We start from the raw sequence: 72,089 nt of genomic DNA, 5'->3' as shown, positions 1-72,089 counted from the left end.
AACAGTGATATGTTATGTCAGGAAGCAAGTTTACATAATTCTCTGTTGAAGGTTAACAAGGAAGTTCTGTTGAGATGCTTATAGCAAAACCATTAGATATTGAAATAGTGTGATTTTGAATTTATTTTCAGATTTACCTCGTCTTATAATAAGCCCATGCCTGGTAATAAGCCCACTTGTATACTGTTGCTATTTAGTAGTGTTATCAGCAAGTACTATTGCACTATCCGAAGTCAGTCCCCTATCTTTGGGTCAGAGGTTATGTATTGGGTTCCAAAAATAAATATATATATGAAAAGTTATGACATATATCTGCATATCAGCTTATCAATTTTTCCGAATGAGCATAAAAATGCAGACAAAGTATAATGCACCTGACTAATATTTCTGAATATTGTATTCTTGATCAGACATGTCTGAGAGTTGTACATCCCTAAAATTGTACTAAATTATTGGATTTATGGTGTGGAAAATCTGCTTTCAGTTCACTCTCTGATACTGATCAATACTAATAGGGCCATGCTGTCTTGAACACAAAAATTTTATCCACAATATTTTTTTTCCATAAACAGATTCATGAAATAAAAGAGGTTGCCATATTCATTTATGAATAAAAAATATGAGAAATGAAATGTGAAGATTCTCACAGAAATTAAATAGTTTTTAAGTAATTAAGATATCTGTTGTTTAAGCTGATAAAGCCCAGTGGCCCAGCACTGCAAAACATAGGCCTCTATTTTGTAAGCTTAGGGCAAGAACCAGTTAAAGGTATAGATTATTCATAAGTAGTTAATTACGTTTACTACAGATCATTGATTAAGTTAATATGACTTTTTGTGTACTGAAATCTTTTCAGTCCATTCTGGAAGAGTTAGGAGGCTGAAAGCATATTGTACAGTAACAGGACTTTCTGAAAATATATTCAATTATTAACTGATGGAAACTTACAAAATGTCACTTTATAAAGGAAATTGAGCTTGGTTTGATAAGCTGTATCTCTATAAATTCTTAATTGTTTATTCATTATTATTCTCTAGAGGTCTGTCCTATAATAATCGTGGGCATAGACTAACACATGAGAAGGCAGTAATGAGACAATCACCAACTGCATCCAACTCGGGAGATCCTACCATTACACACTACTACTACCAACACTATCACTTGAATGTCGGACGAGAATGTGGCTCATTTTCAAGCATACAGGAGTTATGTGTAAACTCTGTCAATGTAGCATAACTATAATGGCCCCATTGTGTTGCCAATACCATGAGATATAGACAATTGTAACTTACGTCACGACTGAGCCATGATTTTAACCTTAGCTATGTAAAGATTTTTTCGTGTTCTGCTGATGGCTAGCCTAGCTAGCTTAAACATGTAAACTGATAATAAAACCAAGGATTCTAGATGTTGATTCTCCAACTTCTATGTCAGTTATGTATATGTTTAGAAAGTTTTTTTGGGTCACCTGAGATGAAGTCTCAAAAGATTCATTGCGATCACCTCTTGTCTGGCGTCGTCCATTGTGCATCATAAACAATTTACATATTTGACTTCTTCTCACTGACCAAAAGGCCCAGTGTCATGATATTGGGCTGGTAGCATTCTGGGATGAAGGTCTACCAAGTCTGTTCAAATAAATGACCTTGACCTGTTTTCAAGGTCACAAGGGTCAAATGTGTCAAAATCTTAAAAAAAAAATTCCTCTCCATAACCAAATGGCTAAGTGTCATGATATTGGGCCAGTTGCATGCTTGGATGAAGGGCTACCAAGTTTATGAATGACCTTGATAGGGGTCACATATGCTCAGAAACTTCAAACAACATTTTCTAGATAACAAAGAGGTCAAGGGACTTGATATTTGCTCTGTAGCATGCTAGAATGAAGAATAACCAGGAGGGGACCTCAGGTGACTGTTAAGGCCTATAGAACTCTTCTTTTCTGTGATATTTAGCCATTCAATGTACTTTAAACCAAGAATCAGATCCCAGCATTGCTATCTCTGTACTTTAAACCGTTGAACCAGCTATATCAGAACTTTGAAATCATCCTCTGATTTAAATTTCATCTGACTTTTATATCCCCTTTGTTGATGAATTTTAAGTAATCTATTTAAAACTCAATGATTTCTTTATTTGTACTAAAGAATTTATCGTCAGGATGGAGTCCCATGTGTAAATGTTATAGCCATGTATGACTTCAGTTGGATTCCAATGTTTATTTCATATTAATAATTCAGCTGTACATACCAGGCAAGGAGATAGTATCTACATGTATATATATATATATGTATATATTTGTAATATTATATTTAAACTTATGGCTACAAAGGTAATATAACTTATACTCAAAATCCTACGAGGTCTTCAACCTTGGATATTTAAAGAAATCAAGTCTTTAGTTAAGCTGTTGCTTAATTTCACTTGGTCATTATGTCCCGCAGGTTTTGTAATTTGCCTGTTCCTCCGAGCATGTAGTCTCATTGTACGGTACCCACTTATAGATAATTATAGAAACGACATTATAAAAAAAGTGTCGTAGGTATGACGGTACATTGGTATTGATAAAAGTTCGTGTGCGAACTATTTCACTTAGGGGTGTGTATATGTATGAATGAAATTGAATTACCTTTTGTTAAAATTCAATTCCGATTTCTCAAACTGTCATTTTAAATTTATAATGAAAGTATTGAGTTGTATTGCGGAAGATTTCAAGCTAAAAGTAACGGAATTTATCGAGATTTGATATGGGGATATTTACAGATATTTATAAATTAAAAGTTAGCTTGTGTCACCATGGATACTGTTGATGTAAACATACCACAGACTTATGTGACTGTAAGTCAAAGTGAAGGTGCTTTGAAAGAGGAGGTCTTTAAGTTAAAACTCATAACAATAAAAAATTAAATGATTATAAGGATTTAAATACTTGATAGTCAGGACAATTATGATGTAGGATTTATTTGTCACTTTAGAAAAAGGACATCAAGGTGTAAAAATCAATTATTTCATTTTATGTTATAATTTTTACAGTTGTCCATCTGTCTGTCTATCTGTCAGTCCGTCTGTTTGTGCATCTGTCTGTCCCTTCATTATTCTGTCCCTTCATAGATGAAATTTTATTTTTGGATGTAAGATAAAGTTACAGTTGGATGTGACTCTCCACAAATCATATCTGTCCTCTCATGATAAGGTCAAGGTTGTTCCAAATCAAAGGCTTACATGGTACAACGTTTGAATTCTTGCCAAGACATCAACGTATTTGGACTATATATTATGTTGTTGTAAGTGAGGAATGTATTGAACTTATAATACATATTACTGTTATTAGGGATTCAAAATTCATGCTTCATATTAAACACCTACATGAAATAGATTGACATAATGTTATCAGCTGAATGCCCCCTGTAGATCAACAGTGGATCCTATAGGAACAATTTGGCAGTGTTGTTTTTAATACCACAGCTGTGGGCTTAAATAATCCTTGTGTCCACTGTGACAAATTGTCCACTTCACATATTCTAATTATATTTGTCAGATTGAAATTCAATGAAATTATGACAAGTTCCCCCTTTATGTGTCTGGTATGGATGTTACATCTAATAAAATATCCGATTATGTTGACTGTTTACTCGCAGTACATGTCATTATCAGACGGAAATATTCTCTCACACTAATTACATACATTTGACATATATATGTATTCAACTTTCATATAGCTATGACTGTTTAGTGGATTGTGGACATTTTAAATGGCAAATTGATCTTGTTTAGTTGCATTATCATTCAGATCTATATAACCTTATTGGATCAAACATACAACATGGTACATCACTTTGCCTGAGGGTCAAATTGTAATCATTTTGTTGAATGAACACGGCCAAATTCATATCAAATTTGGATTTAAAATTGGATTTAAATTTAATGCAACATTTAATTGAGAAATGCATTAAGTGCTTATATACTAACACTTCATTGAAACGGTTCACTGTATCATCTTCAATGCTTTGTGTGTAAAGCTGAAAACTCATATGTATAAAGGAAAATACTGTTTTCTTTTCAGCAATCAGTTGCTAGTTACTAATGAAACTGAGTTGGGGATGGGGTGGTGGGGGTGGGAATGAGGGGGATAGGGGATGAGGATGGGGATGGGGTGGTGGGGGTGGGAATGAAGGAGATAGGGGATGGGGATGGGGGAGGTGGGGGTGGGAATGGGGGTGATGGGGATGGGGGTGGTGGGGGTGGGAATGAAGGAGATAGGGGATGGGGATGGGGGAGGTGGGGGTGGGAATGGGGGTGATGGGGATGGGGATGCGGTTGGTGGGGGTGGGAATGGAGATGGTAGGGGATGGGGATGGGGTTGGTGGGGATGGGGATGGAAGGGTCTTATAGTAGAGGGAAAAACCAGATAACCTAGAAAAAATTCATGTTGAGAATTGATCCATACCTCAATATTTTCTAGCTGTTTCATTCTAGTTCTGTCTTATTTGGCAGTCTTTCTTTGGTTGCCTTGGTAAAGGTTAACAGGATATCCAAGATGTCACCAGACCACGGGCCTCGATAGCTTAGTAGGTAGAGTGTTGTGCCTATGTGACCTCAGGTGAAGATCTTAAGTGCATGGATTGCCATGCTGCTGCTGTCACTTTGCAATTCACTTTACCCTAATTTCTCTGGATGTGATGTGATGTGTCTCCTGTATGTTGTTCAGGGAGGTAGTGACCAGCTATTACAAGGAGATCCCAACTTAAAATGACCCTGGCTGTTCACAGGGCATTAAACCTAGCAAAGAAACAAAACAAGCACCTGAACAATCATCATATTGTGTGGCGGTTGGTAGTAAGAGTAAGAAGTGAGTAAGTAAGAGTGTGAAATTGACAAGTATTAATAAATTTGTGATTTTCATTTCAGCCCGCATATAGTGAAAAGCCAAAAATTTTAGAGAGAGGCTCTTACACACAAGCAGCTCCAATAAAAGAAAAGAAACACTTCCGGAAAGTAAGCGACTCGATCGGCAATAATTATAGTCCACAGGCACGACACCTTACAACTTCCTTTATCTATGAAACAACAAAATTTGGTGAGTATAACTTATTTGAATCTCTACACTTCTAACACAGTGAATGTTTAATTCATGCAGAAATTAAATGTTCTTTTAAGAACAGTATCACAGAATGAAACCCACAGGCTGATAACATAACATTATTTATTAAGATGTTTCGTTTTAATTGTGTTCGTGTTTTTTCTTAATCATCATAATTCATGATTTTATCTTAAAACACTTAGATAATATTTCATTGATTACCCCTTGGAATTGGTGTTGATATTTTTAAGTGCCTGAAAACATTCAGTGTTTATGTTTTGTCAGAAAATAATAAACGTCTTTTATCACTGTGGAGTGTTTATCGGGGATAAATGATGTCAAGTTTACAGAGCAAAATATTTTATTTACCTACCGACTTTTGACTATCGGTCAGTGTTCCAGCTGTGACGCAGTATTGATTTGGCACCGATCATTAATTTACTATAAAGTAAACAAGTTTTAACTTGTCAGATAAAGAAACTTGCATTTATCTTGTATCTAAAATTAAGTTTTTAAAATATATTTCATAGTACCATGTGTATCCTACAATAGGACCAGGGGCCAACACACATTACTTTTTTATTTAGTCAAGGTTTTTTTTTTGATAATTACGGGATAATGAAATAGCATTGGTTTGTTATTCTACGGAAAAACAATAAATTTGCAGGCTTATTACCTATACACATGGGCTTATTGCGGAAGCAAACATACTCAATAGTTAGTAAAGTCTATGGTATAATGTTGTAGTTTTATATCTTCATGAACAACCCTTCCCCAACAAAAAATTGTAAGACCCTAGTTAGGAAAAAAACCACAGACAGGGCCTGTCCTATGTTTGAAGTATAGTATTTTTAGGTTTGTTCTAGTTCTATGTCGCTAGGACGCACAGACAGGCCTGAATTGTTTTAATGGGTTCTTGTAAAGTGTTGTCTGATCATGAAGTGTTCTGTTGGGAGTAGATCAGATACTTCAATGACATAACTATAACTTTACTCTTGACCAACTCACAGACAGGTAAATAATTGGCATGCATTTACATGTATACAAGTCTATTGAAGGAAATTAAAAACCAACCTCTTTAAGTATGTATATATTGCATTAGTCATTGCAAAATTGAATTATTGCAGAGATCAAAGAGAAGTGATTTATGGTCTTCTGTCAAAGTGCAAATTAATCTTTTTCGGAGGGAAATAAGTCTTTTAACCCAAAGAAAAATCAACATATTTTTCTGAGGGAAATAAGTCCTTCAATACCAAGAAAAATCTAAATCTTTTTCTATGGGAAATAAGTCCTTCAATACCAAGAAAAATCAGAATCCTTTTCTGTGGGAAATAAGTCCTTCAATACCAAGAAAAATCAAAATTCTTTCCTGAGGGAAATAAGTATTTTCACACCAAGAAAAATCAAAATTGATTAAATAAATCTAGGGATTTATACAGTATCATTGGTGTAATATCTTATATAAATTTGTTTTCTTAATTTGTCACAAATATTATATTTTCATAAAAAAAAAATCCTGTGTGAGTAGGTATTTGTATCTTTGCCAAAGGTTTGTTTATCAGATCGATATCAATCGGTAATGATAAAAATATGACCAAATCACAATATTGAACGGACGTGTGAATTGAAGAAACGTAATTGAAATATAAGCTAATAACTAAGTATAAAAATGTCCAGCAAACATGTCAAGCTAATCTATGTTAAGCTGGTGAACAAGTTGTAATACATCCAAACCGTGGACGCGGTCAGTTTATTGGCCAGGTATTGACCAAATATCAACATTCCACTTATCACACAAGAGAGGCTACCAAACACAGGCAGTGACGTTTCCTCTTACAGTCAAATTAGATGTTGGTCAACATAGACATAAATAAGGACCTCCTGTTGAAAAGTCAACAGTACAAACCAAATACAAATCTCAATCTAGTTGTTGTTGATATGTGGGAGAGTAGGGAAGCTAGAATAGACAAGGCTTTTAAGGTCAGAGTTCGTTTTAATGAACTCAGCCTTACAGTACTCCTTGGTGTTACTCCAATGAAAACAAAAGATAATACTTTTTTTTTTATTTGTTCATGAACGTAATTTAAAGTTATATTAAGTTATTTGAATGATCTTCATTCTGCTTACTGTCTGGTTTGAGAGTTTTGACCAGTCTTGGGTAGGTGTAAAGGTTCTGACCAGTCTTGGGTATGTTTGAAGGTTTCGACCTGTCTTGGGTAGGTTTCAGAATTTTGACCTGTCTTGGGTAGGTTTGAAGGTTCTGACCAGTCTTGGGTAGGTTCGAAGGTTCTAACCAGTCTTGGGTAGGTTTGAAGGTTTCGACCTGTCTTGGGTAGGTTTGACCAGTCTTGGGTAGGTTTGAAGGTTCTGACCAGTCTTGGGTAGGTGTGAAGGTTTCGACCTGTCTTGGGTAGGTTTGAAGGTTTCGACCTGTCTTGGTTGGGTTTGAAGGTTCTGACCAGTCTTGGGTAGGTTTGAAGGTTCTGACCAGTCTTGGGTAGGTTTGAAGGTTCTGACCAGTCTTGGGTAGGTTTGAAGGTTCTGACCAGTCTTGGGTAGGTTTAAAGGTTCTGACCAGTCTTGGTTAGGTTTAAAGGTTCTGACCAGTCTTGGGTAGGTGTAAAGGTTCTGACCAGTCTTGGGTAGGTTTGAAGGTTTCGACCTGTCTTGGGTAGGTTTCAGAATTTTGACCTGTCTTGGGTAGGTTTGAAGGTTCTGACCAGTCTTGGGTAGGTTCGAAGGTTCTAACCAGTCTTGGGTAGGTTTGAAGGTTCTGACCAGTCTTGGGTAGGTGTGAAGGTTTCGACCTGTCTTGGGTAGGTTTGAAGGTTTCGACCTGTCTTGGGTAGGTTTGAAGGTTCTGACCAGTCTTGGGTAGGTGTGAAGGTTTCGACCTGTCTTGGGTAGGTTTGAAGGTTTCGACCTGTCTTGGGTAGGTTTGAAGGTTTCGACCTGTCTTGGGTAGGTGTGAAGGTTCTGACCAGTCTTGGGTAGGTTTGAAGGTTCTAACCAGTCTTGGGTAGGTTTGAAGGTTTCGACCTGTCTTGGGTAGGTTTGAAGGTTCTGACCAGTCTTGGGTAGGTTTGAAGGTTCTGACCAGTCTTGGGTAGGTTTGAAGGTTCTGACCAGTCTTGGGTAGGTTTGAAGGTTTCGACCTGTCTTGGGTAGGTTTGAAGGTTCTGACCAGTCTTGGGTAGGTTTGAAGGTTCTGACCAGTCTTGGGTAGGTTTCAGAATTTTGACCTGTCTTGGGTAGGTTTTAAGGTTCTGACCAGTCTTGGGTAGGTTTAAAGGTTCTGACCAGTCTTGGGGAGGTGTGAAGGTTCTGACCAGTCATGGGTAGGTTTGAGAGTTTTGACTTGTCTTGGTTGGGTTTGAAGGTTCTGACCAGTCTTGGGTAGGTGTGAAGGTTCTGACCAGTCTTGGGTAGGTTTGAGAGTTTTGACCAGTCTTGGTTGGGTTTGAAGGTTCTGACCAGTCTTGGGTAGGTTTAAAGGTTCTGACCAGTCTTGGGGAGGTGTGAAGGTTCTGACCAGTCATGGGTAGGTTTGAGAGTTTTGACCTGTCTTGGTTGGGTTTGAAGGTTCTAACCAGTCTTGGGTAGGTTTGAAGGTTTTGACCTGTCTTGGGTAGGTTTGAAGGTTCTGACCAGTCTTGGGTAGGTGTGAAGGTTCTGACCAGTCTTGGGTAGGTTTGAAGGTTCTGACCAGTCTTGGGTAGGTTTGAAGGTTCTGACCAGTCTTGAGTGGGTTTCAGAATTTTGACCTGTTTTGGGTAGGTTTGAAGGTTTTGACCAGTCTTGGGTAGGTTTGAAGGTTCTGACCAGTCTTGGGTAGGTTTGAAGGTTCTGACCAGTCTTGGGTAGGTTTCAGAATTTTGACCTGTCTTGGGTAGGTTTGAAGGTTCTGACCAGTCTTGGGTAGGTTTGAAGGTTCTGACCAGTCTTGGGTAGGTTTGAAGGTTCTGACCAGTCTTGGGTAGGTTTCAGAGTTTTGACCTGTCTTGGGTAGGTTCGAAGGTTCTGACCAGTTTTGGGTGGGTTTGATGGTTCTTGGGTAGGTTTGAAGGTTCTGACCAGTCTTGGGTAGGTTTGAAGGTTCTGACCAGTTTTGGGTAGGTTCGAAGGTTCTGACCAGTCTTGGGTAGGTTCGAAGGTTCTGACCAGTCTTGGGTAGGTGTGAAGGTTCTGACCAGTCTTGGGTAGGTTTGATGGTTCTGACCAGTCTTGGGTAGGTGTGAAGGTTCTGACCAGTCTTGGGTAGGTTTGATGGTTCTGACCAGTCTTGGGTAGGTTCGAAGGTTCTGACCAGTCTTATTTGAGAAAAGATTATAATAGATTCCTTGAAGATGATCAGCTCAATGATAACACCTAACTTGGCAGTGGAACATATACTCTTATCAAAGTGAATGATTTTTTCAAACAGATTGACTGAACTTAATCATTGATAGCTGTCACAAAGAACCAAATAGATATTTCCACCCTACCTAAAAACCACCGCATCTCTTATTCTTCATGGTCTTCATAATAATGTTATGTTACCTGTGCATAATGATAACATGTTGACACAGGTATAATTAATGTCAGTTCATAAGTTTTGTTCTACTATAAATAGAGTTATGGCCCTTTGAAACTTTGTTTTTTATAACATATATCTTGGACTTTCAATTACATGTCTATGTATGTTAGGAGATGTCAAGGTGCTACTAATTTTTCTATGAATGTCAGGAGAAAGCAAGGTGCTGTATGCTGAAATAAGTTCTTGTGTCATTCTAAATACACAGTTATGGCCCTTTATTTATGTGTGTTATCACATGTTGTATAAATTACTCACTTTTTTCTTTCTATGGTGTTTGACTATTATTGATCGCTTGCAGTATCTTTTCTTAGTTACTGCTGGCTATTGTTTGGGGTATGTTGTTTAGACTAATAACAGTCAAAGTTTTTGATTTACAATTAATGGTGATTGTGTGTTTTTCCACATAAGAAAGGTTGAACAATTGTGAAGAGTTCTTCTAGTATTTTGATAAACATAAACAGGTCATTCTTGAATTATGTTCAATGGAAATTTGTTATCTCATACTGTACTGGTTATGTTATTCTATGTCAAAAATCATTGTCAGAAATTGATCTTTAAATTCTAATGGTTGAAGATATTGATTTATAGCATGTTAGTGTATTGTGTATATGAACGGTCATGCTGACCATGTCGGTGTAATTTGAACATGGCGATACAATGCCATTCATGTGTACTTGTAAACAGACATAATAGTTAACGTTTCTAATGGTGAACAGCACTGTCTGTGGCCGACATTTGTTAGAGACGAGAAGATCAGGGTTTGGTTAGAGATTATATTTCTGATCCACTTTTGAAATTAATTAGACGAGAAAACCTTTTTATTGAACAATGCCATCAGAGGCAACCACAGGACAATGCCTTTTGTTCAATGTGTGTAAAAACCATATTACATGAAAGACTTAACATACAAACTCATTGTTCATTATAACAGGTACTTTAAAAACTATTTTTATGTTCCAATAATTGGGAGAGTAAAACTTTGTTTAAACAATTCGCTTTTTGAATAGATGGCCTCACTTTGGAGTTTAATAGTTACCTCATGTTTAAGTCAGACCTCAAAACAGTTGGCTCTTGTCAACATTAAATAAATATAAACAGTGTGTCAACATATTGTCATTATATTTTAGAACCGTGAATTCCTGAAGTGAAAATTTTTTAGCACATAAGTGATTCTTTGGGAAAGTGTTATTGTTGCAATGGTTCTTAAGATAATTATGGGTCGACCATGAACTTTTTAAAGGACTAGACCTTTGTAATCAGAGTCAAGCTTGTGTGTCAACATATTTTCTGAGGTCATTCTCTGTTATAGTTTGCTTCATACTCGATACTTCTAATATATGTTCACCCATTTAAATTTTTGTTTTTACAATGAATATTTGAACACGAAATGCTCAACCATGAACACTTAGATTATTTAATGAGATCATGTTGGGGTTGACTGTTCCTGGTTACCGATTAAACATTGTTGGGGGTACAACATATTTGGTATGCATCAAATTTAATACCTTGGTGTACACTTGGTTTTGTTTATGAATCCAGACATACATTAAAATGAAACAATAATGTTTGTGAACTTACATGAATATACAACGAACGAAAACTGGACATATATCAAAAAGTTAAAGAGATGGGGGATGTTTTACTCACCACTTGCCTCTGATCATGAAACAGACAATCAACAGACAAATTATACATGATGTATGCCAAGTACATTGGACACCCAGATTATATTAGTTATCCTTCTTGGAGACTCTTGTCTGAAATATCAAAACAATAATTATTACATAAATACTGTAAGTAGACTCTGTATAATTGTTTAGTAGATCTTTATAGTCATGAATAAAGATGAGAAATTTTATCCATGACATAAAATTGTGAATTTACAAATTTATAATTGTCATTTATACCCATGTCACTAAGAATTTCAATTGAATTACATTTCATACACGTGAATTTTAAAAAGTCATTTTTATGTAACATATCAACAAAGAGAATTGTTTCCAGAACCAGGTTGTATAGAATCAGGTGAAGGAATTTTCTATGTTGATAATCACTTGTCACCCTGCATGCATTTTAACAGCTGCATTTTAAGCTCCTCTTCTCTCTGGTGTAGAATATTGGTGTAGAATTTACTGTATATTATGTTTTTTAAACATGAATCCCTAAGGATTTAATCTATTTTTTACATAATATATGTTAATAGTGTATTTGGATTATTGCTTTTTAAACAGAAAATTAAATTTCAATTTTGAACTTCTAATCTTTTTACCCTTGCTTAGCAAACATTTAAAAGATCTAGATGTAGATCTGGCTCACAAAAGTGCTTTGTATATGGTTATTTTACATCCACATAATCTCTCATAGACATAATGGTATTGTATACTATCAAAAAATTCCACCTGCTGAGTTTTTAAGAGTGTTTGATTGTTGTCAGTTTTATTTGATTATTTTTTTTAATTTAAAAATTCGGTGGTGTATCTATTTTTAGGATATTTGCTATTGTAAGTAATGTACTTTAACAGATATGTATAGATGTGTTGATATAATTTTCTGAATAGATATAATGAAAAGGATTTTGTTATTGTGAAATGTTTTGTTTGTTTGTCCCGAAAACATTGGGATGTCATAAATAGATGCTGAAAATTCTTTAATATTTTAATGTACGTGTATTTATACATTATATTGAAACAAGTGACATTAATATGACCAATATTCTTCAATTTTGTTTGTAATCCTACATAATAATTTGATTTATTAAATACAGAAAGCCAGACAAGCACGAACGATGGCAAAAAGCCACCAGGTAAAATTCACGGACTTAAGTTGTGAAGGGTTGATCACTTTTACCTGTTAAACATGGTGTGTTAACCCTCCTGTAACATTTACACCATCGTAATTGTGTAAGCACTGTTGGTATTTGTTTACATACAGGTTCTTCCAGTTCTCACAATTTTTTTTTTCATTTCCAACATACACATAACAACTAACAGTCTTTTGGTTTTCTAAATGAGTAATTTTTGTCTAACATTGCGTATTTGCTCGATTCATATTTTTCAGTTTATTGATACAAATGTTATAATATTGGATATAATAATTGTGCTGCCCATTATACTTATGTAAAGCCTCAATTAGAGAACTTGTTTCTACATGTATTACAGGAGAGTTCGTCACAGTTGTTTTCTGAGAAATTTACACATTAGTATTTTTAAAAATTTAAAGTGAAGTTTAGAAATAGAAATTTAATCTAGCGAAACATGTGGTATCATTATTTTGTCAAGTTTTGCCATTATTAGTAATGGAGATTTTCTCGTAAGTTCCTCTCACAAAGAAAAAAAACTTGAAATGCTCAATAGGAATTCCATTGCTCATTGTTTCTTATCAGATTTACTATTGCATGTTAAAAAGTATTTATAAGATCTGTACTTACTGTATACTTATCAAAATATTGATTTAAATACACTATGACAGACTTGTGCATTATTTGTTTGATACAAGAAACTACGGTTTGATATATGATATTATAGGTATGGAAATTCTAGTCTGACGACTATAATAGGAGTTTGTGATGCATGATATTATAGGTATGGAAAATTCAGTCTGGTGACTATAACAGGAGTTTGATATTATAGGTATGAAAAATCCAGTCTGATGACTATAACAGGAGTTTGATATTATAGGTATGGAAAATCCAGTCTGATGACTATAACAGGAGTTTGATATTATAGGTATGGAAAATCCAGTCTGATGACTATAACAGGAGTTCGATATTTAAGTAACTTTACTCAGTCATAGGATTAACTTACTTATTTCTAAATGGAATATTGGTCCATTCAAATACCTACATATCATAAACAAGAGGGCTCTGGGTCTTTACAGTTATCATTTACAGGTGTCTAACACTGAATATCAGTACAGTTATCATTTACAGGTGTCTGACACACTAAATACCTGTACAGTTATCATTTACAGGTGTCTGACACACTAAATACCTGTACAGTTATCATTTACAGGTGTCTGACACACTAAATACCTGTACAGTTATCATTTACAGGTGTCTGACACACTAAATACCTGTACAGTTATCATTTACAGGTGTCTGACACTAAATACCTGTACAGTTATCATTTACAGGTGTCTGACACTAAATACCTGTACAGTTATCATTTACAGGTGTCTGACACACTAAATACCTGTACAGTTATCATTTACAGGTGTCTGACACTAAATACCTGTACAGTTATCATTTACAGGTGTCTAGCACTAAATACCTGTACAGTTATCATTTACAGGTGTCTAACACTGAATACCTGTACAGTTATCATTTACAGGTGTCTGACACTAAATACCTGTACTGTTATCATTTACAGGTGTCTGACACACTAAATACCTGTACAGTTATCATTTACAGGTGTCTGACACACTAAATACCTGTACAGTTATCATTTACAGGTGTCTGACACTGAATACCTGTACAGTTATCATTTACAGGTGTCTGACACACTAAATACCTGTACAGTTATCATTTACAGGTGTCTGACACACTAAATACCTGTACAGTTATCATTTACAGGTGTCTGACACACTAAATACCTGTACAGTTATCATTTACAGGTGTCTGACACACTAAATACCTGTACAGTTATCATTTACAGGTGTCTGACACTTTAAATACCTGTACAGTTATCATTTACAGGTGTCTGACACTGAATACCTGTACAGTTATCATTTACAGGTGTCTGACACACTAAATACCTGTACAGTTATCATTTACAGGTGTCTGACACTAAATACCTGTACAGTTATCATTTAAAGATGTTTAACACTAAATACCTGTACAGTTATCATTTACAGGTGTCTGACACACTAAATACCTGTACAGTTATCATTTACAGGTGTCTAACACACTAAATACCTGTACAGTTATCATTTACAGGTGTCTAACACTAAATACCTGTACAGTTATCATTTACAGGTGTCTGACACACTAAATACCTGTACAGTTATCATTTAAAGATGTTTAACACTAAATACCTGTACAGTTATCATTTACAGGTGTCTGACACACTAAATACCTGTACAGTTATCATTTAAAGATGTTTAACACTAAATACCTGTACAGTTATCATTTACAGGTGTCTGACACACTAAATACCTGTACAGTTATCATTTAAAGATGTTTAACACTAAATACCTGTACAGTTATCATTTACAGGTGTCTGACACTAAATACCTGTACAGTTATCATTTAAAGATGTTTAACACTAAATACCTGTACAGTTATCATTTACAGGTGTCTGACACACTAAATACCTGTACAGTTATCATTTACAGGTGTCTGACACACTAAATACCTGTACAGTTATCATTTACAGGTGTCTGACACACTAAATACCTGTACAGTTGTCATTTACAGGTGTCACACACTAAATACCTGTACAGTTATCATTTACAGGTGTCTGACACACTAAATACCTGTACAGTTATCATTTACAGGTGTCTGACACACTAAATACCTGTACAGTTGTCATTTACAGGTGTCTGACACACTAAATACCTGTACAGTTATCATTTACAGGTGTCTGACACACTAAATACCTGTACAGTTATCATTTAAAGATGTTTAACACTAAATACCTGTACAGTTATCATTTACAGGTGTCTGACACACTAAATACCTGTACAGTTATCATTTACAGGTGTCTGACACACTAAATACCTGTACAGTTATCATTTACAGGTGTCTGACACACTAAATACCTATACAGTTATCATTTACAGGTGTCTGACACACTAAATACCTGTACAGTTATCATTTACAGGTGTCTGACACACTAAATACCTGTACAGTTATCATTTAAAGATGTTTAACACTAAATACCTGTACAGTTATCATTTAAAGATGTTTAACACTAAATACCTGTACAGTTATCATTTAAAGATGTTTAACACTAAATAGCTGTAAAGATATCATTTAAAGATGTTTAACACTAAATACCTGTACAGTTATCATTTAAAGATGTTTAACACTAAATACCTGTACAGTTATCATTTACAGGTGTCTGACACACTAAATACCTGTACAGTTATCATTTAAAGATGTTTAACACTAAATACCTGTACAGTTATCATTTAAAGATGTTTAACACTAAATACCTGTACAGTTATCATTTAAAGATGTTTAACACTAAATACCTGTACAGTTATCATTTACAGGTGTCTGACACACTAAATACCTGTACAGTTATCATTTAAAGATGTTTAACACTAAATACCTGTACAGTTATCATTTAAAGATGTTTAACACTAAATACCTGTACAGTTATCATTTACAGGTGTCTGACACACTAAATACCTGTACAGTTATCATTTACAGGTGTCTGACACACTAAATACCTGTACAGTTATCATTTAAAGATGTTTAACACTAAATACCTGTACAGTTATCATTTAAAGATGTTTAACACTAAATACCTGTACAGTTATCATTTAAAGATGTTTAACACTAAATACCTGTACAGTTATCATTTACAGGTGTCTGACACACTAAATACCTGTACAGTTATCATTTACAGGTGTCTGACACAATAAATACCTGTACAGTTATCATTTAAAGATGTTTAACACTAAATACCTGTACAGTTATCATTTACAGGTGTCTGACACACTAAATACCTGTACAGTTATCATTTACAGGTGTCTGACACACTAAATACCTGTACAGTTATCATTTACAGGTGTCTAACACACTAAATACCTGTACAGTTATCATTTACAGGTGTCTACCACTAAATACCTGTACAGTTATCATTTACAGGTGTCTGACACACTAAATACCTGTACAGTTATCATTTACAGGTGTCTGACACACTAAATACCTGTACAGTTATCATTTACAGTTGTTTAAAACTTAATACCTGTACAGTTATCATTTACAGGTGTCTGACACTAAATATCTGTACAGTTATCATTTACAGGTGTCTGACACACTAAATACCTGTACAGTTATCATTTACAGGTGTCTGACAGTTATCATTTACACACACACTAAATACCTGTACAGTTATCATTTACAGGTGTCTGACACACTAAATACCTGTACAGTTATCATTTAAAGATACCTGTACAGTTATCATTTAAAGATGTTTAACACTAAATACCTGTACAGTTATCATTTACAGGTGTCTACACACTAAATACCTGTACAGTTATCATTTAAAGATGTTTAACAGGTGTCTGACACACTAAATACCTGTACAGTTATCATTTAAAGATGTTTAACACTAAATAGCACTCGACAGAACTCAATAAAATGTGTGTAACACAAAATACCTGTACAGTTATCATTTAAAGATGTTTAACACTAAATACCTGTACAGTTATCATTTACAGGTGTCACTAAATACACACTAAATACCTGTACAGTTATCATTTACAGGTGTCTGACACACTAAATACCTGTACAGTTATCATTTACAGGTGTCTGACACACTAAATACCTGTACAGTTATCATTTACAGGTGTCTGACACACTAAATACCTGTACAGTTATCATTTACAGGTGTCTGACACACTAAATACCTGTACAGTTATCATTTACAGGTGTCTGACACACTAAATACCTGTACAGTTATCATTTACAGGTGTCTGACACACTAAATACCTATACAGTTATCATTTAAAGGTGTCTGACACACTAAATACCTGTACAGTTATCATTTACATGTGTCTGTCACACTACTGTTCAGTTATCATTTACAGTTGTCTGACACACTAAATACCTGTACAGTTATCATTTACAGGTGTCTGACACACTAAATACCTGTACAGTTATCATTTACAGGTGTCTGACACACTAAATACCTGTACAGTTATCATTTACAGGTGTCTGACACACTAAATACCTGTACAGTTATCATTTACAGGTGTCTGACACACTAAATACCTGTACAGTTATCATTTACAGGTGTCTGACACACTAAATACCTGTACAGTTATCATTTACAGGTGTCTGACACACTAAATACCTGTACAGTTATCATTTACAGGTGTCTGACACACTAAATACCTGTACAGTTATCATTTACAGGTGTCTGACACACTAAATACCTGTACAGTTATCATTTACAGGTGTCTGACACACTAAATACCTGTACAGTTATCATTTACAGGTGTCTGACACACTAAATACCTGTACAGTTATCATTTACAGGTGTCTGACACTAAATACCTGTACAGTTATCATTTACAGGTGTCTGACACACTAAATACCTGTACAGTTATCATTTACAGGTGTCTGACACTGAATACCTGTACAGTTATCATTTACAGATGTCTAACACTAAATACCTTTACAGTTATCATTTACAGGTGTCTGACACTGAATACCTGTACAGTTATCATTTACAGGTGTCTGACACACTAAATACCTGTACAGTTATCATTTACAGGTGTCTGACACACTAAATACCTGTACAGTTATCATTTACAGGTGTATGACACACTAAATACCTGTACAGTTATCATTTACAGGTGTCTGACACACTAAATACCTGTACAGTTATCATTTACAGGTGTCTGACACACTAAATACCTGTACAGTTATCATTTACAGGTGTATGACACACTAAATACCTGTACAGTTATCATTTACAGGTGTCTGACACACTAAATACCTGTACAGTTATCATTTACAGGTGTCTGACACACTAAATACCTGTACAGTTATCATTTACAGGTGTCTGACACACTAAATACCTGTACAGTTATCATTCACAGGTGTCTAACACTAAATACCTGTACAGTTATCATTCACAGGTGTCTGACACTAAATACCTGTACAGTTATCATTTACAGGTGTCTGACAGTTATCATTTACAGGTGTCTGACACTAAATACCTGTACAGTTATCATTTACAGGTGTATGACACACTAAATACCTGTACAGTTATCATTTACAGGTGTCTAACACTAAATACCTGTACAGTTATCATTTACAGGTGTCTGACACACTAAATACCTGTACAGTTATCATTTACAGGTGTCTGACACTAAATACCTGTACAGTTATCATTTAAAGATGTTTAACACTAAATACCTGTACAGTTATCATTTACAGGTGTCTGACACACTAAATACCTGTACAGTTATCATTTAAAGATGTTTAACACTAAATACCTGTACAGTTATCATTTACAGGTGTCTGACACTAAATACCTGTACAGTTATCATTTACAGGTGTATGACACACTAAATACCTGTACAGTTATCATTTACAGGTGTCTGACACACTAAATACCTGTACAGTTATCATTTACAGGTGTATGACACACTAAATACCTGTACAGTTATCATTTACAGGTGTCTGACACACTAAATACCTGTACAGTTATCATTTACAGGTGTCTGACACACTAAATACCTGTACAGTTATCATTTACAGGTGTCTGACACACTAAATACCTGTACAGTTATCATTTACAGGTGTCTGACACACTAAATACCTGTACAGTTATCATTTACAGGTGTCTGACACACTAAATACCTGTACAGTTATCATTTACAGGTGTCTGACACTTTAAATACCTGTACAGTTATCATTTACAGGTGTCTAATACTGAATACCTGTACAGTTATCATTTACAGGTGTCTGACACACTAAATACCTGTACAGTTATCATTTACAGGTGTCTGACACTAAATACCTGTACAGTTATCATTTAAAGATGTTTAACACTAAATACCTGTACAGTTATCATTTACAGGTGTCTGACACACTAAATACCTGTACAGTTATCATTTACAGGTGTCTGACCCACTAAATACCTGTACAGTTATCGTTTACAGGTGTCTAACACTAAATACCTGTACAGTTATCATTTACAGGTATCTGACACACTAAATACCTGTACAGTTATCATATACAGGTGTCTGACACACTAAATACCTGTACAGTTATCATATACAGGTGTCTGACACACTAAATACCTGTACAGTTATCATTTACAGGTGTCTGACACACTAAATACCTGTACAGTTATCATATACAGGTGTCTGACCCACTAAATACCTGTACAGTTATCGTTTACAGGTGTCTAACACTAAATACCTGTACAGTTGTCATTTACAGGTGTCTGACACACTAAATACCTGTACAGTTATCATTTACAGGTGTCTGACACACTAAATACCTGTACAGTTATCATATACAGGTGTCTGACCCACTAAATACCTGTACAGTTATCGTTTACAGGTGTCTAACACTAAATAACTGTACAGTTGTCATTTACTGGTGTCTGACACACTAAATACCTGTACAGTTATCATTTACAGGTGTCTGACACACTAAATACCTGTACAGTTATCATTTACAGGTGTCTGACACACTAAATACCTGTACAGGTAACATTTACAGGTGTCTGACACACTAAATACCTGTACAGTTATCATTTACAGGTGTCTGACACAATAAATACCTGTACAGTTATCATTTACAGGTGTCTGACACACTAAATACCTGTACAGTTATCATTTACAGGTGTCTGACACACTAAATACCTGTACAGTTATCATTTACAGGTGTCTGACACACTAAATACCTGTACAGTTATCATTTACAGGTGTCTGACACACTAAATACCTGTACAGCCATTGTTTACAGTTGCTTGGTCTAGGACCTGTTATTATTAGAAAATCTAACAAATATTATAAATAAACTGTCAGTATTGTCAATAATGATCAATCTTGTGAACGATATGATACCATAGATATGATGGTTATATAAATAATTGATGCCTGACAACTAAGTACAGGTGGTTTGTTTGTCTGGTAGAACTTTGGTTTGGATTTTGATAGGGTTGGGGGTGGGTGGGGGGGGGGGGGGGGGGGGGGGGGGTCAAAGTGCCTTAATTAGAATCACTCATTCATTGGTCAGTTCAATACACCCTTCCTTGTTGGTAATTAATAAGATTTATAATGTTATAAAATTGAAGTCACCTTTATCATATTTCAGTCATTGATGTTTTATATATTATATAAATGAGATATATTTTGTTAACCTTACCTGTACTCCACTCTTCCATACATCAAAGAAGTGACATTCAGAAATAATAATTTCTTTGATTCATATCCGAGTATCTAAATTCTCATTAATAATGTGAAACCTACTTTGTTGACGTGCAAAATTTATTAACGATGAAACATTTTTTCTATTTTTGTCATCATTTTTACAGAAATATACAGTGCAGGTTATCATTAAGTGATCATGCATGTTTGATGAATAATGGATTTTCTTCTGTCGATTAACTCTTTGTTTGGGAGCAGGAAGTTTTGCATTAATGTCACTGGTATACAAGGTTTGTTATCTACAACTGTCATAGTATAATTTACAGATTCGGGTTTCAGTTATAACAGATTATAGATAATGCAGTTTTATATTTCGTTCTTTTTCATGTATTTCTGAATTTTACAGTAATAAATATGATAATTACTCTTTTGATATTTATAGTATTGAATATTAGAATGAATTATAAAATTTTTTGCTGATATCAATATGCCTGGTGATAGGTGGTGATTTAACACATGGTGGTTAAGGTTATGTCCAGGTGTTAATATTAAACCTGATCCGATACTTCTCTGTTATATTAACACCGTTTTGCACCCTCTTTTTTCCCTTAAGGCTTCATGTCTTCAATTATGACTTTTTGCATGATCATATAACTTTAAATATTTTGAGACTTTTTGTGTTGGATGACAACACTTTGTCTCCTGGAGTTCAATAGGAACTACTTGTTCACAATAAGTAAGAAAGGGTGTGTTAAATCTGCATCGTTAACTCACCTGTAACAAATGTCACCTTTAACATTGGCCAGGTTTGTTGCTGGTATCCCACAGAACATGCACAGGTAAAGTTGGTTGTTGCTAAAGATGTTTAGTATTAAGCTAGTTATTGTATTATATAATGTGATATATTTGTGTGACTGTAGTTATTGTCTATATATTGATAAAGCTAATCTTAGACCCCAGTCAGCTAAGTACAGATTTTCTTTTTATGGCTGTTTTTTGTGTTTATATCATTTACAAATGAATGTGAATTAGTGGAAGATATGCATAATAAGTTATGGTAAGTATTACATCAGGATATTGGTTTTATGAAAAAACCATTATTTTAGAAGGACTGGATGGATCTTTTTCAAATTTTATACATATAGAGAAGAAAACTGCTGATTAAAGTGCTACCTATATGGTGGCCTTTATAGAGAGTGAAACTATTAGTTACATTGTTACCTGTATGGTGGCCTTTATACAGAGGTAAACTGATTAGAGTTTTACCTGTTTGGTTGCCATTATAGAGAGGTAAACTGATTAGAGTTTTACCTGTATGGTGGCCTTTAAAGAGAGGTAAACTGATTAGAGTGTTACCTGTTTGGTGGCCTTTAAAGAGAGATAAACTCATCAGTGTTACCTGTATGATGGTCTTTATAGAGAGGTAAACTGATTAGAGTGTTACCTGTATGATGGTCTTTATAGAGAGGTATACTGCTGAATACATTGTTACTTGTATGATGGTCTTTATAGAGAGGTATACTGCTGAATACATTGTTACCTGTATGGTGGCCTTGATAGAGAGGTAAACTGATTAGAGTGTTACCTGTATGATGGTCTTAATAGAGAGGTAAACTGATTAGAGTGTTACATGTATGATGGTCTTTATAGAGAGATAAACTGCTGATTACAGTGTTACCTGTATGGTGGCCTTTATAGAGAGTGAAACTATTAGTAACATTGTTACCTGTATGGTGGCCTTTATAGAGAGGTAAACTGATTAGAGTGTTACCTGTATGATGGTCTTTATAGAGAGGTAAACTGGTTAGAGTGTTACCTGTATGGTGGCCTTTGTAGAGAGGTAACCTGATGAGAGAATTACCTGTATGATGGCCATTACAGAGAGGTAAACTGACTACAGTGTTACCTGTGTCAGATGGAGAATAATACAACTTTAAACTGTGGTATTTGATAACAAAGACACTGCAGCAGTCTGTGCTAATATTAGCTTAAGTAAAAAGTAAATATAATACTGAATTAATTAGATACAATAAACATGCTCCTCCGGTGTCAATAGTGTGAGGTCATTGATCTGACACTAATTAGCTCGCTGGCTGTCCTGGAAAGGAAATATTGGTAGCAAATTGATTCTGTCAACATTAAAACAAATAAAATGTCAAGTGCTGATGTAGTATTATTATTATGAAAACATTCTGGTGATATAAGTAGTTTTCCAGTCTTCCTCGTTAGAGAAATTGTTTCGTCAATGATAATGATATTTTTTTAACCTTCAGTATATCGTAAAATCTTCTTAACTTTTACCCTCAACGATTCCTCAGTAAATTACCAAACATCTTCATAATATGATATTTTCTGGACAAGTTGTAGCAGTATAACAATTAAGGTTTGTATATGATTGTAAACTGGTAGTGCTTTAGATGTATAATCAAGTTGTCTTCATACTGTATGGCTGTATAATCAAGTTGTCTTCATACTGTATGGCTGTATAATCAAGTTGTCTTCATACTGTATGGCTGTATAATCAAGTTGTCTTCATACTGTAAGGCTGTATAATCAAGTTGTCTTCATACTGTATGGCTGTATAATCAAGTTGTCTTCATACTGTATGGCTGTATAATCAAGTTGTCTTCATACTGTAAGGCAGCATTATCAAGTTGTCTTCATACTGTATGGCTATATAATCAAGTTGTCTTCATACTGTAAGGCAGCATTATCAAGTTGTCTTAATACTGTATGGCTGCAACAATTCTTACAAGGTGAAATAGCTCTACAGACAGAACAAGTATTAATTTCTATTTATATATGGTATGTTTTGTTTTTTTACATAGATTACACGACTGAGCTGAAAACAAGACCAATTGATATACTTGGCCACCAAGGTGTAAATAAAATGCTCTGTCTTTGCCATGAACAGACTTTCCTGAAAATCCTGAACAAATATTAATTTTTAACTTGTATAGGTTATATATATATATGGTATGTTTTGTTTTTTTACATAGATTACACAACTGAAGAGAATTTTTTCCTATCTCTGAATTAATCAAGACCATTTAACTTGTATCAGATATCTGTTACAGAACCAATGGCTACTATGATATTAGCAAACAGAATGGTGACTTGTTAAGACACTCAGCACATAACTATAGATCGCTCTCTCACCGAACTCAGAATGGTACTATCCCAGAAAATGGCTACCAGACAGTGCTGCCACCTATCACAAGTCATAACGGTCAGAGTGACACTGACTACAGCAGCTATGCCAATGGTAAGTCTAATATTACTTAAGATTGTCTCCCTTGACGCTCGTATACGATGAACATACAGACTGACCCCTGAGCTGTCGACACCTACCTACAGGCTTAGAGTACCTTTGTTACCTGTCATCAACGATATAGTGTTAGGTTACATCATTCACCAACAGTCTTTTCTATATATATATATTCCATATATTCTTCTGGAATATATTGTGTAATTCCTGTGGACTTTTTTTTTTCTTTCTTTTTTTGATGTGTTAATTCTATCGGCAGACCGAGGATTAATTAGACAACAGAGTTCCCGAGAAATCCATCAGAAGGATAAGTACTTTTCAAGATTTCTTATTAATCATTTAGTCGCTATCTCGTATTTTAGCGTCGGGAACTGATAATAAATAGTATCCTGGTCTGTATAATTTATTATTTAGATACCTTGTTTAAGGAGTTTTATAGTGATACTATAGTTATAACTAGATTCAGCTATATATCAAATACAATAGGAAGGTCCAAACAGTATTAGGTAGAGTTATAATTCTGTAGAAAATATTTCATATTTTATATATCTCTGATACATATAACCTTTATTTTATCTATTTTCTTATCGGGCTATTCATTTCGGACCATTTTTAAGACGGCCTTATAAAGTGCCATCCCAACCCCAAAAACAAAAGAAAAACTGTATCTGGTTCCTGTCCATTGTCTTTCCGTGGCCAGATATCACACTTTCACACCTGACTACACAACCTCTGCTATCCAGACCACTCACTTTCACGCTTGACCGTGTTCTTTTCTCAATCAAGGTCTCTGTCGCTCCGTCTCCAGGTAACACACCAGACCTTTTATTCTAGACTAATTAGGATCTCCCCACAGGAATTCCTCTCACCCTTTTCCCTCTGTCAACTAACTACAAACACAACATGGCTGGCCCAACCACAAACAAACCCGCCGTAGTTATACTGACCCCTAGGGATAAAAAACCACTACATGCGGGACGTGTTCGCGGGGACATATCCCAATACACAGGGGTAACCAGTGACGTCAGGGACGTCAAGATGCTACCATCAGGTATCATATTAGTTCTCTGCGCCACAGCGATGTGCATAACAAAGGCGATGAAAATCGCATGTATAGATGGTACACCATGTACAACACGGCTATCTAAACGGCCATATACAAACTCCCCACCTAGACGCAAACAAAAAATGACTCGCACAACAACAAAGGGGGTCATCTATCGGATCCCCCTCAACACGTCATTAACATCATTAAACAAAATAAACAATGTCAAGACAGCCAGTAGGATGCACAACAAAGACAAACAACCTACTACATCCATCCTACTGGAATTTCACTCAAACACTCTACCTAAAGAAATCAAATTTAACAAAATCACATATCCAGTAACAAAATTCAACGTACCACGCAAACAACAAAAACCTACTACAAAGCATACAAAACCAAAATATTCCCAGTGCTCAACAACCCAAATCACCTACAACAAAACTACAACAAATCGACTGTACTCGGCAGTCGTACAAAACAACACTCCGCAAAATAACACAAACAAACACACCAACACTACTACAACCATTAACTCACAAATAACACCTACACAACACGGAGTATTAGTCACCACAGAGCTACTCGGCAATATTGTCCTGTTAGCACGTGATCAAACACTCACAGACAGACAAGCACTACAAAAAGTCAGGGCCCTAATAAACAAACAAAACGGGTTCCCGGCACCTCAAGTCACACCCATAAATAAACTGACACAAACAACACCCACACAAACCTCACCAACACAGCCAAAACCAACACAGTCCACACCAACAACATCACCTACACTTTTCTCAACACAAACAACACCCCAAACCTTAATAACAACCACACAAACCAAAAACACTCCTACACAACAAACAATACACCTTCTGGATAGTTCTGGAGAGTTAGACGACTCGTTTCTGTCCAAACCTCCCACACCTCGCTCTCCTACTGGATTGGGTAGACGTAGGACACAAACAAACAATAAAACAACACCAAAAAACAAACAAACAACACCGACACGCCCTAACACCAGATCACGGGCAAAACACACCGCCAATCAGCCGAGACCTGGAAATAGCAAACGACAGCTTTACTAGAGCCACAAGCAACATAAATTTAATATAAATACCCATTTTCTTTCGCGGGTATATTAAATGACCAGTCAGGCCTTACTGTCATGCATTGGAATGCAGGAGGCCTTAAGCCGAAAATTTCAGAATTAAAATCATTTCTGAACGAAAATGCTCCCGATATTTTATGTATTCAGGAAACAATGCTTAAACCTAAACACAAAAGTTTCAAAATTAATGGTTACAATCCACCATTTAGGTACGATTCGGACCAAGGTTTGGCAATATATATAAAATGCGGAATTGCATACAAAGAGTATGAAATCAAAGACCAAGATATTGTGGCTCTAGGAATAGAACTACACAACAAAACAAACAAAACAGTCATACTCAATATATACCTCTCCCCCAAAAAACCAATTCCATTTAATTCCCTGGTGAATCTGATAGAAAATATCGACACAGATAACATCATTGTAACCGGGGATTTTAATGGACATCATACATTGTGGGGAAGTAACAAAAACAATTCCCGGGGAGAAACAATACACAAATGGGCAGATGAGACTGGTCTAACCATACTAAATGAGGGTAACCCTACTAGAATAGATGTAGCACGGGGTATAGAATCCCATCTAGATATCACCCTAGCATCTCCAAACTTAGCTAGTAAATGTAGCTACTGGAACACCCTCGATAGCACTCTAGGTTCCGACCATTACCCAATTTTGACACAGTTTGATTTTAAACCCCATGTCAATACAATTCAATACACACCACGATGGGTTTTTAATAAGGCCAATTGGGACCAATTCAAAATTTTAGCAGAAACAATCCAACATGAGGAAATTTTCGATCAAGATGTTGACGTCTTTAATGCAAATTTAACTAGGGTTATTTTAGATATAGCGTCAACATCTATCCCTAAAACCTCAGGCAAACCCAAAACGAGGAAAAACAATCCATGGTGGAACGATGAGTGTAGGTTAGCCAAAAAACTCAAAAAGAATAGCGAAAGGAAATGGAGGGCAAATAAAAATAGTGAACTATTAAAAACAGAGTACACAAGATGCAAAACAAACTTCAATAACATCATTCAAAACGCCAAAAACAATCATTGGCAAGAGTTTTGTACATCTTTAAATAACAAAACTAATTTGAAAAACGTTTGGTCAAAGGTCAAAGCTATACAGGGAATAAGTAGATCAGAAATCCCTATACTAGGTAAGAACAACATTACCGATAAGGAAAAGGCAGATACTCTAGCTAAACAATATCAAAAGGCTAGTAGTAATGATAATTTGACCCCTGAATTCAAACTAAATAAAGTTCACAATCAAGTCACCATTGATAATGAAATCAAAGACCCAGGCCCTAACACCGGTGATCTCAACTGCCCATTCACAATCACAGAATACAAACAAGCACTACAGAACAAGAGAAACACGTCCCCGGGCGATGATAATATTTCATACAACATACTCAAACACTGTCCGGACAACATCACAGACATCATACTCCTTTTTTACAACCACATATGGGACACAGGTATAATACCTGAATCTTGGAAAAATGCCATTGTTATACCTATACTAAAACCAGGTAAAAATCCACAAGAACCTGCATCATATAGGCCCATAGCTCTAACCTCACACCTGTGTAAGGTCATGGAAACTATGGTAAACAATAGGCTAGTACACTCATTAGAAAGATCAGGTATCATAAACGAGGAACAGAGCGGATTCCGTAAGGGTAGATCGACATTAGACCCACTACTACGACTCACTTCAGAGATAAAAAAAGGTTTTAACCTCAAACAAAACACTCTAGCTGTCTTCTTAGATCTGGAAAAAGCTTATGATCTCATTTGGCATGACGGACTTCTGGTCTCACTAAAAAAATTCGGCATAACTGGTAACATCTTCAAATTCGTCAACAGTTTCCTTAAAAACCGTAAAATTCAAGTTAGGATCCATAACACTCTTTCGGATCAACTTGAACTAGACAACGGTGTAGCACAAGGCAGCGTTATTTCTCCAACACTCTTTAATATTTACATCAACACACTGTCAGATACGCTAAACAACAACACCAAGTTAGCGCAATTTGCAGATGATGGGTGTATCTGGAGTACAGGAAAAAACATTAGATATCTAACCAAACATATCCAAAAAAATCTTACAGCAATTAATGAGTGGGCCAATAAGTGGGGTTTTAAACCATCTAAACAAAAAACTGTAGCAATGTATTTCTCTAGAAGTAGAACACTACCAGAACTATACCTAGGCCAGACCAAATTAAAATTTGAAAAACAAGTTAGGTATTTAGGCATGATAATCGATCACAAACTCACATGGAGTAAACATATTCAATATGTAAAGGAATCATGCCAAAAGGCAATTAACACCATGAGGTATATTTCTGGTTGTAAATTTGGCGCCAATAAAACAACTCAATTAATGTTATATAAGGCCTTAGTTAGATCAAGGTTAGATTACGGGTGCCAGGTATATAATATAGCTAGTGACACAGTATTAAAACATCTAGATGTAATACAACACACAGCCTTAAGGGTAGCGCTAAGGGCCATCAAAAACACCAACAGCAATAGTTTACTAGCAGAGGCCGGCGAAACAACATTAACACTTAGGCGAGAAAACCTTACTCTAAAATACTGGGCTAGAACCCAAAATCATGGGGATAGGTTCTTACTAAACAAAGCAATACAAAATAGTGAAATACCTGTTACCAACATCAGGGCTCCCTATCCTTCAGAAATACTTAGATTAAAACAGAAATATGGTTTAGAAGGTGTCAAGATCTCCCGCAAACAAGATTTCCAAGTCCCGTGGTTAAAAACATCACCAAACGTATCGCTATTACTGCATAAGACGTTAGATAAACACCACGACCCGATAGGCGCAAAACACCTAGCATTAGAGTTGATAGATAAGAAATATTACAACTTCGTTAAATTTTATACCGATGGCTCTAAAAATCCAACCAATGATAGAGTAGGGATAGGTATATATAACGATACATATAACATCAGAAAATCTCTCCGACTAAGTGACAGAGCCTCGGTCTACACAGCTGAACTCATGGCTATTCAAATAGCATTACTAGGTATTAAGAAAAACCACACCAAATTTGAACGAGTAGTCATTCTTTCGGACTCCCTCAGCTCCTTACAATCCTTGACAACTGGAAATAGCAGTAGACCTAAACTGCTTAATGCAATTCATTATATGATCACCGAGATCGATCAATTAGGAATAGATCTAAAATTCGAATGGATTCCATCTCATGTCGACATTTTAGGTAACGAGATAGCAGATCAACTCGCTAGAGCAGCCTTAGGGTCACGTGATGTTCATCTAAATATAGACTTGAGTGTATCAGAGGTCGTCAGTATAATCAATGACAAAACTCAATTGATAAGGCAGGAAAATTGGTCGAAATTAACTAATAACTGGCTCTATTCCATCGAGAGCAATGTTAAGATCCAACCTCAGTTATATAGTTATAATAAAGTAGAGGATACTGTTATCACTAGACTTCGATTAGGCTACACCAAACTCGGTCATAACATCAACCGTATTAAAAAGGAAGTCAGTCCATATTGTCCAAACTGTGGTGAACCGGAAACCATAGAACACATTCTGTTCGAATGCACCACCCATGACAACTTTAGATCAGTTTTCCAAAACCAAATTGAGCATATAGACAATATGAAATTCGATTCCAAAACGGTACTCAACCCTCCAAAACAACATAGAAAATATGTATTCGACCAATTAACCTCCTATCTAACGGATATTGATTATATTGATAAAATCTAGGAAAGCGATATAATTATATATATATATATATATATATAAAAAAAAAAAAAAAAAAAAAAATCAAAAAACACACACACACACACGCAATATACGCAATTATGAGTCCACGTCCAGTATAGAATAAAAACACAAATAGGTACTACTTGTAGATCGTACAACCACTGCTTACTATAACTGGATAAACAGTGGACGTATTCGAATCTACATGTCCCCAATGGGTGGTCAGTAACCTATGGTAGGTAGGGAAACCAGGATACACAGCCCTCTGTAATTGACTTTACAGGGAGGTGTATTCAACACTGGACACAGGACTATAATTTCACCACCTCACACATACCAACAATACCCTTTAATACATGCCAATAACACACACCACATCCCTTAGCAGGGGACATTGTAAAAAAAAAAAAACATTAAGATTCCCCCCCCCCCCCCCCCCCCCCATTTTTTTTTTTTTTTAAACCATACCCACAACACCACATACACACACAAAAACATCTCCTACATAAATACAACATACACTGGGCCGAAACCCAAAACAACCATTACAAAATCTCTTCCACCCTACCTTCCACCTTCTAATATACAAATCCCTGCTCTAGTAGGGTAGACATGTAGACGATTATACACAGTAATCTACAGTCTCCCGAACGACATCGATTGTATAATAATTCACATTTATTCTCACTAATCCCAAAAATCTACGCTAACCCAATTCCAGCACATTCTTTACATCACCCCATCACATCCACTCTCATAACTGAACTTAATAACACAGTTCCCCACTTTTAAAATCCACTCTAGACCAGCATGACTAACCTTGTCAAATGGTGGCTAGTAATCCCATCTACAAATAACAAACCTACACCAGCTAACAAGCTAAACCTATTTTCCAATTTCCGACTTTCCCATACACTCTCTCCCGCTATCTTCTAAAACTTCTTGTCCTTCGGAAGGGACGTTAAACGGGGGTCCGGTGTACAGTGAGTCACGCCGTGCACGTTAAAGAACCTCTGCTGGTTTTCGAAAAAGAGAAGGCTAACTGCTAGCCGCCACAGAGCATAGGTTTATATTAGGGAAATATAAAGTGAGACTAGAGTAGGACTAGGCGTTTCTGTGACAGTCCAAAATTTCCCCAGTTTTTTTGTTTTTTTTTTTTTTTTTTTTTTTTTTTTCTTTAGACGTTAGGGTATAGATATAGTCAGATCTGTCCTCCCCATATTAGACCTGTTTGGTGATTACTAAAAAGCGAAATTGCACACCCTAAAGCCTCGGCCCTACCAGCCCCCTCCCCCTTAGTGTCCTAGGCTCGGTTATAACCGGAACAAGGACGTTAAGCTAAAAAAAAAAAAAAAAAAAAAAAAAAAAAAAAAAAAAAAAAAAAAAAAAAGGGGCATACAGCTTACCTAGCACTGACTAGCGCAGTTCTCGAACAATCACATCCAGACGAATCCGAAGATGGCAGAGAAGACTCCAGTGAAGAAAGCAGTGAAGAAGCCAAAGACCCCGGCAGCTCATCCAAAGTACAGCGACATGGTGGCCACTGCAGTGGGAAGTCTGAAGGAACGTGGAGGCTCGTCCCGTCAGGCAATACTGAAATACATCATGGCTAACTTCAAAGTGGGATCCGACGCTAAGGCTATCAACGCACACCTGAAGATCGCCCTCCGGAACGGCGTGAAGAAAGGAGCCCTGAAACAGTCGAAAGGAACCGGAGCTGCTGGATCATTCAAGCTCGGAGAGAAACCTAAACCCGCCAAAAAACCAGCCGCTAAGAAAGTGGTTAAGCCGAAAGCAGCAAAACCTAAGAAACCGGCGGCGAAGAAAGCGACTACGTCGGCGACGGCTAAGAAACCAAAGGCAAAGACACCCAAGAAAGCAGCTACCAAGAAAACCACGGAGAAGAAACCATCCAAGAAAACTACCAAGCCCAAGACCCCTAAGAAAAAGGCTATCAAGTCTCCGAAGAAAGCTAAGACAGACAAGCCTAAGAAAGCCAAGGCTGCAAAAAAATAAGATGTATATCTTACACCGTCCGAACGACACGTAAACAGTCCTTTTTAGGACTACCCACATGTCACGAAAATCATCCAATTACGCCTCGAAAAATACGCAAAACGCACTAATCCTAACTTCTTATAATTGACCAACGAACAAACCAACAACACCCTTCCCCACCCCCACCCTCCAAATACACCCACCTACCCGAAAGTAAAGGAAAATCCACCTTCCCACCCAACCCCACAGGACTACTTCACATCACACACTTTTTTGTTATAAACAATTGATACCTGCTACAACTTCTAAGTCGCCGCCCCGTCCCCCGTCTCCCACCCGACAAGTACACACTCACGCCCGGCCCCGCCCATTTATGATTAGGTGAATGAATTTCAATAATATACACGTTAAACCAACAGTTAATACACCTATAAGCTGACACGGTATCGGTTTATTTCTTAATACTACGCATGTACAATCTGAATTCAAATACACAAATGTAGTGTACCGACTAACGCTAAAAATTGCCACTTTCAACCAACAATCATTTCATATATGAAATAATAGTAATGTTTATGTGGAAACTAGTGAAAACACTTCAAAATCATACTCTGAAATCGAGACAATTTCCGCTATACATTTTTTTTTCAAAATAGTTGAAACAGGTGGTATTATTCCAATTTCCACATATTTCAGTTTACCCAGTTGCAGGAGTCGTTTTCACTGTCCGTGCACGTGGGTACGTTGTCGTGTATACCTGTGTACGTATGTGTATAGTGCACGATCAAAGGTAAGTATCGTCGTCGTCTATACGATAGAGAATTATCCTGAATATAAAGTTGTTCTGACTCAAATTTCTAAAGTATAAATTTAACCCAGAATGTATAAAATGGATGTGTGAGCCAAACACATTTATTGCGAAAGGCTGAGTCCGGGGGCTCCAACCACGGCAGTTTTATTTTTTAAAAATATGAAATCCGATTCTCCTATTTGTGTGGTTTTGTTTTGTTTTGTGTGTGAGTGTGTGCATGTGTTTTTTTTTTCCTTTTTTCCCCTCTCACCTGTGACTGTTACTAGCGCGCGCACACCCACACCCACAAACACACCCCCATACATACACACCATTTCTTTATTTTCGAGTTCGATATCTAGACAACACAGAATTAATACATGTTTGCGTAGAGTCGAGTCAAGTACACATGTGTACACGTATATATATGATCACACATACAATACAGCACAACACACATGTGGATACGATGACGTATGAATTGGGAGGGAAAAAAACCCCCAAAAAACATATTCCATACTTAGAATGTGATATTTGTTAGCAATTAAATGCGATAATCGAATCGAAAATGGTGGAGACTATGGATTGAGATTAAGTATAGCAGGAATTCGATAAATGTGCTTCCATGTCTATGATATTTACCCATTCTAAATCTAAATTATTCACAAATACCATTTATTACCATATATACAATGAACATGTATATATTAAGAAACTAAGTAAATAGTGTGTTTATGAAAATAACGCATATATTACGAATTTAGAACAATTCTATTCAACTAATAGTGAAACCGCACTGACAAAATTATAGGAAAATGTCATGTAGCTCACTCATTACGAAACCGATTTAAATTTTGAAAACACCATTCGTTTGCCTATCTATCCGTTAGCAAATAGGTGTATATATCACTAATTTTCTCCAATAATTTAGAGCTATAAACAACGTTTATTCACACCAAGGAAACACAAATTACTTGTTTTCCACACAGACAGGCTAACGCGCCGTTAGGTGTCCTCGGCGAGGTGCAGCAAAAAGCGCTTAAACGGCTGAGCGAGGACGGGCGGGGCATACAGCTTACCTAGCACTGACTAGCGCAGTTCTCGAACAATCACATCCAGACGAATCCGAAGATGGCAGAGAAGACTCCAGTGAAGAAAGCAGTGAAGAAGCCAAAGACCCCGGCAGCTCATCCAAAAGCAGGAAGGTGCAGCAAAAAGCGCTTAAACGGCTGAGTGTCCTAGGCTCGGTTATAACCGGAACGGACGTTAAGCGGGGGGGCATACAGCTTACCTAGCACTGACTAGCGCAGTTCTCGAACAATCACATCCAGACGAATCCGAAGATGGCAGAGAAGACTCCAGTGAAGAAAGCAGTGAAGAAGCCAAAGACCCCGGCAGCTCATCCAAAGTACAGCGACATGGTGGCCACTGCAGTGGGAAGTCTGAAGGAACGTGGAGGCTCGTCCCGTCAGGCAATACTGAAATACATCATGGCTAACTTCAAAGTGGGATCCGACGCTAAGGCTATCAACGCACACCTGAAGATCGCCCTCCGGAACGGCGTGAAGAAAGGAGCCCTGAAACAGTCGAAAGGAACCGGAGCTGCTGGATCATTCAAGCTCGGAGAGAAACCTAAACCCGCCAAAAAACCAGCCGCTAAGAAAGTGGTTAAGCCGAAAGCAGCAAAACCTAAGAAACCGGCGGCGAAGAAAGCGACTACGTCGGCGACGGCTAAGAAACCAAAGGCAAAGACACCCAAGAAAGCAGCTACCAAGAAAACCACGGAGAAGAAACCATCCAAGAAAACTACCAAGCCCAAGACCCCTAAGAAAAAGGCTATCAAGTCTCCGAAGAAAGCTAAGACAGACAAGCCTAAGAAAGCCAAGGCTGCAAAAAAATAAGATGTATATCTTACACCGTCCGAACGACACGTAAACAGTCCTTTTTAGGACTACCCACATGTCACGAAAATCATCCAATTACGCCTCGAAAAATACGCAAAACGCACTAATCCTAACTTCTTATAATTGACCAACGAACAAACCAACAACACCCTTCCCCACCCCCACCCTCCAAATACACCCACCTACCCGAAAGTAAAGGAAAATCCACCTTCCCACCCAACCCCACAGGACTACTTCACATCACACACTTTTTTGTTATAAACAATTGATACCTGCTACAACTTCTAAGTCGCCGCCCCGTCCCCCGTCTCCCACCCGACAAGTACACACTCACGCCCGGCCCCGCCCATTTATGATTAGGTGAATGAATTTCAATAATATACACGTTAAACCAACAGTTAATACACCTATAAGCTGACACGGTATCGGTTTATTTCTTAATACTACGCATGTACAATCTGAATTCAAATACACAAATGTAGTGTACCGACTAACGCTAAAAATTGCCACTTTCAACCAACAATCATTTCATATATGAAATAATAGTAATGTTTATGTGGAAACTAGTGAAAACACTTCAAAATCATACTCTGAAATCGAGACAATTTCCGCTATACATTTTTTTTCAAAATAGTTGAAACAGGTGGTATTATTCCAATTTCCACATATTTCAGTTTACCCAGTTGCAGGAGTCGTTTTCACTGTCCGTGCACGTGGGTACGTTGTCGTGTATACCTGTGTACGTATGTGTATAGTGCACGATCAAAGGTAAGTATCGTCGTCGTCTATACGATAGAGAATTATCCTGAATATAAAGTTGTTCTGACTCAAATTTCTAAAGTATAAATTTAACCCAGAATGTATAAAATGGATGTGTGAGCCAAACACATTTATTGCGAAAGGCTGAGTCCGGGGGCTCCAACCACGGCAGTTTTATTTTTTAAAAATATGAAATCCGATTCTCCTATTTGTGTGGTTTTGTTTTGTTTTGTGTGTGAGTGTGTGCATGTGTTTTTTTTTTCCTTTTTTCCCCTCTCACCTGTGACTGTTACTAGCGCGCGCACACCCACACCCACAAACACACCCCCATACATACACACCATTTCTTTATTTTCGAGTTCGATATCTAGACAACACAGAATTAATACATGTTTGCGTAGAGTCGAGTCAAGTACACATGTGTACACGTATATATATGATCACACATACAATACAGCACAACACACATGTGGATACGATGACGTATGAATTGGGAGGGAAAAAAACCCCCAAAAAACATATTCCATACTTAGAATGTGATATTTGTTAGCAATTAAATGCGATAATCGAATCGAAAATGGTGGAGACTATGGATTGAGATTAAGTATAGCAGGAATTCGATAAATGTGCTTCCATGTCTATGATATTTACCCATTCTAAATCTAAATTATTCACAAATACCATTTATTACCATATATACAATGAACATGTATATATTAAGAAACTAAGTAAATAGTGTGTTTATGAAAATAACGCATATATTACGAATTTAGAACAATTCTATTCAACTAATAGTGAAACCGCACTGACAAAATTATAGGAAAATGTCATGTAGCTCACTCATTACGAAACCGATTTAAATTTTGAAAACACCATTCGTTTGCCTATCTATCCGTTAGCAAATAGGTGTATATATCACTAATTTTCTCCAATAATTTAGAGCTATAAACAACGTTTATTCACACCAAGGAAACACAAATTACTTGTTTTCCACACAGACAGGCTAACGCGCCGTTAGGTGTCCTCGGCGAGGTGCAGCAAAAAGCGCTTAAACGGCTGAGCGAGGACGGGCGGGGCATACAGCTTACCTAGCACTGACTAGCGCAGTTCTCGAACAATCACATCCAGACGAATCCGAAGATGGCAGAGAAGACTCCAGTGAAGAAAGCAGTGAAGAAGCCAAAGACCCCGGCAGCTCATCCAAAGTACAGCGACATGGTGGCCACTGCAGTGGGAAGTCTGAAGGAACGTGGAGGCTCGTCCCGTCAGGCAATACTGAAATACATCATGGCTAACTTCAAAGTGGGATCCGACGCTAAGGCTATCAACGCACACCTGAAGATCGCCCTCCGGAACGGCGTGAAGAAAGGAGCCCTGAAACAGTCGAAAGGAACCGGAGCTGCTGGATCATTCAAGCTCGGAGAGAAACCTAAACCCGCCAAAAAACCAGCCGCTAAGAAAGTGGTTAAGCCGAAAGCAGCAAAACCTAAGAAACCGGCGGCGAAGAAAGCGACTACGTCGGCGACGGCTAAGAAACCAAAGGCAAAGACACCCAAGAAAGCAGCTACCAAGAAAACCACGGAGAAGAAACCATCCAAGAAAACTACCAAGCCCAAGACCCCTAAGAAAAAGGCTATCAAGTCTCCGAAGAAAGCTAAGACAGACAAGCCTAAGAAAGCCAAGGCTGCAAAAAAATAAGATGTATATCTTACACCGTCCGAACGACACGTAAACAGTCCTTTTTAGGACTACCCACATGTCACGAAAATCATCCAATTACGCCTCGAAAAATACGCAAAAAGCACTAATCGTAACTTCTTATAATTGACCAACGAACAAACCAACAACACCCTTCCCCACCCCCACCCTCCAAATACACCCACCTACCCGAAAGTAAAGGAAAATCCACCTTCCCACCCAACCCCACAGGACTACTTCACATCACACACTTTTTTGTTATAAACAATTGATACCTGCTACAACTTCTAAGTCGCCGCCCCGTCCCCCGTCTCCCACCCGACAAGTACACACTCACGCCCGGCCCCGCCCATTTATGATTAGGTGAATGAATTTCAATAATATACACGTTAAACCAACAGTTAATACACCTATAAGCTGACACGGTATCGGTTTATTTCTTAATACTACGCATGTACAATCTGAATTCAAATACACAAATGTAGTGTACCGACTAACGCTAAAAATTGCCACTTTCAACCAACAATCATTTCATATATGAAATAATAGTAATGTTTATGTGGAAACTAGTGAAAACACTTCAAAATCATACTCTGAAATCGAGACAATTTCCGCTATACATTTTTTTTTCAAAATAGTTGAAACAGGTGGTATTATTCCAATCCACATATTTCAGTTTACCCAGTTGCAGGAGTCGTTTTCACTGTCCGTGCACGTGGGTACGTTGTCGTGTATACCTGTGTACGTATGTGTATAGTGCACGATCAAAGGTAAGTATCGTCGTCGTCTATACGATAGAGAATTATCCTGAATATAAAGTTGTTCTGACTCAAATTTCTAAAGTATAAATTTAACCCAGAATGTATAAAATGGATGTGTGAGCCAAACACATTTATTGCGAAAGGCTGAGTCCGGGGGCTCCAACCACGGCAGTTTTATTTTTTAAAAATATGAAATCCGATTCTCCTATTTGTGTGGTTTTGTTTTGTTTTGTGTGTGAGTGTGTGCATGTGTTTTTTTTTTCCTTTTTTCCCCTCTCACCTGTGACTGTTACTAGCGCGCGCACACCCACACCCACAAACACACCCCCATACATACACACCATTTCTTTATTTTCGAGTTCGATATCTAGACAACACAGAATTAATACATGTTTGCGTAGAGTCGAGTCAAGTACACATGTGTACACGTATATATATGATCACACATACAATACAGCACAACACACATGTGGATACGATGACGTATGAATTGGGAGGGAAAAAAACCCCCAAAAAACATATTCCATACTTAGAATGTGATATTTGTTAGCAATTAAATGCGATAATCGAATCGAAAATGGTGGAGACTATGGATTGAGATTAAGTATAGCAGGAATTCGATAAATGTGCTTCCATGTCTATGATATTTACCCATTCTAAATCTAAATTATTCACAAATACCATTTATTACCATATATACAATGAACATGTATATATTAAGAAACTAAGTAAATAGTGTGTTTATGAAAATAACGCATATATTACGAATTTAGAACAATTCTATTCAACTAATAGTGAAACCGCACTGACAAAATTATAGGAAAATGTCATGTAGCTCACTCATTACGAAACCGATTTAAATTTTGAAAACACCATTCGTTTGCCTATCTATCCGTTAGCAAATAGGTGTATATATCACTAATTTTCTCCAATAATTTAGAGCTATAAACAACGTTTATTCACACCAAGGAAACACAAATTACTTGTTTTCCACACAGACAGGCTAACGCGCCGTTAGGTGTCCTCGGCGAGGTGCAGCAAAAAGCGCTTAAACGGCTGAGCGAGGACGGGCGGGGCATACAGCTTACCTAGCACTGACTAGCGCAGTTCTCGAACAATCACATCCAGACGAATCCGAAGATGGCAGAGAAGACTCCAGTGAAGAAAGCAGTGAAGAAGCCAAAGACCCCGGCAGCTCATCCAAAGTACAGCGACATGGTGGCCACTGCAGTGGGAAGTCTGAAGGAACGTGGAGGCTCGTCCCGTCAGGCAATACTGAAATACATCATGGCTAACTTCAAAGTGGGATCCGACGCTAAGGCTATCAACGCACACCTGAAGATCGCCCTCCGGAACGGCGTGAAGAAAGGAGCCCTGAAACAGTCGAAAGGAACCGGAGCTGCTGGATCATTCAAGCTCGGAGAGAAACCTAAACCCGCCAAAAAACCAGCCGCTAAGAAAGTGGTTAAGCCGAAAGCAGCAAAACCTAAGAAACCGGCGGCGAAGAAAGCGACTACGTCGGCGACGGCTAAGAAACCAAAGGCAAAGACACCCAAGAAAGCAGCTACCAAGAAAACCACGGAGAAGAAACCATCCAAGAAAACTACCAAGCCCAAGACCCCTAAGAAAAAGGCTATCAAGTCTCCGAAGAAAGCTAAGACAGACAAGCCTAAGAAAGCCAAGGCTGCAAAAAAATAAGATGTATATCTTACACCGTCCGAACGACACGTAAACAGTCCTTTTTAGGACTACCCACATGTCACGAAAATCATCCAATTACGCCTCGAAAAATACGCAAATCGCACTAATCCTAACTTCTTATAATTGACCAACGAACAAACCAACAACACCCTTCCCCACCCCCACCCTCCAAATACACCCACCTACCCGAAAGTAAAGGAAAATCCACCTTCCCACCCAACCCCACAGGACTACTTCACATCACACACTTTTTTGTTATAAACAATTGATACCTGCTACAACTTCTAAGTCGCCGCCCCGTCCCCCGTCTCCCACCCGACAAGTACACACTCACGCCCGGCCCCGCCCATTTATGATTAGGTGAATGAATTTCAATAATATACACGTTAAACCAACAGTTAATACACCTATAAGCTGACACGGTATCGGTTTATTTCTTAATACTACGCATGTACAATCTGAATTCAAATACACAAATGTAGTGTACCGACTAACGCTAAAAATTGCCACTTTCAACCAACAATCATTTCATATATGAAATAATAGTAATGTTTATGTGGAAACTAGTGAAAACACTTCAAAATCATACTCTGAAATCGAGACAATTTCCGCTATACATTTTTTTTTCAAAATAGTTGAAACAGGTGGTATTATTCCAATTTCCACATATTTCAGTTTACCCAGTTGCAGGAGTCGTTTTCACTGTCCGTGCACGTGGGTACGTTGTCGTGTATACCTGTGTACGTATGTGTATAGTGCACGATCAAAGGTAAGTATCGTCGTCGTCTATACGATAGAGAATTATCCTGAATATAAAGTTGTTCTGACTCAAATTTCTAAAGTATAAATTTAACCCAGAATGTATAAAATGGATGTGTGAGCCAAACACATTTATTGCGAAAGGCTGAGTCCGGGGGCTCCAACCACGGCAGTTTTATTTTTTAAAAATATGAAATCCGATTCTCCTATTTGTGTGGTTTTGTTTTGTTTTGTGTGTGAGTGTGTGCATGTGTTTTTTTTTTCCTTTTTTCCCCTCTCACCTGTGACTGTTACTAGCGCGCGCACACCCACACCCACAAACACACCCCCATACATACACACCATTTCTTTATTTTCGAGTTCGATATCTAGACAACACAGAATTAATACATGTTTGCGTAGAGTCGAGTCAAGTACACATGTGTACACGTATATATATGATCACACATACAATACAGCACAACACACATGTGGATACGATGACGTATGAATTGGGAGGGAAAAAAACCCCCAAAAAACATATTCCATACTTAGAATGTGATATTTGTTAGCAATTAAATGCGATAATCGAATCGAAAATGGTGGAGACTATGGATTGAGATTAAGTATAGCAGGAATTCGATAAATGTGCTTCCATGTCTATGATATTTACCCATTCTAAATCTAAATTATTCACAAATACCATTTATTACCATATATACAATGAACATGTATATATTAAGAAACTAAGTAAATAGTGTGTTTATGAAAATAACGCATATATTACGAATTTAGAACAATTCTATTCAACTAATAGTGAAACCGCACTGACAAAATTATAGGAAAATGTCATGTAGCTCACTCATTACGAAACCGATTTAAATTTTGAAAACACCATTCGTTTGCCTATCTATCCGTTAGCAAATAGGTGTATATATCACTAATTTTCTCCAATAATTTAGAGCTATAAACAACGTTTATTCACACCAAGGAAACACAAATTACTTGTTTTCCACACAGACAGGCTAACGCGCCGTTAGGTGTCCTCGGCGAGGTGCAGCAAAAAGCGCTTAAACGGCTGAGCGAGGACGGGCGGGGCATACAGCTTACCTAGCACTGACTAGCGCAGTTCTCGAACAATCACATCCAGACGAATCCGAAGATGGCAGAGAAGACTCCAGTGAAGAAAGCAGTGAAGAAGCCAAAGACCCCGGCAGCTCATCCAAAGTACAGCGACATGGTGGCCACTGCAGTGGGAAGTCTGAAGGAACGTGGAGGCTCGTCCCGTCAGGCAATACTGAAATACATCATGGCTAACTTCAAAGTGGGATCCGACGCTAAGGCTATCAACGCACACCTGAAGATCGCCCTCCGGAACGGCGTGAAGAAAGGAGCCCTGAAACAGTCGAAAGGAACCGGAGCTGCTGGATCATTCAAGCTCGGAGAGAAACCTAAACCCGCCAAAAAACCAGCCGCTAAGAAAGTGGTTAAGCCGAAAGCAGCAAAACCTAAGAAACCGGCGGCGAAGAAAGCGACTACGTCGGCGACGGCTAAGAAACCAAAGGCAAAGACACCCAAGAAAGCAGCTACCAAGAAAACCACGGAGAAGAAACCATCCAAGAAAACTACCAAGCCCAAGACCCCTAAGAAAAAGGCTATCAAGTCTCCGAAGAAAGCTAAGACAGACAAGCCTAAGAAAGCCAAGGCTGCAAAAAAATAAGATGTATATCTTACACCGTCCGAACGACACGTAAACAGTCCTTTTTAGGACTACCCACATGTCACGAAAATCATCCAATTACGCCTCGAAAAATACGCAAAACGCACTAATCCTAACTTCTTATAATTGACCAACGAACAAACCAACAACACCCTTCCCCACCCCCACCCTCCAAATACACCCACCTACCCGAAAGTAAAGGAAAATCCACCTTCCCACCCAACCCCACAGGACTACTTCACATCACACACTTTTTTGTTATAAACAATTGATACCTGCTACAACTTCTAAGTCGCCGCCCCGTCCCCCGTCTCCCACCCGACAAGTACACACTCACGCCCGGCCCCGCCCATTTATGATTAGGTGAATGAATTTCAATAATATACACGTTAAACCAACAGTTAATACACCTATAAGCTGACACGGTATCGGTTTATTTCTTAATACTACGCATGTACAATCTGAATTCAAATACACAAATGTAGTGTACCGACTAACGCTAAAAATTGCCACTTTCAACCAACAATCATTTCATATATGAAATAATAGTAATGTTTATGTGGAAACTAGTGAAAACACTTCAAAATCATACTCTGAAATCGAGACAATTTCCGCTATACATTTTTTTTTCAAAATAGTTGAAACAGGTGGTATTATTCCAATTTCCACATATTTCAGTTTACCCAGTTGCAGGAGTCGTTTTCACTGTCCGTGCACGTGGGTACGTTGTCGTGTATACCTGTGTACGTATGTGTATAGTGCACGATCAAAGGTAAGTATCGTCGTCGTCTATACGATAGAGAATTATCCTGAATATAAAGTTGTTCTGACTCAAATTTCTAAAGTATAAATTTAACCCAGAATGTATAAAATGGATGTGTGAGCCAAACACATTTATTGCGAAAGGCTGAGTCCGGGGGCTCCAACCACGGCAGTTTTATTTTTTAAAAATATGAAATCCGATTCTCCTATTTGTGTGGTTTTGTTTTGTTTTGTGTGTGAGTGTGTGCATGTGTTTTTTTTTTCCTTTTTTCCCCTCTCACCTGTGACTGTTACTAGCGCGCGCACACCCACACCCACAAACACACCCCCATACATACACACCATTTCTTTATTTTCGAGTTCGATATCTAGACAACACAGAATTAATACATGTTTGCGTAGAGTCGAGTCAAGTACACATGTGTACACGTATATATATGATCACACATACAATACAGCACAACACACATGTGGATACGATGACGTATGAATTGGGAGGGAAAAAAACCCCCAAAAAACATATTCCATACTTAGAATGTGATATTTGTTAGCAATTAAATGCGATAATCGAATCGAAAATGGTGGAGACTATGGATTGAGATTAAGTATAGCAGGAATTCGATAAATGTGCTTCCATGTCTATGATATTTACCCATTCTAAATCTAAATTATTCACAAATACCATTTATTACCATATATACAATGAACATGTATATATTAAGAAACTAAGTAAATAGTGTGTTTATGAAAATAACGCATATATTACGAATTTAGAACAATTCTATTCAACTAATAGTGAAACCGCACTGACAAAATTATAGGAAAATGTCATGTAGCTCACTCATTACGAAACCGATTTAAATTTTGAAAACACCATTCGTTTGCCTATCTATCCGTTAGCAAATAGGTGTATATATCACTAATTTTCTCCAATAATTTAGAGCTATAAACAACGTTTATTCACACCAAGGAAACACAAATTACTTGTTTTCCACACAGACAGGCTAACGCGCCGTTAGGTGTCCTCGGCGAGGTGCAGCAAAAAGCGCTTAAACGGCTGAGCGAGGACGGGCGGGGCATACAGCTTACCTAGCACTGACTAGCGCAGTTCTCGAACAATCACATCCAGACGAATCCGAAGATGGCAGAGAAGACTCCAGTGAAGAAAGCAGTGAAGAAGCCAAAGACCCCGGCAGCTCATCCAAAGTACAGCGACATGGTGGCCACTGCAGTGGGAAGTCTGAAGGAACGTGGAGGCTCGTCCCGTCAGGCAATACTGAAATACATCATGGCTAACTTCAAAGTGGGATCCGACGCTAAGGCTATCAACGCACACCTGAAGATCGCCCTCCGGAACGGCGTGAAGAAAGGAGCCCTGAAACAGTCGAAAGGAACCGGAGCTGCTGGATCATTCAAGCTCGGAGAGAAACCTAAACCCGCCAAAAAACCAGCCGCTAAGAAAGTGGTTAAGCCGAAAGCAGCAAAACCTAAGAAACCGGCGGCGAAGAAAGCGACTACGTCGGCGACGGCTAAGAAACCAAAGGCAAAGACACCCAAGAAAGCAGCTACCAAGAAAACCACGGAGAAGAAACCATCCAAGAAAACTACCAAGCCCAAGACCCCTAAGAAAAAGGCTATCAAGTCTCCGAAGAAAGCTAAGACAGACAAGCCTAAGAAAGCCAAGGCTGCAAAAAAATAAGATGTATATCTTACACCGTCCGAACGACACGTAAACAGTCCTTTTTAGGACTACCCACATGTCACGAAAATCATCCAATTACGCCTCGAAAAATACGCAAAACGCACTAATCCTAACTTCTTATAATTGACCAACGAACAAACCAACAACACCCTTCCCCACCCCCACCCTCCAAATACACCCACCTACCCGAAAGTAAAGGAAAATCCACCTTCCCACCCAACCCCACAGGACTACTTCACATCACACACTTTTTTGTTATAAACAATTGATACCTGCTACAACTTCTAAGTCGCCGCCCCGTCCCCCGTCTCCCACCCGACAAGTACACACTCACGCCCGGCCCCGCCCATTTATGATTAGGTGAATGAATTTCAATAATATACACGTTAAACCAACAGTTAATACACCTATAAGCTGACACGGTATCGGTTTATTTCTTAATACTACGCATGTACAATCTGAATTCAAATACACAAATGTAGTGTACCGACTAACGCTAAAAATTGCCACTTTCAACCAACAATCATTTCATATATGAAATAATAGTAATGTTTATGTGGAAACTAGTGAAAACACTTCAAAATCATACTCTGAAATCGAGACAATTTCCGCTATACATTTTTTTTTCAAAATAGTTGAAACAGGTGGTATTATTCCAATTTCCACATATTTCAGTTTACCCAGTTGCAGGAGTCGTTTTCACTGTCCGTGCACGTGGGTACGTTGTCGTGTATACCTGTGTACGTATGTGTATAGTGCACGATCAAAGGTAAGTATCGTCGTCGTCTATACGATAGAGAATTATCCTGAATATAAAGTTGTTCTGACTCAAATTTCTAAAGTATAAATTTAACCCAGAATGTATAAAATGGATGTGTGAGCCAAACACATTTATTGCGAAAGGCTGAGTCCGGGGGCTCCAACCACGGCAGTTTTATTTTTTAAAAATATGAAATCCGATTCTCCTATTTGTGTGGTTTTGTTTTGTTTTGTGTGTGAGTGTGTGCATGTGTTTTTTTTTTCCTTTTTTCCCCTCTCACCTGTGACTGTTACTAGCGCGCGCACACCCACACCCACAAACACACCCCCATACATACACACCATTTCTTTATTTTCGAGTTCGATATCTAGACAACACAGAATTAATACATGTTTGCGTAGAGTCGAGTCAAGTACACATGTGTACACGTATATATATGATCACACATACAATACAGCACAACACACATGTGGATACGATGACGTATGAATTGGGAGGGAAAAAAACCCCCAAAAAACATATTCCATACTTAGAATGTGATATTTGTTAGCAATTAAATGCGATAATCGAATCGAAAATGGTGGAGACTATGGATTGAGATTAAGTATAGCAGGAATTCGATAAATGTGCTTCCATGTCTATGATATTTACCCATTCTAAATCTAAATTATTCACAAATACCATTTATTACCATATATACAATGAACATGTATATATTAAGAAACTAAGTAAATAGTGTGTTTATGAAAATAACGCATATATTACGAATTTAGAACAATTCTATTCAACTAATAGTGAAACCGCACTGACAAAATTATAGGAAAATGTCATGTAGCTCACTCATTACGAAACCGATTTAAATTTTGAAAACACCATTCGTTTGCCTATCTATCCGTTAGCAAATAGGTGTATATATCACTAATTTTCTCCAATAATTTAGAGCTATAAACAACGTTTATTCACACCAAGGAAACACAAATTACTTGTTTTCCACACAGACAGGCTAACGCGCCGTTAGGTGTCCTCGGCGAGGTGCAGCAAAAAGCGCTTAAACGGCTGAGCGAGGACGGGCGGGGCATACAGCTTACCTAGCACTGACTAGCGCAGTTCTCGAACAATCACATCCAGACGAATCCGAAGATGGCAGAGAAGACTCCAGTGAAGAAAGCAGTGAAGAAGCCAAAGACCCCGGCAGCTCATCCAAAGTACAGCGACATGGTGGCCACTGCAGTGGGAAGTCTGAAGGAACGTGGAGGCTCGTCCCGTCAGGCAATACTGAAATACATCATGGCTAACTTCAAAGTGGGACACACACGCTAAGGCTATCAACGCACACCTGAAGATCGCCCTCCGGAACGGCGTGAAGAAAGGAGCCCTGAAACAGTCGAAAGGAACCGGAGCTGCTGGATCATTCAAGCTCGGAGAGAAACCTAAACCCGCCAAAAAACCAGCCGCTAAGAAAGTGGTTAAGCCGAAAGCAGCAAAACCTAAGAAACCGGCGGCGAAGAAAGCGACACGTCGGCGACGGCTAAGAAACCAAAGGCAAAGACACCCAAGAAAGCAGCTACCAAGAAAACCACGGAGAAGAAACCATCCAAGAAAACTACCAAGCCCAAGACCCCTAAGAAAAAGGCTATCAAGTCTCCGAAGAAAGCTAAGACAGACAAGCCTAAGAAAGCCAAGGCTGCAAAAAAATAAGATGTATATCTTACACCGTCCGAACGACACGTAAACAGTCCTTTTTAGGACTACCCACAAGTCACGAAAATCATCCACTTACGCCTCGAAAAATACGCAAAACGCACTAATCCTAACTTCTTATAATTGACCAACGAACAAACCAACAACACCCTTCCCCACCCCCACCCTCCAAATACACCCACCTACCCGAAAGTAAAGGAAAATCCACCTTCCCACCCAACCCCACAGGACTACTTCACATCACACACTTTTTTGTTATAAACAATTGATACCTGCTACAACTTCTAAGTCGCCGCCCCGTCCCCCGTCTCCCACCCGACAAGTACACACTCACGCCCGGCCCCGCCCATTTATGATTAGGTGAATGAATTTCAATAATATACACGTTAAACCAACAGTTAATACACCTATAAGCTGACACGGTATCGGTTTATTTCTTAATACTACGCATGTACAATCTGAATTCAAATACACAAATGTAGTGTACCGACTAACGCTAAAAATTGCCACTTTCAACCAACAATCATTTCATATATGAAATAATAGTAATGTTTATGTGGAAACTAGTGAAAACACTTCAAAATCATACTCTGAAATCGAGACAATTTCCGCTATACATTTTTTTTTCAAAATAGTTGAAACAGGTGGTATTATTCCAATTTCCACATATTTCAGTTTACCCAGTTGCAGGAGTCGTTTTCACTGTCCGTGCACGTGGGTACGTTGTCGTGTATACCTGTGTACGTATGTGTATAGTGCACGATCAAAGGTAAGTATCGTCGTCGTCTATACGATAGAGAATTATCCTGAATATAAAGTTGTTCTGACTCAAATTTCTAAAGTATAAATTTAACCCAGAATGTATAAAATGGATGTGTGAGCCAAACACATTTATTGCGAAAGGCTGAGTCCGGGGGCTCCAACCACGGCAGTTTTATTTTTTAAAAATATGAAATCCGATTCTCCTATTTGTGTGGTTTTGTTTTGTTTTGTGTGTGAGTGTGTGCATGTGTTTTTTTTTTTTTCCTTTTTTCCCCTCTCACCTGTGACTGTTACTAGCGCGCGCACACCCACACCCACAAACACACCCCCATACATACACACCATTTCTTTATTTTCGAGTTCGATATCTAGACAACACAGAATTAATACATGTTTGCGTAGAGTCGAGTCAAGTACACATGTGTACACGTATATATATGATCACACATACAATACAGCACAACACACATGTGGATACGATGACGTATGAATTGGGAGGGAAAAAAACCCCCAAAAAACATATTCCATACTTAGAATGTGATATTTGTTAGCAATTAAATGCGATAATCGAATCGAAAATGGTGGAGACTATGGATTGAGATTAAGTATAGCAGGAATTCGATAAATGTGCTTCCATGTCTATGATATTTACCCATTCTAAATCTAAATTATTCACAAATACCATTTATTACCATATATACAATGAACATGTATATATTAAGAAACTAAGTAAATAGTGTGTTTATGAAAATAACGCATATATTACGAATTTAGAACAATTCTATTCAACTAATAGTGAAACCGCACTGACAAAATTATAGGAAAATGTCATGTAGCTCACTCATTACGAAACCGATTTAAATTTTGAAAACACCATTCGTTTGCCTATCTATCCGTTAGCAAATAGGTGTATATATCACTAATTTTCTCCAATAATTTAGAGCTATAAACAACGTTTATTCACACCAAGGAAACACAAATTACTTGTTTTCCACACAGACAGGCTAACGCGCCGTTAGGTGTCCTCGGCGAGGTTATAACCGCGAAACGGTGCGGCTGAACAACCATTACGAAAATCTCTTCCACCCTACCTTCCACCTTCTAATATACAAATCCCTGGGCGGGGCATGTACGATACGACATCTATTGTATAATAATTCACATTTATTCTCACTAATCCCAAAAATCTACGCTAACCCAATTCCAGCACATTCTTTACATCACCCCATCACATACTCATAACACTGACCCCTCTAGAGCTGTCGACACCTACCTACAGGCTTAGAGTACCTTTGTTACCTGTCATCAACGATATAGTGTTAGGTTACATCATTCACCAACAGTCTTTTCTATATATATATATTCCATATATTCTTCTGGAATATATTGTGTAATTCCTGTGGACTTTTTTTTTTTCTTTATATATATATTACTTTTTTTGATGTGTTAATTCTATCGGCAGACAGAGGATTAATTAGACAACAGAGTTCCCGAGAAATCCATCAGAAGGATAAGTACTTTTCAAAATTTCTTATTAATCATTTAGTCGCTATCTCGTATTTTAGCGTCGGGAACTGATAATAAATAGTATCCTGGTCTGTATAATTTGTTATTTAGATACCTTGTTTAAGGAGTTTTATAGTGATACTATAGTTATAACTAGATTCAGCTATATATCAAATACAATAGGAAGGTCCAAACAGTATTAGGTAGAGTTATAATTCTGTAGAAAATATTTCATATTTTATATATCTCTGATACATATAACCTTTATTTTATCTATTTTCTTATCGGGCTATTCATTTCGGACCATTTTTAAGACGGCCTTATAAAGTGCCATCCCAACCCCAAAAACAAAAGAAAAACTGTATCTGGTTCCTGTCCATTGTCTTTCCGTGGCCAGATATCACACTTTCACACCTGACTACACAACCTCTGCTATCCAGACCACTCACTTTCACGCTTGACCGCGTTCTTTTCTCAATCAAGGTCTCTGTCGCTCCGTCTCCAGGTAACACACCAGACCTTTTATTCTAGACTAATTAGGATCTCCCCACAGGAATTCCTCTCACCCTTTTCCCTCTGTCAACTAACTACAAACACAACATGGCTGGCCCAACCACAAACAAACCCGCCGTAGTTATACTGACCCCTAGGGATAAAAAACCACTACATGCGGGACGTGTTCGCGGGGACATATCCCAATACACAGGGGTAACCAGTGACGTCAGGGACGTCAAGATGCTACCATCAGGTATCATATTAGTTCTCTGCGCCACAGCGATGTGCATAACAAAGGCGATGAAAATCGCATGTATAGATGGTACACCATGTACAACACGGCTATCTAAACGGCCATATACAAACTCCCCACCTAGACGCAAACAAAAAATGACTCGCACAACAACAAAGGGGGTCATCTATCGGATCCCCCTCAACACGTCATTAACATCATTAAACAAAATAAACAATGTCAAGACAGCCAGTAGGATGCACAACAAAGACAAACAACCTACTACATCCATCCTACTGGAATTTCACTCAAACACTCTACCTAAAGAAATCAAATTTAACAAAATCACATATCCAGTAACAAAATTCAACGTACCACGCAAACAACAAAAACCTACTACAAAGCATACAAAACCAAAATATTCCCAGTGCTCAACAACCCAAATCACCTACAACAAAACTACAACAAATCGACTGTACTCGGCAGTCGTACAAAACAACACTCCGCAAAATAACACAAACAAACACACCAACACTACTACAACCATTAACTCACAAATAACACCTACACAACACGGAGTATTAGTCACCACAGAGCTACTCGGCAATATTGTCCTGTTAGCACGTGATCAAACACTCACAGACAGACAAGCACTACAAAAAGTCAGGGCCCTAATAAACAAACAAAACGGGTTCCCGGCACCTCAAGTCACACCCATAAATAAACTGACACAAACAACACCCACACAAACCTCACCAACACAGCCAAAACCAACACAGTCCACACCAACAACATCACCTACACTTTTCCTAACACAAACAACACCCCAAACCTTAATAACAACCACACAAACCAAAAACACTCCTACACAACAAACAATACACCTTCTGGATAGTTCTGGAGAGTTAGACGACTCGTTTCTGTCCAAACCTCCCACACCTCGCTCTCCTACTGGATTGGGTAGACGTAGGACACAAACAAACAATAAAACAACACCAAAAAACAAACAAACAACACCGACACGCCCTAACACCAGATCACGGGCAAAACACACCGCCAATCAGCCGAGACCTGGAAATAGCAAACGACAGCTTTACTAGAGCCACAAGCAACATAAATTTAATATAAATACCCATTTTCTTTCGCGGGTATATTAAATGACCAGTCAGGCCTTACTGTCATGCATTGGAATGCAGGAGGCCTTAAGCCGAAAATTTCAGAATTAAAATCATTTCTGAACGAAAATGCTCCCGATATTTTATGTATTCAGGAAACAATGCTTAAACCTAAACACAAAAGTTTCAAAATTAATGGTTACAATCCACCATTTAGGTACGATTCGGACCAAGGTTTGGCAATATATATAAAATGCGGAATTGCATACAAAGAGTATGAAATCAAAGACCAAGATATTGTGGCTCTAGGAATAGAACTACACAACAAAACAAACAAAACAGTCATACTCAATATATACCTCTCCCCCAAAAAACCAATTCCATTTAATTCCCTGGTGAATCTGATAGAAAATATCGACACAGATAACATCATTGTAACCGGGGATTTTAATGGACATCATACATTGTGGGGAAGTAACAAAAACAATTCCCGGGGAGAAACAATACACAAATGGGCAGATGAGACTGGTCTAACCATACTAAATGAGGGTAACCCTACTAGAATAGATGTAGCACGGGGTATAGAATCCCATCTAGATATCACCCTAGCATCTCCAAACTTAGCTAGTAAATGTAGCTACTGGAACACCCTCGATAGCACTCTAGGTTCCGACCATTACCCAATTTTGACACAGTTTGATTTTAAACCCCATGTCAATACAATTCAATACCCACCACGATGGGTTTTTAATAAGGCCAATTGGGACCAATTCAAAATTTTAGCAGAAACAATCCAACATGAGGAAATTTTCGATCAAGATGTTGACGTCTTTAATGCAAATTTAACTAGGGTTATTTTAGATATAGCGTCAACATCTATCCCTAAAACCTCAGGCAAACCCAAAACGAGGAAAAACAATCCATGGTGGAACGATGAGTGTAGGTTAGCCAAAAAACTCAAAAAGAATAGCGAAAGGAAATGGAGGGCAAATAAAAATAGTGAACTATTAAAAACAGAGTACACAAGATGCAAAACAAACTTCAATAACATCATTCAAAACGCCAAAAACAATCATTGGCAAGAGTTTTGTACATCTTTAAATAACAAAACTAATTTGAAAAACGTTTGGTCAAAGGTCAAAGCTATACAGGGAATAAGTAGATCAGAAATCCCTATACTAGGTAAGAACAACATTACCGATAAGGAAAAGGCAGATACTCTAGCTAAACAATATCAAAAGGCTAGTAGTAATGATAATTTGACCCCTGAATTCAAACTAAATAAAGTTCACAATCAAGTCACCATTGATAATGAAATCAAAGACCCAGGCCCTAACACCGGTGATCTCAACTGCCCATTCACAATCACAGAATACAAACAAGCACTACAGAACAAGAGAAACACGTCCCCGGGCGATGATAATATTTCATACAACATACTCAAACACTGTCCGGACAACATCACAGACATCATACTCCTTTTTTACAACCACATATGGGACACAGGTATAATACCTGAATCTTGGAAAAATGCCATTGTTATACCTATACTAAAACCAGGTAAAAATCCACAAGAACCTGCATCATATAGGCCCATAGCTCTAACCTCACACCTGTGTAAGGTCATGGAAACTATGGTAAACAATAGGCTAGTACACTCATTAGAAAGATCAGGTATCATAAACGAGGAACAGAGCGGATTCCGTAAGGGTAGATCGACATTAGACCCACTACTACGACTCACTTCAGAGATAAAAAAAGGTTTTAACCTCAAACAAAACACTCTAGCTGTCTTCTTAGATCTGGAAAAAGCTTATGATCTCATTTGGCATGACGGACTTCTGGTCTCACTAAAAAAATTCGGCATAACTGGTAACATCTTCAAATTCGTCAACAGTTTCCTTAAAAACCGTAAAATTCAAGTTAGGATCCATAACACTCTTTCGGATCAACTTGAACTAGACAACGGTGTAGCACAAGGCAGCGTTATTTCTCCAACACTCTTTAATATTTACATCAACACACTGTCAGATACGCTAAACAACAACACCAAGTTAGCGCAATTTGCAGATGATGGGTGTATCTGGAGTACAGGAAAAAACATTAGATATCTAACCAAACATATCCAAAAAAATCTTACAGCAATTAATGAGTGGGCCAATAAGTGGGGTTTTAAACCATCTAAACAAAAAACTGTAGCAATGTATTTCTCTAGAAGTAGAACACTACCAGAACTATACCTAGGCCAGACCAAATTAAAATTTGAAAAACAAGTTAGGTATTTAGGCATGATAATCGATCACAAACTCACATGGAGTAAACATATTCAATATGTAAAGGAATCATGCCAAAAGGCAATTAACACCATGAGGTATATTTCTGGTTGTAAATTTGGCGCCAATAAAACAACTCAATTAATGTTATATAAGGCCTTAGTTAGATCAAGGTTAGATTACGGGTGCCAGGTATATAATATAGCTAGTGACACAGTATTAAAACATCTAGATGTAATACAACACACAGCCTTAAGGGTAGCGCTAAGGGCCATCAAAAACACCAACAGCAATAGTTTACTAGCAGAGGCCGGCGAAACAACATTAACACTTAGGCGAGAAAACCTTACTCTAAAATACTGGGCTAGAACCCAAAATCATGGGGATAGGTTCTTACTAAACAAAGCAATACAAAATAGTGAAATACCTGTTACCAACATCAGGGCTCCCTATCCTTCAGAAATACTTAGATTAAAACAGAAATATGGTTTAGAAGGTGTCAAGATCTCCCGCAAACAAGATTTCCAAGTCCCGTGGTTAAAAACATCACCAAACGTATCGCTATTACTGCATAAGACGTTAGATAAACACCACGACCCGATAGGCGCAAAACACCTAGCATTAGAGTTGATAGATAAGAAATATTACAACTTCGTTAAATTTTATACCGATGGCTCTAAAAATCCAACCAATGATAGAGTAGGGATAGGTATATATAACGATACATATAACATCAGAAAATCTCTCCGACTAAGTGACAGAGCCTCGGTCTACACAGCTGAACTCATGGCTATTCAAATAGCATTACTAGGTATTAAGAAAAACCACACCAAATTTGAACGAGTAGTCATTCTTTCGGACTCCCTCAGCTCCTTACAATCCTTGACAACTGGAAATAGCAGTAGACCTAAACTGCTTAATGCAATTCATTATATGATCACCGAGATCGATCAATTAGGAATAGATCTAAAATTCGAATGGATTCCATCTCATGTCGACATTTTAGGTAACGAGATAGCAGATCAACTCGCTAGAGCAGCCTTAGGGTCACGTGATGTTCATCTAAATATAGACTTGAGTGTATCAGAGGTCGTCAGTATAATCAATGACAAAACTCAATTGATAAGGCAGGAAAATTGGTCGAAATTAACTAATAACTGGCTCTATTCCATCGAGAGCAATGTTAAGATCCAACCTCAGTTATATAGTTATAATAAAGTAGAGGATACTGTTATCACTAGACTTCGATTAGGCTACACCAAACTCGGTCATAACATCAACCGTATTAAAAAGGAAGTCAGTCCATATTGTCCAAACTGTGGTGAACCGGAAACCATAGAACACATTCTGTTCGAATGCACCACCCATGACAACTTTAGATCAGTTTTCCAAAACCAAATTGAGCATATAGACAATATGAAATTCGATTCCAAAACGGTACTCAACCCTCCAAAACAACATAGAAAATATGTATTCGACCAATTAACCTCCTATCTAACGGATATTGATTATATTGATAAAATCTAGGAAAGCGATATAATTATATATATATATATATATATATATAAAAAAAAAAAAAATCAAAAAACACACACACACACACGCAATATACGCAATTATGAGTCCACGTCCAGTATAGAATAAAAACACAAATAGGTACTACTTGTAGATCGTACAACCACTGCTTACTATAACTGGATAAACAGTGGACGTATTCGAATCTACATGTCCCCAATGGGTGGTCAGTAACCTATGGTAGGTAGGGAAACCAGGATACACAGCCCTCTGTAATTGACTTTACAGGGAGGTGTATTCAACACTGGACACAGGACTATAATTTCACCACCTCACACATACCAACAATACCCTTTAATACATGCCAATAACACACACCACATCCCTTAGCAGGGGACATTGTAAAAAAAAAAAAAAAAAACATTAACATTCCCCCCCCCCCCATTTTTTTTTTTTTTTTTTTACCCACAACACCACATACATACACAAAAACATCTCCTACATAAATACAACATACACTGGGCCGAAACCCAAAGCCAACAACCATTACAAAATCTCTTCCACTCTACCTCCTTCCACCTTTTAATATACAAATCCCTGTTCTAGTAGGGTAGACATGTAGACGATTATACACAGTAATCTACAGTCTCCCGAACGACATCGATTGTATAATAATTCACATTTATTCTCACTAATCCCAAAAATCTACGCTAACCCAATTCCAGCACATTCTTTACATCACCCCATCACATCCACTCTCATAACTGAACTTAATAACACAGTTCCCCACTTTTAAAATCCACTCTAGACCAGCATGACTAACCTTGTCAAATGGTGGCTAGTAATCCCATCTACAAATAACAAACCTACACCAGCTAACAAGCTAAACCTATTTTCCAATTTCCGACTTTCCCATACACTCTCTCCCGCTATCTTCTAAAACTTCTTGTCCTTCGGAAGGGACGTTAAACGGGGGTCCGGTGTACAGTGAGTCACGCCGTGCACGTTAAAGAACCTCTGCTGGTTTTCGAAAAAGAGAAGGCTAACTGCTAGCCGCCACAGAGCATAGGTTTATATTAGGGAAATATAAAGTGAGACTAGAGTAGGACTAGGCGTTTCTGTGACAGTCCAAAATTTCCCCAGTTTTTTTTTTTTTTTCTTTAGACGTTAGGGTATAGATTTAGTCAGATCTGTCCTCCCCATATTAGACCTGTTTGGTGATTACTAAAAAGCGAAATTGCACACCCTAAAGCCTCGGCCCTACCAGCCCCCTCCCCCTTAGTGTCCTAGGCTCGGTTATAACCGGAACAAGGACGTTAAGCTAAAAAAAAAAACCAGGTATTTAAAGTTGAAGATCCTGAGGTACCTGTCACCAGAGAAGAGAGACCAGCTCTGACCAGAAGACTGACCACCCAGGAATTTCAGCTGATCACCAAGCCCAGTCCTGACGGCCTTTCCCTGGTAACAACAGATACTGGAGACAGACCTTGTCCAACATGGATACTACGGCCGGCAACTGTTACAGCTGAAGAATCCAACTCTGAGCCTGTAATAGAAGGAAACCGGATCATCGACATAGTGTTGATGGTGAAAATGTGGAACACCATCATCAGACTTCACGCCGGACAACCAAACACTACATCATGCATGGTACCGGAGTTTGAACTGGACACCGAGCGGAAAAGGGCTCTGGGATGGAGTTGTGCTGTCCGATGTAATAAATGCCAGAACAGATCTCCACTGTACAAACTACATAGAGAGGCAGACACGGATAAGCCCGGACCAAAGCCAGCCCTTGTCAACAAGTACCTGCCTTCAGCTTTGTGTGGCCAGGCTGTCAGCACCAAAGGAGCCACGTTACTTCTCGGACACCTGAATATACCTGCAGGAGCCAAGAGTGGAGTGCAGCGACAGGCAAATCAAGTGTCCAAGGACATTACTGCCCTCAACAAAAAGGACATGTCCGAGAAGACCAGACTGGTGGTGGAGGCCAACACCCTGAGAGGAGATGATTCCCCGAGCACCATCGGACTAGCTGTGGATGGGCGGTACAACAGCACATCATTTGGAAGTGCTAAGAAGCCAGGGATGAATGCCTCACAGGGGTTAAGTCTGGGTATCGAGACATCTACCCCTAAGAAGTGGATACTTGGACGTGCCCTCCACAACAAACTTTGCTGGACAGGAGCTTGGCTGAGAGGGAAAGGATATGATGTCACCTGATCACTGTGTCATTAGGTTTGAATACAACTGCTTCTTCAATCAAGTAGGGAGGTCAAACATAAACTTAATCAACTCAGCTCAGAGGAAATATATCAACGCCACCACCAATACAAACCTGCTGTCAAGAAAAGAAGTATGTTGTTGTTAGCAGAACAGCACAAGCAGCATGCGAAAAGGTCCAGGTCCGCTCGGAAGTCTGACTACAGGAGAGGTCAGCTAGATCCCAACATCCATCCATGTAGGGGAGACAACCGACCTCAGGACCACCTGTATTGAGAAGAAGAGGTGACAACAAATTTATTAGAGACATGTCAACAATCAGAAAAAAAAACACAAAATAATGTAACAACAACAGCAACAACAACAACAAAATATATGACTACCTAATGAGGGAACCTCCACGTGGTGGTAGTCGGACAATGTTGTATACATCAGTGTACAATAGCTAATACCCTCAAATCAATAAAAACTCAATTACATTTTCAAATTCAACATGCAGTCACTGAACCCTAAATGACCATAACACACATTTGAATTTAAACAGTACTGCCTGTTATTATTTACAAAATGAGGTTCTGAACTTATGTGCTCTACATTTAAACATAAACTATTATGACAGAGATGGGAACAGTCCAGATCACTTGACAATTCTAAATTTTCAGAAAAACAAATAAAAGCAAGTCTGTGTGCATGTTTCTTTTTCCATTTTAAATCACTGGGGTCCTTAAATGACAGAATTCCATATTTCCCTGTCCTTGTTACAGGTCCAATCCAAATCCTACACAAGCCATTATCTGGGCTAACCACAGAATTTTCTAAGATCTTGTACTTGTATAATTTGAAAAAAATCCTCCATCTTAACTTTTAAAAATCTGGCGTAGGAATACACAAGAACACAAATATGCTAATTTGATGTTATTTATAGATGTCCTGATCACTCCAGAAAATAAAGTTTAAAAATTTTCTAAAAATTTAATTTAATTAAAATTTTAATTATAATCGAAGTGATGAATTAAAAATTATTTCACTACCTAATCAGTCATGAAATATAGAACAACCATGCCAATTTGTATGAGAATCGGTCAAAAAATGTGGGTATGAGAAATAAAAACATGGATTTTTAGGCATGTCATTAAGGACTAAGACCACAATTAATTTCACTATATGTTTCATTGTAACATTAAAATTCATAACTAAGTCCCAAAGTTTCATCTGCAAATTTCCATTTCACCTGGCCAAGATCAACATCTGAGAAGCAAAATGTAAAAGTTTCAACCCATCATGTTGGGCATTTTCTGGAGATATACCTCCATATGTGTCACCAACGTCAATTATATACATCCGGGTCAGGGGTAAAGGTGAAAACAGGACTTTTTACACCGGATCCTGCAGCACAAAATACATGTTCAATATGAATGATTTACACACTGACAGCTAGATTATCATCTCTATAACACATCTACAGCAAATTTATAGGCAAACATCCAATTCAAAGAGGCATATTATTTTTTTCCCAAATATACATACATTTTTTAGGGACTTCATTCGTGGGTACTGAACCCGGAAGTATTTAATTGTGGTCTTAGTCCTATTATAGGACACTTTTTTTTTTAAAATTTAAAAAAAAATATTTTCATCAACTGTGAGCTATTTCAAACATTTCGGCGTAAACAGAATCAGCGTAGGTCAAATAAAACAGGAGTTATGAAGAATTGAAAAACCCCTCTCAGACTGAGATTTTAACTCAGCTTTACATACACTTTGCTGTACATATCACAGACACCAAGCGTCAGGAAAAATGAAACAGATTTTGCAATTATTAAGATATTTCAGTTCTGTAAATTGGTATATAAACTTGAATAATTCCTACATATACCTATACAAAAAAGTTTTTCAATTTCAAATTACAACTTCATTTTTTTTTGTAGAATTTAAATTTTTTTTTTAAATTACCAAATTTTAATATTAACTGAACATTTAATCTGCTTTAAAGCATTTTTCAGCTTTGATTTGGACATGAAATAATCAATAGATAACAGTGAAGACTTGCAGTAAACAATCACAGTGAATGACACCCACTGGACTAACTAACAGCCACATGTATACATACAAAGACTACCCATGCCAAAGGCAGGGGAGGGGGGGGGGGTGTTCTCTTTGGGCCTTTATGTTTACTTTTGGGGCTCTCCCTGTCTCTGAAACACCTTTGATGTTATATTATCAAACAGGCAATGATGTGTATATCACAATGACCAATCAAATGGTCAGCTTCAGTTTGATTTTTGTATTCTTAATACATCTGACTACTTCTGACTGACCACTGCTGACCACACTGCTGACCACTACTGACCATTACTGACCATTACCAATATGAAGGGAGACAGAAAGAGAAGGAACAATTATTTCAAGCCTGGAAATGTTCCAAAGAATAAGGGCCAGGTATTTAAAGTTGAAGATCCTGAGGTACCTGTCACCAGAGAAGAGAGACCAGCTCTGACCAGAAGACTGACCACCCAGGAATTTCAGCTGATCACCAAGCCCAGTCCTGACGGCCTTTCCCTGGTAACAACAGATACTGGAGACAGACCTTGTCCAACATGGATACTACGGCCGGCAACTGTTACAGCTGAAGAATCCAACTCTGAGCCTGTAATAGAAGGAAACCGGATCATCGACATAGTGTTGATGGTGAAAATGTGGAACACCATCATCAGACTTCACGCCGGACAACCAAACACTACATCATGCATGGTACCGGAGTTTGAACTGGACACCGAGCGGAAAAGGGCTCTGGGATGGAGTTGTGCTGTCCGATGTAATAAATGCCAGAACAGATCTCCACTGTACAAACTACATAGAGAGGCAGACACGGATAAGCCCGGACCAAAGCCAGCCCTTGTCAACAAGTACCTGCCTTCAGCTTTGTGTGGCCAGGCTGTCAGCACCAAAGGAGCCACGTTACTTCTCGGACACCTGAATATACCTGCAGGAGCCAAGAGTGGAGTGCAGCGACAGGCAAATCAAGTGTCCAAGGACATTACTGCCCTCAACAAAAAGGACATGTCCGAGAAGACCAGACTGGTGGTGGAGGCCAACACCCTGAGAGGAGATGATTCCCCGAGCACCATCGGACTAGCTGTGGATGGGCGGTACAACAGCACATCATTTGGAAGTGCTAAGAAGCCAGGGATGAATGCCTCACAGGGGTTAAGTCTGGGTATCGAGACATCTACCCCTAAGAAGTGGATACTTGGACGTGCCCTCCACAACAAACTTTGCTGGACAGGAGCTTGGCTGAGAGGGAAAGGATATGATGTCACCTGATCACTGTGTCATTAGGTTTGAATACAACTGCTTCTTCAATCAAGTAGGGAGGTCAAACATAAACTTAATCAACTCAGCTCAGAGGAAATATATCAACGCCACCACCAATACAAACCTGCTGTCAAGAAAAGAAGTATGTTGTTGTTAGCAGAACAGCACAAGCAGCATGCGAAAAGGTCCAGGTCCGCTCGGAAGTCTGACTACAGGAGAGGTCAGCTAGATCCCAACATCCATCCATGTAGGGGAGACAACCGACCTCAGGACCACCTGTATTGAGAAGAAGAGGTGACAACAAATTTATTAGAGACATGTCAACAATCAGAAAAAAAAACACAAAATAATGTAACAACAACAGCAACAACAACAACAAAATATATGACTACCTAATGAGGGAACCTCCACGTGGTGGTAGTCGGACAATGTTGTATACATCAGTGTACAATAGCTAATACCCTCAAATCAATAAAAACTCAATTACATTTTCAAATTCAACATGCAGTCACTGAACCCTAAATGACCATAACACACATTTGAATTTAAACAGTACTGCCTGTTATTATTTACAAAATGAGGTTCTGAACTTATGTGCTCTACATTTAAACATAAACTATTATGACAGAGATGGGAACAGTCCAGATCACTTGACAATTCTAAATTTTCAGAAAAACAAATAAAAGCAAGTCTGTGTGCATGTTTCTTTTTCCATTTTAAATCACTGGGGTCCTTAAATGACAGAATTCCATATTTCCCTGTCCTTGTTACAGGTCCAATCCAAATCCTACACAAGCCATTATCTGGGCTAACCACAGAATTTTCTAAGATCTTGTACTTGTATAATTTGAAAAAAATCCTCCATCTTAACTTTTAAAAATCTGGCGTAGGAATACACAAGAACACAAATATGCTAATTTGATGTTATTTATAGATGTCCTGATCACTCCAGAAAATAAAGTTTAAAAATTTTCTAAAAATTTAATTTAATTAAAATTTTAATTATAATCGAAGTGATGAATTAAGAATTATTTCACTACCTAATCAGTCATGAAATATAGAACAACCATGCCAATTTGTATGAGAATCGGTCAAAAAATGTGGGTATGAGAAATAAAAACATGGATTTTTAGGCATGTCATTAAAGGACACTTTTTTTTTTAAAATTTAAAAAAAAATATTTTCATCAACTGTGAGCTATTTCAAACATTTCGGCGTAAACAGAATCAGCGTAGGTCAAATAAAACAGGAGTTATGAAGAATTGAAAAACCCCTCTCAGACAGATTTTAACTCAGCTTTACATACACTTTGCTGTACATATCACAGACACCAAGCGTCAGGAAAAATGAAACAGATTTTGCAATTATTAAGATATTTCAGTTCTGTAAATTGGTATATAAACTTGAATAATTCCTACATATACCTATACAAAAAAGTTTTTCAATTTCAAATTACAACTTCATTTTTTTTTGTAGAATTTAAATTTTTTTTTTTTAAATTACCAAATTTTAATATTAACTGAACATTTAATCTGCTTTAAAGCATTTTTCAGCTTTGATTTGGACATGAAATAATCAATAGATAACAGTGAAGACTTGCAGTAAACAATCACAGTGAATGACACCCACTGGACTAACTAACAGCCACATGTATACATACAAAGACTACCCATGCCAAAGGCAGGGGAGGGGGGGGGGTGTTCTCTTTGGGCCTTTATGTTTACTTTTGGGGCTCTCCCTGTCTCTGAAACACCTTTGATGTTATATTATCAAACAGGCAATGATGTGTATATCACAATGACCAATCAAATGGTCAGCTTCAGTTTGATTTTTGTATTCTTAATACATCTGACTACTTCTGACTGACCACTGCTGACCACACTGCTGACCACTACTGACCATTACTGACCATTACCAATATGAAGGGAGACAGAAAGAGAAGGAACAATCATTTCAAGCCTGGAAATGTTCCAAAGAATAAGGGCCAGGTATTTAAAGTTGAAGATCCTGAGGTACCTGTCACCAGAGAAGAGAGACCAGCTCTGACCAGAAGACTGACCACCCAGGAATTTCAGCTGATCACCAAGCCCAGTCCTGACGGCCTTTCCCTGGTAACAACAGATACTGGAGACAGACCTTGTCCAACATGGATACTACGGCCGGCAACTGTTACAGCTGAAGAATCCAACTCTGAGCCTGTAATAGAAGGAAACCGGATCATCGACATAGTGTTGATGGTGAAAATGTGGAACACCATCATCAGACTTCACGCCGGACAACCAAACACTACATCATGCATGGTACCGGAGTTTGAACTGGACACCGAGCGGAAAAGGGCTCTGGGATGGAGTTGTGCTGTCCGATGTAATAAATGCCAGAACAGATCTCCACTGTACAAACTACATAGAGAGGCAGACACGGATAAGCCCGGACCAAAGCCAGCCCTTGTCAACAAGTACCTGCCTTCAGCTTTGTGTGGCCAGGCTGTCAGCACCAAAGGAGCCACGTTACTTCTCGGACACCTGAATATACCTGCAGGAGCCAAGAGTGGAGTGCAGCGACAGGCAAATCAAGTGTCCAAGGACATTACTGCCCTCAACAAAAAGGACATGTCCGAGAAGACCAGACTGGTGGTGGAGGCCAACACCCTGAGAGGAGATGATTCCCCGAGCACCATCGGACTAGCTGTGGATGGGCGGTACAACAGCACATCATTTGGAAGTGCTAAGAAGCCAGGGATGAATGCCTCACAGGGGTTAAGTCTGGGTATCGAGACATCTACCCCTAAGAAGTGGATACTTGGACGTGCCCTCCACAACAAACTTTGCTGGACAGGAGCTTGGCTGAGAGGGAAAGAATATGATGTCACCTGATCACTGTGTCATTAGGTTTGAATACAACTGCTTCTTCAATCAAGTAGGGAGGTCAAACATAAACTTAATCAACTCAGCTCAGAGGAAATATATCAACGCCACCACCAATACAAACCTGCTGTCAAGAAAAGAAGTATGTTGTTGTTAGCAGAACAGCACAAGCAGCATGCGAAAAGGTCCAGGTCCGCTCGGAAGTCTGACTACAGGAGAGGTCAGCTAGATCCCAACATCCATCCATGTAGGGGAGACAACCGACCTCAGGACCACCTGTATTGAGAAGAAGAGGCGACAACAAATTTATTAGAGACATGTCAACAATCAGAAAAAAAAACACAAAATAATGTAACAACAACAGCAACAACAACAACAAAATATATGACTACCTAATGAGGGAACCTCCACGTGGTGGTAGTCGGACAATGTTGTATACATCAGTGTACAATAGCTAATACCCTCAAATCAATAAAAACTCAATTACATTTTCAAATTCAACATGCAGTCACTGAACCCTAAATGACCATAACACACATTTGAATTTAAACAGTACTGCCTGTTATTATTTACAAAATGAGGTTCTGAACTTATGTGCTCTACATTTAAACATAAACTATTATGACAGAGATGGGAACAGTCCAGATCACTTGACAATTCTAAATTTTCAGAAAAACAAATAAAAGCAAGTCTGTGTGCATGTTTCTTTTTCCATTTTAAATCACTGGGGTCCTTAAATGACAGAATTCCATATTTCCCTGTCCTTGTTACAGGTCCAATCCAAATCCTACACAAGCCATTATCTGGGCTAACCACAGAATTTTCTAAGATCTTGTACTTGTATAATTTGAAAAAAATCCTCCATCTTAACTTTTAAAAATCTGGCGTAGGAATACACAAGAACACAAATATGCTAATTTGATGTTATTTATAGATGTCCTGATCACTCCAGAAAATAAAGTTTAAAAATTTTCTAAAAATTTAATTTAATTAAAATTTTAATTATAATCGAAGTGATGAATTAAGAATTATTTCACTACCTAATCAGTCATGAAATATAGAACAACCATGCCAATTTGTATGAGAATCGGTCAAAAAATGTGGGTATGAGAAATAAAAACATGGATTTTTAGGCATGTCATTAAAGGACACTTTTTTTTTTTTAAATTTAAAAAAAAATATTTTCATCAACTGTGAGCTATTTCAAACATTTCGGCGTAAACAGAATCAGCGTAGGTCAAATAAAACAGGAGTTATGAAGAATTGAAAAACCCCTCTCAGACTGAGATTTTAACTCAGCTTTACATACACTTTGCTGTACATATCACAGACACCAAGCGTCAGGAAAAATGAAACAGATTTTGCAATTATTAAGATATTTCAGTTCTGTAAATTGGTATATAAACTTGAATAATTCCTACATATACCTATACAAAAAAGTTTTTCAATTTCAAATTACAACTTCATTTTTTTTTGTAGAATTTAAATTTTTTTTTAAATTACCAAATTTTAATATTAACTGAACATTTAATCTGCTTTAAAGCATTTTTCAGCTTTGATTTGGACATGAAATAATCAATAGATAACAGTGAAGACTTGCAGTAAACAATCACAGTGAATGACACCCACTGGACTAACTAACAGCCACATGTATACATACAAAGACTATCCATGCCAAAGGCAGGGGAGGGGGGGGGGTGTTCTCTTTGGGCCTTTATGTTTACTTTTGGGGCTCTCCCTGTCTCTGAAACACCTTTGATGTTATATTATCAAACAGGCAATGATGTGTATATCACAATGACCAATCAAGTGGTCAGCTTCAGTTTGAATTTTGTATTCTTAATACATCTGACTACTTCTGACTGACCACTGCTGACCACTACCGACCATTACTGACCATTACCAATATGAAGGGAGACAGAAAGAGAAGGAACAATTATTTCAAGCCTGGAAATGTTCCAAAGAATAAGGGCCAGTTATTTAAAGTTGAAGATCCTGAGGTACCTGTCACCAGAGAAGAGAGACCAGCTCTGACCAGAAGACTGACCACCCAGGAATTTCAGCTGATCACCAAGCCCAGTCCTGACGGCCTTTCCCTGGTAACAACAGATACTGGAGACAGACCTTGTCCAACACAGATACTACGGCCGGCAACTGTTACAGCTGAAGAATCCAACTCTGAGCCTGTAATAGAAGGAAACCAGATCATCGACATAGTGTTGATGGTGAAAATGTGGAACGACATCATCAGACTTCACGCCGGACAACCAAACACTACATCATGCATGGTACCGGAGTTTGAACTGGACACCGAGCGGAAAAGGGCTCTGGGATGGAGTTGTGCTGTCCGATGTAATAAATGCCAGTACAGATCTCCACTGTACAAACTACATAGAGAGGCAGACACGGATAAGCCCGGACCAAAGCCAGCCCTTGTCAACAAGTACCTGCCTTCAGCTTTGTGTGGCCAGGCTGTCAGCACCAAAGGAGCCACGTTACTTCTCGGACACCTGAATATACCTGCAGGAGCCAAGAGTGGAGTGCAGCGACAGGCAAATCAAGTGTCCAAGGACATTACTGCCCTCAACAAAAAGGACATGTCCGAGAAGACCAGACTGGTGGTGGAGGCCAACACCCTGAGAGGAGATGATTCCCCGAGCACCATCGGACTAGCTGTGGATGGGCGGTACAACAGCACATCATTTGGAAGTGCTAAGAAGCCAGGGATGAATGCCTCACAGGGGTTAAGTCTGGGTATCGAGACATCTACCCCTAAGAAGTGGATACTTGGACGTGCCCTCCACAACAAACTTTGCTGGACAGGAGCTTGGCTGAGAGGGAAAGGATATGATGTCACCTGATCACTGTGTCATTAGGTTTGAATACAACTGCTTCTTCAATCAAGTAGGGAGGTCAAACATAACTTAATCAACTCAGCTCAGAGGAAATATATCAACGCCACCACCAATACAAACCTGCTGTCAAGAAAAGAAGTATGTTGTTGTTAGCAGAACAGCACAAGCAGCATGCGAAAAGGTCCAGGTCCGCTCGGAAGTCTGACTACAGGAGAGGTCAGCTAGATCCCAACATCCATCCATGTAGGGGAGACAACCGACCTCAGGACCACCTGTATTGAGAAGAAGAGGTGACAACAAATTTATTAGAGACATGTCAACAATCAGAAAAAAAACACAAAATAATGTAACAACAACAGCAACAACAACAACAAAATATATGACTACCTAATGAGGGAACCTCCACGTGGTGGTAGTCGGACAATGTTGTATACATCAGTGTACAATAGCTAATACCCTCAAATCAATAAAAACTCAATTACATTTTCAAATTCAACATGCAGTCACTGAACCCTAAATGACCATAACACACATTTGAATTTAAACAGTACTGCCTGTTATTATTTACAAAATGAGGTTCTGAACTTATGTGCTCTACATTTAAACATAAACTATTATGACAGAGATGGGAACAGTCCAGATCACTTGACAATTCTAAATTTTCAGAAAAACAAATAAAAGCAAGTCTGTGTGCATGTTTCTTTTTCCATTTTAAATCACTGGGGTCCTTAAATGACAGAATTCCATATTTCCCTGTCCTTGTTACAGGTCCAATCCAAATCCTACACAAGCCATTATCTGGGCTAACCACAGAATTTTCTAAGATCTTGTACTTGTATAATTTGAAAAAAATCCTCCATCTTAACTTTTAAAAATCTGGCGTAGGAATACACAAGAACACAAATATGCTAATTTGATGTTATTTATAGATGTCCTGATCACTCCAGAAAATAAAGTTTAAAAATTTTCTAAAAATTTAATTTAATTAAAATTTTAATTATAATCGAAGTGATGAATTAAAAATTATTTCACTACCTAATCAGTCATGAAATATAGAACAACCATGCCAATTTGTATGAGAATCGGTCAAAAAATGTGGGTATGAGAAATAAAAACATGGATTTTTAGGCATGTCATTAAGGACTAAGACCACAATTAATTTCACTATATGTTTCATTGTAACATTAAAATTCATAACTAAGTCCCAAAGTTTCATCTGCAAATTTCCATTTCACCTGGCCAAGATCAACATCTGAGAAGCAAAATGTAAAAGTTTCAACCCATCATGTTGGGCATTTTCTGGAGATATACCTCCATATGTGTCACCAACGTCAATTATATACATCCGGGTCAGGGGTAAAGGTGAAAACAGGACTTTTTACACCGGATCCTGCAGCACAAAATACATGTTCAATATGAATGATTTACACACTGACAGTTAGATTATCATCTCTATAACACATCTACATCAAATTTATAGGCAAAAATCTAATTCAAAGAGGCATATTATTTTTTTCCCTAACATACATACATTTTTTAGGGACTTCATTCGTGGGTACTGAACCCGGAAGTATTTAATTGTGGTCTTAGTCCTATTATAGGACACTTTTTTTTTTTTAAATTTAAAAAAAAATATTTTCATCAACTGTGAGCTATTTCAAACATTTCGGCGTAAACAGAATCAGCGTAGGTCAAATAAAACAGGAGTTATGAAGAATTGAAAAACCCCTCTCAGACTGAGATTTTAACTCAGCTTTACATACACTTTGCTGTACATATCACAGACACCAAGCGTGAGGAAAAATGAAACAGATTTTGCAATTATTAAGATATTTCAGTTCTGTAAATTGGTATATAAACTTGAATAATTCCTACATATACCTATACAAAAAAGTTTTTCAATTTCAAATTACAACTTCATTTTTTTTCGTAGAATTTTAATTTTTTTTTAAATTACCAAATTTTAATATTAACTGAACATTTAATCTGCTTTAAAGCATTTTTCAGCTTTGATTTGGACATGAAATAATCAATAGATAACAGTGAAGACTTGCAGTAAACAATCACAGTGAATGACACCCACTGGACTAACTAACAGCCACATGTATACATACAAAGACTATCCATGCCAAAGGCAGGGGAGGGTGGGGGGGGGTTCTCTTTGGGCTTTGGGCCTTTATGTTTACTTTTGGGGCTCTCCCTGTCTCTGAAACACCTTTGATGTTATATTATCAAACAGGCAATGATGTGTATATCACAATGACCAATCAAGTGGTCAGCTTCAGTTTGAATTTTGTATTCTTAATACATCTGACTACTTCTGACTGACCACTGCTGACCACTACTGACCATTACTGACCATTACCAATATGAAGGGAGACAGAAAGAGAAGGAACAATTATTTCAAGCCTGGAAATGTTCCAAAGAATAAGGGCCAGGTATTTAAAGTTGAAGATCCTGAGGTACCTGTCACCAGAGAAGAGAGACCAGCTCTGACCAGAAGACTGACCACCCAGGAATTTCAGCTGATCACCAAGCCCAGTCCTGACGGCCTTTCCCTGGTAACAACAGATACTGGAGACAGACCTTGTCCAACACGGATACTACGGCCGGCAACTGTTACAGCTGAAGAATCCAACTCTGAGCCTGTAATAGAAGGAAACCGGATCATCGACATAGTGTTGATGGTGAAAATGTGGAACGACATCATCAGACTTCACGCCGGACAACCAAACACTACATCATGCATGGTACCGGAGTTTGAACTGGACACCGAGCGGAAAAGGGCTCTGGGATGGAGTTGTGCTGTCCGATGTAATAAATGCCAGTACAGATCTCCACTGTACAAACTACATAGAGAGGCAGACACGGATAAGCCCGGACCAAAGCCAGCCCTTGTCAACAAGTACCTGCCTTCAGCTTTGTGTGGCCAGGCTGTCAGCACCAAAGGAGCCACGTTACTTCTCGGACACCTGAATATACCTGCAGGAGCCAAGAGTGGAGTGCAGCGACAGGCAAATCAAGTGTCCAAGGACATTACTGCCCTCAACAAAAAGGACATGTCCGAGAAGACCAGACTGGTGGTGGAGGCCAACACCCTGAGAGGAGATGATTCCCCGAGCACCATCGGACTAGCTGTGGATGGGCGGTACAACAGCACATCATTTGGAAGTGCTAAGAAGCCAGGGATGAATGCCTCACAGGGGTTAAGTCTGGGTATCGAGACATCTACCCCTAAGAAGTGGATACTTGGACGTGCCCTCCACAACAAACTTTGCTGGACAGGAGCTTGGCTGAGAGGGAAAGGATATGATGTCACCTGATCACTGTGTCATTAGGTTTGAATACAACTGCTTCTTCAATCAAGTAGGGAGGTCAAACATAAACTTAATCAACTCAGCTCAGAGGAAATATATCAACGCCACCACCAATACAAACCTGCTGTCAAGAAAAGAAGTATGTTGTTGTTAGCAGAACAGCACAAGCAGCATGCGAAAAGGTCCAGGTCCGCTCGGAAGTCTGACTACAGGAGAGGTCAGCTAGATCCCAACATCCATCCATGTAGGGGAGACAACCGACCTCAGGACCACCTGTATTGAGAAGAAGAGGTGACAACAAATTTATTAGAGACATGTCAACAATCAGAAAAAAAACACAAAATAATGTAACAACAACAGCAACAACAACAACAAAATATATGACTACCTAATGAGGGAACCTCCACGTGGTGGTAGTCGGACAATGTTGTATACATCAGTGTACAATAGCTAATACCCTCAAATCAATAAAAACTCAATTACATTTTCAAATTCAACATGCAGTCACTGAACCCTAAATGACCATAACACACATTTGAATTTAAACAGTACTGCCTGTTATTATTTACAAAATGAGGTTCTGAACTTATGTGCTCTACATTTAAACATAAACTATTATGACAGAGATGGGAACAGTCCAGATCACTTGACAATTCTAAATTTTCAGAAAAACAAATAAAAGCAAGTCTGTGTGCATGTTTCTTTTTCCATTTTAAATCACTGGGGTCCTTAAATGACAGAATTCCATATTTCCCTGTCCTTGTTACAGGTCCAATCCAAATCCTACACAAGCCATTATCTGGGCTAACCACAGAATTTTCTAAGATCTTGTACTTGTATAATTTGAAAAAAATCCTCCATCTTAACTTTTAAAAATCTGGCGTAGGAATACACAAGAACACAAATATGCTAATTTGATGTTATTTATAGATGTCCTGATCACTCCAGAAAATAAAGTTTAAAAATTTTCTAAAAATTTAATTTAATTAAAATTTTAATTATAATCGAAGTGATGAATTAAAAATTATTTCACTACCTAATCAGTCATGAAATATAGAACAACCATGCCAATTTGTATGAGAATCGGTCAAAAAATGTGGGTATGAGAAATAAAAACATGGATTTTTAGGCATGTCATTAAGGACTAAGACCACAATTAATTTCACTATATGTTTCATTGTAACATTAAAATTCATAACTAAGTCCCAAAGTTTCATCTGCAAATTTCCATTTCACCTGGCCAAGATCAACATCTGAGAAGCAAAATGTAAAAGTTTCAACCCATCATGTTGGGCATTTTCTGGAGATATACCTCCATATGTGTCACCAACGTCAATTATATACATCCGGGTCAGGGGTAAAGGTGAAAACAGGACTTTTTACACCGGATCCTGCAGCACAAAATACATGTTCAATATGAATGATTTACACACTGACAGTTAGATTATCATCTCTATAACACATCTACATCAAATTTATAGGCAAAAATCTAATTCAAAGAGGCATATTATTTTTTTCCCTAACATACATACATTTTTTAGGGACTTCATTCGTGGGTACTGAACCCGGAAGTATTTAATTGTGGTCTTAGTCCTATTATAGGACACTTTTTTTTTTTTTAATTTAAAAAAAAATATTTTCATCAACTGTGAGCTATTTCAAACATTTCGGCGTAAACAGAATCAGCGTAGGTCAAATAAAACAGGAGTTATGAAGAATTGAAAAACCCCTCTCAGACTGAGATTTTAACTCAGCTTTACATACACTTTGCTGTACATATCACAGACACCAAGCGTGAGGAAAAATGAAACAGATTTTGCAATTATTAAGATATTTCAGTTCTGTAAATTGGTATATAAACTTGAATAATTCCTACATATACCTATACAAAAAAGTTTTTCAATTTCAAATTACAACTTCATTTTTTTTCGTAGAATTTTAATTTTTTTTAAAATTACCAAATTTTAATATTAACTGAACATTTAATCTGCTTTAAAGCATTTTTCAGCTTTGATTTGGACATGAAATAATCAATAGATAACAGTGAAGACTTGCAGTAAACAATCACAGTGAATGACACCCACTGGACTAACTAACAGCCACATGTATACATACAAAGACTATCCATGCCAAAGGCAGGGGAGGGGGGGGGGTGTTCTCTTTGGGCCTTTATGTTTACTTTTGGGGCTCTCCCTGTCTCTGAAACACCTTTGATGTTATATTATCAAACAGGCAATGATGTGTATATCACAATGACCAATCAAGTGGTCAGCTTCAGTTTGAATTTTGTATTCTTAATACATCTGACTACTTCTGACTGACCACTGCTGACCACTACTGACCATTACTGACCATTACCAATATGAAGGGAGACAGAAAGAGAAGGAACAATTATTTCAAGCCTGGAAATGTTCCAAAGAATAAGGGCCAGGTATTTAAAGTTGAAGATCCTGAGGTACCTGTCACCAGAGAAGAGAGACCAGCTCTGACCAGAAGACTGACCACCCAGGAATTTCAGCTGATCACCAAGCCCAGTCCTGACGGCCTTTCCCTGGTAACAACAGATACTGGAGACAGACCTTGTCCAACACGGATACTACGGCCGGCAACTGTTACAGCTGAAGAATCCAACTCTGAGCCTGTAATAGAAGGAAACCGGATCATCGACATAGTGTTGATGGTGAAAATGTGGA

At 38.0% G+C, this 72,089-nt stretch overlaps 11 protein-coding genes across 11 annotated transcripts; all 11 read left to right on the top strand.

The window, feature by feature from the left end:
• The first annotated feature begins 24,888 nt into the window (after nt 1-24,888).
• LOC132563535 (mucin-2-like) lies at nt 24,889-26,115 on the top strand. Its single transcript, XM_060228278.1, has one exon. It carries the CDS (start codon nt 24,889-24,891, stop codon nt 26,113-26,115), a length of 1,227 nt encoding a protein of 408 aa, XP_060084261.1.
• A 3,074-nt stretch (nt 26,116-29,189) lies between these two features.
• LOC132563534 (uncharacterized) lies at nt 29,190-29,930 on the top strand. The gene has a single exon (XM_060228277.1). It carries the CDS (start codon nt 29,190-29,192, stop codon nt 29,928-29,930), a length of 741 nt encoding a protein of 246 aa, XP_060084260.1.
• Nucleotides 29,931-31,388: 1,458 nt separating this feature from the next.
• Nucleotides 31,389-31,946, top strand: LOC132563533 (histone H1-delta-like). The gene has a single exon (XM_060228276.1). The coding sequence runs from the start codon at nt 31,389-31,391 to the stop codon at nt 31,944-31,946; it is 558 nt and encodes a 185-aa protein (XP_060084259.1).
• Nucleotides 31,947-34,061: 2,115 nt separating this feature from the next.
• Nucleotides 34,062-34,619, top strand: LOC132563532 (histone H1-delta-like). The gene has a single exon (XM_060228275.1). The coding sequence runs from the start codon at nt 34,062-34,064 to the stop codon at nt 34,617-34,619; it is 558 nt and encodes a 185-aa protein (XP_060084258.1).
• A 1,902-nt stretch (nt 34,620-36,521) lies between these two features.
• LOC132563531 (histone H1-delta-like) lies at nt 36,522-37,079 on the top strand. Its single transcript, XM_060228274.1, has one exon. The coding sequence runs from the start codon at nt 36,522-36,524 to the stop codon at nt 37,077-37,079; it is 558 nt and encodes a 185-aa protein (XP_060084257.1).
• A 1,901-nt stretch (nt 37,080-38,980) lies between these two features.
• Nucleotides 38,981-39,538, top strand: LOC132563530 (histone H1-delta-like). The gene has a single exon (XM_060228273.1). It carries the CDS (start codon nt 38,981-38,983, stop codon nt 39,536-39,538), a length of 558 nt encoding a protein of 185 aa, XP_060084256.1.
• A 1,903-nt stretch (nt 39,539-41,441) lies between these two features.
• LOC132563529 (histone H1-delta-like) lies at nt 41,442-41,999 on the top strand. The gene has a single exon (XM_060228272.1). The coding sequence runs from the start codon at nt 41,442-41,444 to the stop codon at nt 41,997-41,999; it is 558 nt and encodes a 185-aa protein (XP_060084255.1).
• Nucleotides 42,000-43,902: 1,903 nt separating this feature from the next.
• On the top strand, nt 43,903-44,460 carry LOC132563527 (histone H1-delta-like). The gene has a single exon (XM_060228270.1). The coding sequence runs from the start codon at nt 43,903-43,905 to the stop codon at nt 44,458-44,460; it is 558 nt and encodes a 185-aa protein (XP_060084253.1).
• A 1,903-nt stretch (nt 44,461-46,363) lies between these two features.
• Nucleotides 46,364-46,921, top strand: LOC132563526 (histone H1-delta-like). The gene is made up of 2 exons (XM_060228269.1): nt 46,364-46,478; nt 46,716-46,921. The coding sequence occupies exons 1-2, from the start codon at nt 46,364-46,366 to the stop codon at nt 46,919-46,921; spliced, it is 321 nt and encodes a 106-aa protein (XP_060084252.1).
• Nucleotides 46,922-49,792: 2,871 nt separating this feature from the next.
• LOC132563525 (mucin-2-like) lies at nt 49,793-51,019 on the top strand. Its single transcript, XM_060228268.1, has one exon. It carries the CDS (start codon nt 49,793-49,795, stop codon nt 51,017-51,019), a length of 1,227 nt encoding a protein of 408 aa, XP_060084251.1.
• A 3,074-nt stretch (nt 51,020-54,093) lies between these two features.
• LOC132563523 (uncharacterized) lies at nt 54,094-54,834 on the top strand. Its single transcript, XM_060228267.1, has one exon. The coding sequence runs from the start codon at nt 54,094-54,096 to the stop codon at nt 54,832-54,834; it is 741 nt and encodes a 246-aa protein (XP_060084250.1).
• The last annotated feature ends 17,255 nt before the right edge of the window (nt 54,835-72,089 follow it).

This window comes from Ylistrum balloti, unplaced genomic scaffold, assembly GCF_031769215.1.
Source record: "Ylistrum balloti isolate Yb309-2 unplaced genomic scaffold, AGI_CSIRO_Ybal_v1 Utg371758, whole genome shotgun sequence".
NCBI classification, from domain to species: Eukaryota; Metazoa; Mollusca; class Bivalvia; order Pectinida; family Pectinidae; genus Ylistrum; species Ylistrum balloti.
Note: the sequence above shows the minus strand (reverse complement) of the source record. Positions and strands in the feature narration are given on the sequence as shown.

Bases quoted from the DNA above. Each gene is read 5' to 3' on its own strand.
- LOC132563532 (XM_060228275.1), top strand. From the start codon at position 34,062: ATGGCAGAGAAGACTCCAGTGAAGAAAGCAGTGAAGAAGCCAAAGACC.
- LOC132563533 (XM_060228276.1), top strand. From the start codon at position 31,389: ATGGCAGAGAAGACTCCAGTGAAGAAAGCAGTGAAGAAGCCAAAGACC.
- LOC132563523 (XM_060228267.1), top strand. From the start codon at position 54,094: ATGGCTATTCAAATAGCATTACTAGGTATTAAGAAAAACCACACCAAA.
- LOC132563527 (XM_060228270.1), top strand. From the start codon at position 43,903: ATGGCAGAGAAGACTCCAGTGAAGAAAGCAGTGAAGAAGCCAAAGACC.
- LOC132563531 (XM_060228274.1), top strand. From the start codon at position 36,522: ATGGCAGAGAAGACTCCAGTGAAGAAAGCAGTGAAGAAGCCAAAGACC.
- LOC132563535 (XM_060228278.1), top strand. From the start codon at position 24,889: ATGGCTGGCCCAACCACAAACAAACCCGCCGTAGTTATACTGACCCCT.
- LOC132563525 (XM_060228268.1), top strand. From the start codon at position 49,793: ATGGCTGGCCCAACCACAAACAAACCCGCCGTAGTTATACTGACCCCT.
- LOC132563526 (XM_060228269.1), top strand. From the start codon at position 46,364: ATGGCAGAGAAGACTCCAGTGAAGAAAGCAGTGAAGAAGCCAAAGACC. The intron at 46,479-46,715 runs GCTCGTCCCGTC...GCAAAACCTAAG, and splicing joins AAGTCTGAAGGAACGTGGAG to AAACCGGCGGCGAAGAAAGC.
- LOC132563529 (XM_060228272.1), top strand. From the start codon at position 41,442: ATGGCAGAGAAGACTCCAGTGAAGAAAGCAGTGAAGAAGCCAAAGACC.
- LOC132563534 (XM_060228277.1), top strand. From the start codon at position 29,190: ATGGCTATTCAAATAGCATTACTAGGTATTAAGAAAAACCACACCAAA.
- LOC132563530 (XM_060228273.1), top strand. From the start codon at position 38,981: ATGGCAGAGAAGACTCCAGTGAAGAAAGCAGTGAAGAAGCCAAAGACC.